Raw genomic sequence first — 72,089 nt, forward strand, 5'->3', positions numbered from 1 at the left:
AGTGAGCTGGATGGAGTAATTAGGGGCTGTTTCTGTCAACCATTTCTGCTAAAACGTCTTAAGGATATTTAACTCTCTCAGGCCACATGCATTAATTAAATCCTTTTTACCTGCTCCTTTCAATTTTTCTGGAAGCAGAAGACTTCTAGGGGGAAAAGAAAAGTCCTATGATATGACATGCTACAGACATTAAAACCCATCTGTCAAGGGTTTGGAAAGCGACTTCAAGGTGCCTAGCACCTTGCCCATCCATAAGGGCCACTCTCCCAAGGATCAGGCCACAGTGACAGAGATGCATACAAGCCTATAGTAGCCCCCAAAGACACTACAAGGTTACTGTGGGTCTAGGATCATCCCCGAAGCACCCGTGGCTGAGGGAATCTTTTTCTTCCCCACTACTGAGCAGAAGAAATAAAATTTATTAAATAATATACGATTGGTTTATTTTGTTAACTATTAACTACACCAGACTTTATTTGGATTTCCTTTAACTAGCTTTTCCGTTATTGTTCTTTTTCTGTTCCCAGATCTAACCCAGGATAACTCACTGCATTCGGTCATCTTAGTCTCCTCTCACCTATGTCAGTTTCTCAGTCTTTCCCGGCTTTTCATGACCTTGACACTTTTGAGTACTGGTCAGGTATTTTATAGAATGTCCCTGAAACTAGGTTTGTCTAATGTTTTTCTCATGATTAGACTGAGATTATTGGTTTGGGGGAAGACTATCACAGAGGTGAAGTACCGTTCTCATCACATCATGCCAGGGGGTATTTAATATATAGACACCCACAGGACATCACTGGACATGTTCATCTCCACCACTTGCATGAGGTGGAGTCTATCAGGTTCCTCTATCGCAAACTTACTGTTTTCCCCTTTCTATACTCTATTCTTTTGGAACAAGACACAAAGTCCAGCCCAGATTCAAGGGGGAGTGGAGCATTTTTATCACCTTCTGCTTCAGGACAGACACCTCAGTAAGAAATAGAATAGAAATCCTTTTTTTTAAAAAAAGCACAATCTTACAGTCAGGACTGTGGGCTCTAGTCTCAGCTGTGTGACCAGCGATGTGTCACTGTTGCTGAGAGTGCCTTGCTAGAGTCTCCCCTCCGTGAGATAGGCATGGTGGCCCTGACTTCTCCAGCGGCTTGCTGAGGGATCCAAGGGGCAAAACGTGGCAAAGGAGTTCCAGCTGCCGCGACCCACCTCATGGCCACACAAGCTAAACTCCGGCCATCTTCCTTACTTTTCCCCTGCACCTGCGCACACCCAGCAATTGCCCACTTCCGGCCTCTGCTCCCTCTACTGGAGATGCCCTTTGCTCAGTGTCTACAGAACTTTCTCTTTCACTTTGCCTGCATTTCTGCTGAAACGTTACCTCCCTAGGAAGTTTTTCCTAAACTCTGCTACTTTGAATTACATTCCCATGCTCTCTGGCTATTCCTTCGTCCTGCGTGGTGTTTTTCGCGGCTGTTAACATTACCTGCTGTTACAGTCTGTATTTTTGTTTCTGTTGTTTGCCCCCTGCAGTAGGTCGTTTGCTCCTTGAAGAGCAGGGACTTGATATGTTCTGTTCCCCACTGAATCCCTAATGCCTAGGACAGAGCAGGGCCCATAGGTGGCTGAGTATCAAGTGATATTTACCGAATGAAGGAACACCCGGGAAGCACGTTTTTTTCTTGTATCTTTACAATGCTTGGTGTCCTTATAGATTCGTGAGCCCTTGCAATCACCCTACAACATCACACAACCTCCCACAAGGCTTAGAACCACTGTGTAACCCATTAGTGACTAAGTTTATAACTTTGGATAGAGGTATCTTCGATGGGAGAAAGACTATAAGAGAGAGAGGAAAAATTGTTGTATCTGGCATGACACCCGTGGTCCATAGGCAGTGGCTCCCTGGAAACTGTTTTGAGATAGAATCTGAGACCAGATCTGGGCTCAGGAGGAGAATATACTGTGATTGATTTGTAATGTCTGCCATGAATAAAAGAATGGGAGCAGTGATGCACATCATTTATATATATACACGTGTATATATGTAAATATATGTTACTCCTGATCCTCAAAACATTCCACTGGTTTTCTAAATAATACAAAATGATGGCCATTTAACCAAACTCCTATAAGATCATTACCTATATCAAGGGTTGGCAAATTTTATATGCAAAGGGTCAGACAGTAAATATTTTATGCATCATGGGCATACAGTAGTCTCTGTGGAAGCTGCTCAGTTCTGCCATTGTAACACAAAAGGGGCCACAGCCAATATATAAACAGTGAGTATAGCTGTGTTCCAATAAAACTTTATTTACAAAAACAGGCTTAGGGTTAGATTTGGTGGGCCCTAGTTTGCCAACCCCTGACCTCCAAGAATTTCTCTTCAAAGAATGTCTTTCACCACCCTACTTTCTCCATTCCCCTCAAAAAAGCAAGAAGATCTTTAGAAAAACCAAAAATCATTATTCAGCCCTTGCTAGATCTTCTGAGTTCTTGCTCTAGAGTCCACGGAGATTATTTACATATCAACATCTTCTGGCACTTTAAGAGTTATCAAAAATATCACCAGTCACTAAATGTTTCATTAATTATTGCAAACATCTTTAGAAAAATGCCACAGTGGGTTTCTCTCACCAAGTGATTTATTTCAGATATAATTTCAGTTTAATTAATAGGGGATTTCGTTGTGACCCAGAGGGTGTAAGAACCAGCAGAGAGTCTGTGGCTTGGTTAGGAGAGAACTAGAAACCTGTCTGTGCCTGTAGAGGGAAAATTTTACCAAAACAAGAGACAGAGAGAAAGCTGGCATTTTTTTCAGCTGTGAACATCCAGCCGATACCCTCATTAAAGGCACCAGTGGAAGATCCTGAAAAAGCAAATTAAAAGGAGGTGGAGGAGGAGCTAAGAGGTACAAATTAGGGGGGGAAGTGGGATTTGGCTTATTGCTGAAAATAATTCTGTTTCTTAGCTGTATTGCAATCTGTATCTGTGCCATACATCCTTGCAAAATCCTAGACCAGCAAAAGCAACAAATCAACTGTACAATTTGTTAGGCCCTGCCTGGCACTGTACAGCAGAAGTCAAGAGACACGGTCCCTGCACGTAAGGAGCCAAGTCTTCCTGAAAGTGGTTTCATTTGAACTTCCTGGCATTCTGAAAACGGATGATCACTTATCTAAGCAATAAAGCTTATTTTTTGAGGGGTGCTTTTGGAGGGAAGATGGTTGTTGTTTTCAATTACCAATAAGCAAAAACGCCTCGTCCACATTTCCCAAAACACCAGGTTACATTAGTTTCAGTTTTAATATCCTGCCAAAGAGAAAAAAAAATAGTCCCCAAATATGAAACAAATACAGCTGTCTAAGATTGCTCTTCAAATGCCACTGCATTAAATAAAATTCCATGCTGTAAAATTTTGCAAGGTGATAAAACAAAAATGATATAATAAATATAAAACATCTGCATTTTTTTTAACAAGACATTTGGAAATCGATTTCATTTATATTTAAACTTGTTTTGAAGTGTTCCTAGTTTTGAAAAACATCCTAGTTACAGTATATTAGATTTTTTTCCCAGGCGAAAGATTAAAAGAGCTGATGCCCAAGTGAAAGAGGACGAGGGGAGGAGAAACCACCATTGTGTTTTCCAGAATGAACCTTGTGTTTGAAACTTCATCTGGCTTTCGGTCATAAAAGGGGGTGGTGAGTGTCTTCCATCAGCACTGCTGGAAAATGGATTCTCACACACGCACAAAAATGCGTTAAAACAACATTAAGTTTCTGGCAATAGTTCAGGCACATATACCACAGGAAGCAGAGAATTTAATAGCGTTTGCCTCCTTCCATGTGCCTAGGCAGGGTAGCTCCTAGAACACTGGGAGAACAGTAAGACCACCCACCACTTTTGGCTCAGGCAGGCTTTGGCGTGGAGGGGTAGGGCTCATATATGGGGAACTCTGCCTCCCCCATCAGACTGGGAAACCCAGGGTCTAAACATCTGGGCACTGGACTTACAACAGCTCAAAAAGGTCTCAAATTTCCTTTGGAAAGGCAAACAAACAACACTTAGGGGAGAGGAAGAGGGGACAAAACATGTGCCTCTGTTTGCTATCATTTTAAGTGCCCTCATTCTCCATTGCTGGAGAGAAGAAGGCACGGACCCCTGAATTCATAGATGGGAACTCCATCAGCTCCTGCTTACCCAAACACCATTTTATCTACAACACCCATCTTTTGACCCAGAATCCAGCTAAAGAGCTTCAAAATTAGGAGCTAGTTCTTTGTTCATTTCATGACTCACAGTAGAATGCATAAATTGTGCTTGGAACAATCAAGGGAAAAGAATCTGGCCTGAAGACTGCTCATAAATGTGTTTCCAATATTAATGTTAGCTAACTTTCATTGAGCACCTTTTTGTGCCAGGCATTTTACAAACATTGCCACATTCCATCCCTGTGATTGCTGCTTTTGTAGGTAATCATTACTGTCACCTTCCAAATGAGCTTCAGCAGGGCCAAATAAATCGCCCTGGGTCACACAGCCGGCCAGTGGCAGAGCAGGAAACTGAACCAAAGTCTGGATGGCTACAAAACCACTACAGGTCATTTCTCAGCATCTCGTAAATGGAGAGTGGGTTGCAACCCAAGTTTTTGTAGAAAGTTTACTGATTTCAGCCACTAGGGAGAGGACCTTTAATACACCAAAATTCTGCTTACCAGAGTGTTTGAAGAGAAATGCAGTTAACGTTTTTCAGGTAAGACCGCATTTGGAACTAGGTTAACTGCATGTCAAGTAGAACTAGAAGATCATGCCTTGAGGCACAGTGAACGGTGGCTTGTGTACAATACGTGTCACTTATACATAAATGCATCTTTTAAGTCCCTTTGCCAAGAATTCACTCTCATAAACTCAACCTTTTCTACAATTTCACTTATTAATTTGTTTGGGAAACTTTTCCTTCATAACTGGTTTAAAAGCTATCTTCATCCCCACCCCTGCTCAATTCACATGAAAATGCTTAATAAACATGTTCCCTAAACACCATCCCACATACACAACTGTCCACCAAAATTTTAACTTTCTCTCTTTACATAACATGCGCTATGACATTTTCCCCATTATCTAAATAATTCAGGGTTTGGGGTTTTCATTGTTTGGGGTTTTTTTTATTTGACTGTGGTGAACCCTGTGATTATCCCTATAACATCTATTCTCCATTCCCAGGGCGGTTTGAGTGGACTTCCCAGACCCCCAGCTTCGGGACTCCGTTTCAGGCTGTCATGGTAATCTCATCTCTCTTGACGCTGTTAACCCAGGCCTAAACCAGACAGCCCAGGGCTCAGGGATGATCCAATTAGGGTGAAGCTCAGGACGCTTGTCTGATGCTCCCAGGAGGGGACTTTCCCTCTTCCCAGGATGTGAATTAGAAAGCAGGTAGCTCCAGTCATGGCTGTCTGCCCTCTTGCAGTCAAGAGAGGAATGAGCCTGAGAATAAACTCCAACCCCCACACAAAGGTGAGAGCTTAGAAAACCTTAGAGAAGAGAGTCAGAGCCCTGAGAGGACCACACATTGAAGCTCCACCTTATGCTGGACTTCTCAGTTCCATGCAGCAGTAATGCCCTTCATTGTTCAGGGCATTCTAAGCTGAGTTTTACTTTGCTTGCAAGTAAAAAAATTCTAGCTGATATACTGAATTTTCTAGAGCACCTTGAGAATGTACTAGGCAACTTCCAGCCTTAAATCACATAGTGTCCACTCAATACAAAGAGGTTGCATCTTAAGTCGAGAGAATTTAGAATCTAGTATCACCATGTGAGCAAAATCACACAAGGCAAAATTTGCTATAGAAAAATCCCTAAAAATGATATCCAGTAATTCTTACATACACTGAAGTTTGGGACTCAACCACAGGAAGAAATGCTTAACCATGTTCTGTTTCACATATTTGTGCCCATGAATTCATGTGCCGCAGATTCAATATTCCCACCTTGAAACTCAGTCCATAAGGAGGCTTCAAGGTCCTTCCCAGTCTGCCCCCACCTACCCCACTTTCTGCACCACATTTCATACCTTCGTGCTCTAGCACGTGTTGCTTCCACTGAAGCTCCTTTTACGTTTTTCTTCACCTTTCCTACTTGTACTTCAAGACCCAACTCAGATACCACCACCTGCCTTAACTCTCCTGACTCTTCCTGGGAGATTTAATCACTCTTTGCTCTGGACTCTCATTGCCTTTGTTCATATCTCTATTAAAGCATTTACCTTGTGGTTTGTGATCTACCTGTTTACCTATCTCTCTAACCCATAGACCATGAGCAATTCTAGAGTGAGAGTGTGTCTTAGACACTACTGTATCCCTTGCTTTTTCATACAGGACAGATTCAGCGTAGGGACTCATCCTGTTTGCTGAATAAGTGCTCTTAATTCAGTTGACACATCCTAAATCCATCCATTTCTCTTCATCTCCACTACCCATGGTCTAATCCTGTCTTACCCGAGGGACAGCAAAAGCTTCCTGAATGATCTAACTGCTTTCATTCTTACCCTTTTCAATCTCTTCAGGGCCAGAGGTGCCGTCATAAGAACTAGAAAAAAGCATCCCTCTGAGTGGACAAGTTAGGAAAAAATGCCCCCTCTAGACTCAAGCAACTTACTGGGAAACTCTTGAACAGGAGGCCTGCTCTTTTCACTGGGGTTACTAAATTGATAGAATGAAGACCTGGAGTTGCTGGAGTCTTTGCCACTGCATTAGGGGATGCATTCTTGAGACCGAAATGAACCAGGAAGAAGAAAGATGGCAAAGGAAAGATTCCTGCTGTTGAGCACCTGGGTCCAGCCATACCTAAATTTAGAGTTATCCCTGAACTTTTCAGTTTCCTGAGCCAATTAAGTTACCTTTGTGCTCAAACTAGTTTGAGTTGTATTACAGACATTTACCACCTGTATTATATACCATTGCTATAGGCTCAGAGCATGACATTAAAATGTGACTTAGGGCAAGCGTTTCTGCAAAGACCTAAACTACAGAAGACTAGAGACCAGACCTATGGTACCTGTAGAGGCCTAGAATTTCCAAAGTCTATAATTTAAACCCATTTGCAGAATCGATGAAAGTTGGACTCTACACAATAACTCAGTGCTTTGAATTCAATATGAACAAGCCCCAAGTTGCCATATACTAATTCACCTTTTATTTTCAAAATGGTTTTGTCATATACCTCAAAAGTAACAGGAGGCTCTCATGAGAGGTCATCATAGGTATCCCTCTGTCTCCACATAGTTTTGCCCTTAAATTACCCCCAAAACAGAGCTGCCTAACACTTTCTTCAAAAAGGAAACTGACTGACCTTCTTAAAAGTGTTTGAGTGTTCAGATGGTTTCATATCATTTTTTTAAAAAATGCTCAAAGATACCAATGCAATCCTATGAAATATTGAACAGAAAGCCTTGAGAGCAAGTCAAAAAGCATCCAAGATCAGTAGATAACTTGGCTTATTCTAACCAAGGTTATAACTGTGGCTAGAAAAGTGAGAAATTCTGCCAATAGTTTATTTATTTATTTTCTGCTACAGGCACATCCACTGTCCCTTTCCCCCTTATCCACCCCTCATCCCACACAGGGCTAGATGGTTTGATTTAAGAGGCCATGTGGCGTGGTGGATGGGCTTTGGGTTCTTTTCCTGGTACTGCTACTTAGTTGCCAGGCGACTTAGGCCAGTCAATTACCTTCTCTTGGACTCAATTTCCTCCTCTGAACAAATGGGGACAGTGATAACGTATAGACTCCTGTGAGAAGTGAATGAGATCCCCAATTCAGAGCACCCAGCACAGCGTCAGGAACAGAGTGGGTGCTCTAGACACATTTGTTTGCTTGCTTTTCACTGAATTAACTGTCTCCAGCAAAAATCAGCCAGTTATTTTGGTATCAAATAGGGAAATTTCACTACTTCTTGCTCAAATTGTTCCCTAACTAGTAAATTCCACCAACACCCTCCCACTTGCTCAGGCTAAAAGTGAAACACTATCTCAACTCTCATTTTCCTCAAACCCCACATCCAACCTACCAGCAAGGCCTACTGGTGATCCCCAAATACACACCTAAATCTGGCAGTCTCTCCCCTCTCCTACTTTCCTGTCCACTTCATCACCACCTCTCAGCTGGATGTTTCAGGAGCCTCCTCACGGCTCCCCTGCCTCCCCTCTCATCTCCCTCCAGCCTCCACATGGCAACCAGGGGACACTTTCTGAAGTGCAAATCAGATCGTATCACTCTCCTGCTAAAATCCTCCCATTCCTTCCAATAATGCTAACAAGAAAAACAATAATATCTATAATTTATTGAGCACTTAGTATATATAAGGTGCACAGGTTTAAGCACTTTGCACACATTAAATTATTTCATCTAAAACAACTGTCCAGTGTCCATGGACAGATGAACAGATAAAGAAAATGTGGTGTATATATGTGTGTGTGTGTGTGTGTGTGTGTGTATAATGGAATAGTATTTGGCCATGAGAAAGAAGGAAATTCTGCCATTTACTACAACATGAGTGAAACTGGAGGGCATTATGCTAAGTGGAATAAGCCAGACACAGAAAGACAAATATGATATGCTCACACTAATATGTGGGGAAAAAGTCAAACTCATAGAACCAGAATGTAGAATGGTACGTGGTGGGTGGCAGAAATGGGAAGAGGTTGACCAAAGAGAACAAACTTCTAGCTAGAAGATGAATAAGTTCCTAGGATCAAATGAACAGGATGGTGATTATATTCATAATACTGTGTTGTGTACTTGAAATCTGCTAAGAGAGCAGATCTTAAGATCACCACACCAAAAAAAAAGAAAGATAACCTTGTGAGGTGATGGATGTGTTAATTAGCTTAATTATGGTAATCACTTTACAATATGTATGTATATTAAATCATCACATTGTATACCTTTTCAAAAAATCATGTTGTATAACCTAAATATATACAATTTGTACTTGCCAATCATACTTCAATAAAACTGTAAAAAATAAACTAAAACTGTACAAAACTTATGTCTCCCCTTTTTCATATGTAAATGCGGTACAGTTAGTGGTGTCCGGATAAGGCACAAACCTTTTCCCTCGGCAAGAGGCTCTGTAAGATCTAGCCCCACCTTGCCTACTTCCTCACTTCCTCGCCACACTCTCCCTTCCTCCTCTTCCCTAAGCTCTAGCCTCTCTGGCCTTTTATGTCCCTCAAACACACCACAGGTCATTCCCTTCTCAGGTTCAAAGACTCTTCGTCCAAGCTTTGCTCAAAGGTCACCATCTTGGAGAAGCCACGGTGACCACACTGATGGGTGAAACGGATGTAAGCACTCTTATCACTACCATTAGAACCACCCCCGTCTCAGGAACCCAGAGGGGTGTTCCTTGAGGTCTTCTTGTTTTTGCTGGGGGGCTCACCCCACAGGAGGAAATTGACTCAGAGTGCTATGATTTATCATTTATTTCAGGTAGTTCATAATCCCTTTGCTTCTGCGTTTGATTCTGAACAGAAAAATGCCTATGAAAAGAGTGCAAAGTCTATAGAGTGTTCTTGGAAATTGCTTCTTAGAACCCTGAGAGTTTTTTTGCCCCCTCAGTGAATGAACTACTTTCTGAAACACTCTGAAGGCTGAAAATGGCCGGCACTGAAAACATTCTCTCACAAAAAGGGCTTATTTTAACTTTTCAAAAATATTTGTGTTTCTTCAAATATTCCTACAGTTCTTTTTTTGAAAGGCAATTCAATTTGGGGAGAACATTATGACAATACGCTTCCTTATGCCAAAAAAAGCTTTTCATTGGCCTCCCTCACGTTTCTGGCTTTCTTTTTCCAGCTGTTATATCAGATATAATCATCCCAAACTATGATTTGTCATTTCCATCAAGTTTGGTTTATAATTCTCAATGTTACAGCTTATATGAAAACGTTCATGGATTAAAACTCAGAGTAAAATGAAGATTTCACAAATTAGGGACAAGGTTAATATTCCTCCAAAGGTTGGATTACAAACAGACCTGAAAAAACACTGGATTTTATCCCAGATGTCAGACACTCAGTACTGCCTGTTCTACCGAAATGTGTAGAGCAGAGACCATCCGTGCTGCCAAGCCAGCCTGGGGATTTTGTTCCCTCCTATAAGGAACAAGACGATCTGAGGGAGGAGGGTGGATAGAAATCAGTTCTTAGGTCACTTGACCTGTCAAGCCAAACAGACAGATCATACTTAGGACCTTGATTAAAGTTGATCTAATGGTCATTATATACTTCCAGCTATAGCCACTGCCCACGGCAGCAACATACTGATCAAAATAGTTACCATTTATTGAGTGGTTACTATGTACCAGGCAATGTGCTAGGCAATTTGCATGCTATTTTATTGAATAAATGTTTGTTTAATAAGTGGAGTTCCTTATATTAGAATGAAATCTATGAAACTGACGTTTTTGTAGGTAAAAATGGTCCAATAGTGGCAATTTCATGCAGTTCATTCTAATACTTCTTCTGTGTCTCCCACCTGACCCAGCACAACGCCTATCACACACAGTAGAGCTCGGTAAGCTCCTATTTCACTTATTAATGGTTTTACATAGAAACAACCTCTGAGAGGGTGAGAAAAGACCAGTATTTCAAGCAAGACTCAACCCAGCCATCTCTGCTGTGTTGATCTCAGTCACACAGGTTTCATATGAAATGTCTCAGGCCACCCACCTGTCTCCACACTCCAAAGCTTACTTAGTAAAACAGTGAACTCACCTGCGTGCCCCAGCCCAGTGTCATTGCAGGGAGCTCTGGGCATTGCTGGCACGTGCTCACTCACCCGCCTTCCCTGGCTCTCCAGCAAACCTGTCTTCCCTCTCTTGGAAATCACCATAAAAGGCACTTCATGGTTAAGTAGTAGCAGAGGAGCACCCCAGGAAGACTGGATTTAGTGCTGGGGTTAACCTTAAAAATTGAATTCCAGAACAATATGTTTCTCAATGAATAATATTTAGGATGTGAAACGAGGTCACTAGAAGTGAGTGAGAGGAAGGATTCCACTCCTAAAGAAGTTAGAGGGGGGAAAATGCTCAAAAGCCCCAACCAAAACTCTAGAAATTTAAACTACACGTGAATAGAAAAGCAGATGAAGATGTTCAGACCAGGGGCTATGAAGTTGTTCCATTCTACAACACTGCCTGAGGGGCTGTCTCTGCCCAGCCCCTTCTTACCAAGGTCTCCACACCCTCACCCCCAACCAAGAAACAAAACTAAATAAAACCAAAACATGCTAGAATTGAGAGGTTCCATTTCATCCAGAAGTTAAATTTAAACCAAAGACCAATGGCTGAACGATAGAGCACATTTCCATGCGCCTCACCATCCACTTTAATGATTATAGCTCAGAATCGTAGAAGATGAAAGTGATAGTCTAGGGATGGTGTGTCTTGAACAAGGAATAATTTGCCACTTGGGGTGGAGAATGTCCCTAAGCCAATCTTTCTAGCCGGCTTATTATGGAACGAATAGACAGGGAAACATCTGCCTGCCAGCTATGAACACGAACCAGCTGATTTATCTATAGACATCAGACACCCAACTGCCCCAACTTGGTGTGCAGGACTACTGGAGCAGGGAGGAGAGGAGCAGAGGGCTGGGAAGGAGATGGGAGGGTTGGTAAGAAGAGGCGAGAGGAGCACTTCTAAGAACCTGCAGCCAAGAAAGTTCATGTAAAGGCCCACATATGTTTCTACCTATTTTCTCCCCTGCCCCACTCCACCCCTATCCTCATAGGTTAACCAGCAAAATTAATATCTTCCAGGTTTTTAGCCACTAGAATACCAAATAAGAGATGTGTGTTCAGGCCCAGTGAGAGCAATATGCATGAACAAATGGTATTACCTCAATTTTGTGAAAGAAAGGAAATGAAGCAGTGATGGCATAAATCCATGGGTAAACATGATGTGGTTTGAAAGCTGCCTTGGGTGCCCTGTGGCACCTCAAGAGCCCATTCTTCAGTAAGGAGCATGGCCACTCCCAGCCCACAGAATTCAAGTAGGATATATTCTCCACCAACCCAGATACAGAGCTGATGCCACACAGGCAGCGATCAGGCTGGGACAAGCTACGGGCTCTTTGGCATAGCATTCTGCCTTGTGAGCTAGGAGCTGCCACAGCAGGAACTAGGATGCAGCGCTCCTGCACAGGGCTTTGTATTGTAGCAGCTGTCTAGAGTTAAAACATATTCAGACCTTCTCTGCTTTATAGCTTCTGAAATTCCTGAGCCATCACCTCTGAGCACTATAAGAAAGTCAGGTGAGGATAGCATTAGAAGAAAGCTTATAAAAGCCCCTTTGGCCTTGCTCTTTTCTACCAGCCCAACTTTATCCCATACTCCATCCCATCCCTCAAATGGACAAGAAGTACGTGCTGCATCCTAGTCTCCTCCGTGTTCAAGCAAGAAATCCATGCCTTTTCTAACAGCCATCAAAAAGGCTCACATTTCTGTTAAGAGCATGGGCTTCAGAGTTCAGGAACATGGTTTTGAATACCCCTTACCTTAGCAATTTGCTTAACTTCTCTGTGCCCAACTTCCTGTGTTAGATAAGGATAATAACTGACTCTAACTGCTAAGGTCGTTGTAAGGATTAAACGAGTTCATCTATTTAAAGGACTTAGAAGAGTCCCAGGTCCACAGTGACCAATGATAAATGTTAGCTGCAATCATCATCGTCCTCATCCTCTTCCCGGCTCCCATTTTCAAAGACGTGAAAAACTCTGTCTTTGGTCTTGTCTAGTATACAATCTGGAATAGAGATAAAGTTGACACCCAAAACAGGAAAATAAAACCAACCTTGAATTAAGTCAAACACTGGTTAGGTGACACAGACCATACACTTTGTAGGACACCAAGTGAGGAGGGAGCAGCCGAGCAGGAAGAGCTGGGAAAGAACCACGGAGGGGGGAGGTCGCCATGCAGACTTGCACAATGGCAGCATTTTGACAGATGGAAAGAAAAGACAGACAAGAAGGAGACTGTAGAATTCATTTCCTTCCAAAGATTCTTTCGCGGGGGGGGGGGGGGGGGATGGGGGGGTGCGGGGGGCGTGCCTTCCGTTATTTATAAGAGATGAGAACTGTTTGAAAAGCTCTTCTCTCAATTACCCCTCTGGAAAATTTTTACTGTGGTAAAACCACACATTTAACACAGGCCCAACTGTAAACAACCAGGGTAAATTCTCACAAAAGCTGTCTCTCCCTGCCCCTACCCACACCACCACCCCCCCCCCCCCCCCCGCAGCTAGTCCACACTGTAAATAGAACTGCCGTGTTATTACTGGGAAGGGTGGTAGCTCCCATGCAAACTACATATTTGATTAGGATCTGAACTCTTTGCTGAACCATGAATTCAAAATAATTTAGGTGATACATATAAATTTAATTTCTTTGTTCAAAAACTCCACATCTGAAATGATGCCCTGCAAATGTGGAGCTCTCACTGAGGTCTGCAAAATGAGTCTCCTTCTAACTTGTCTATACTGTGTGAAAATAATCTTCAAGGAAAGGAATAAACCTATTTTAAAAACAGCTGAGTCCTTTAGATCATATACCCTAACCAATTTATGGAGATAAATGGAATTCAGTATTAAAGAAATATATTTTTCTCCATTCCCCCAGAAAATGTAAATGCCAGCTACAAAACAGAAAGAAAAAGACAAAGAAATCAAGAATAAAGCAGTATAGAAAGCAAGTCAGAAACACCAATTCAAGGACGACTGAAGATCCCATGACATTGTCCCTACCCTGCCACACCCCCTCACCCCCGTGTCCCCCACTGACCCAAAGGAATTGTGTATGGGAGCATCACAGAGGAGAGGAAGCCAGGGAAAAACAACTGCTAAAGAAGACGGAGTTCATCTCCACCTTCCGGGATGAGAGAAGGCACAGTTCTCTGTGGAAATGAACCCCCTTCCTTCTAGAGCGGGCAGAGGCCACGGTTGGCCATCTTCCCTGTACTGCACGCCATGTCAGTAATCTCACGTGAACCCTGAACTAATTACCAGGACAGATGAAAAAATCACAAAGGAGAGAGAGTGAGAAAGGGAAAGCACAGTAACTCTGTGAGTGATTGCTTGCGTCCTATTAATATAAATGAATACAAAATACTTTAAAAAAAATGCATTAGGCAGATATTGGCTTATGATGGGGTCAATATCACGATTTATTTAACTCTGGGGACAATAAATCTTGATATTGACTAAAAACATAAGTCAATATGTGTACTGTTGTGTGCATTCTATTACAAAAATGAGGTTTTTAACTTTAATGGCCCCTTTTGCAAAGAAGAAAAATAAAAAGGGACTCCCTTAAAGGTTCTCCAATCACAGCCACTCCAGCATCTGCTGGGAGGGGCCTCACTGTCTGGCCCGGCTTCTTGGCATCATGTACAACTGGTCAGTTGGTCAGCTAATGTGGTAGATTGACTTTTTGATCCTGATTCTTCACCCCTCCTGTGCCCACCACCTTTGACATGCATCCTACACAAAGGCCACTCCTTGACTTGGGGCTCAGCTTGTGATACTTTAGCTGATGGGATGTGGGCAAAATTGAGGGTCTGCCAGTTCCCAGTCTAATCTCTGATAGACGTCTTAAGTTCTGCTTATTTTCTTGTGACTCTGCCATCACAATTAAAAGAGCTCCCCCTCAAGTAGATGCTATCCCTTCAGCCTGAACCTCAAAATACATCCACCTGGAGTAGACCAGAGCCCATGCCAAAGTGAGAAGCCAAGCCCAGCGGGACTTACAAGTGGAGGCAGAGTCACCCATTCAAGTTCAGCCTAGATCAGTGCCTCTCAAGTCAATCTGCAGACACGTGGGAGATAAATGCTTACTGTGAATGTCACTGAGATCTGGTGGTTGTTTGTTATGCAGCAGTAGCTGACTGATACAGTTAGCATTCACTAAGTGATCATCATTCACAGACCACTATACTGTACCCCCTTGTAGGATCTTCAACAAAAGTTGGCAATACATGACCTGACTCTAAGGAACTCACAGTATAATAGGAGAAGCAGAACACACACATGATGGACTGTCTCCCTTTAGTGAATGTTCCAGGTAACCCAGACAACTGTCAGACATCTCTCCATTCCCTTAGCCAGGGGTACTAACTTCCTCAGATCCACACATATCCAGAAGTTGGACTCAGCCCTATTACCAGTTTCCAATAAAAATACAGTAATTCCCAGCATTGGGTTGTTTGTAGGTTAGGTTAGTTTTGGTTTTCTGAAGATCAGGGAGACTTCATGGGGATGCCATATAGGATTGCACATAACATTCTATTAAAATCTACGTTAGGTGTTTTATTTCCCCTAAATCCCTCTTCAGTTATACCATAACAGGGCTTCTCTATTTCTCCTCTTCTGCGACCCAGTGGCCAGCCATCGCAGTTAGTCCTTTCTTCTTCCAGATTTCTCTCAAGAGCTTCAAGTTCCTCTCCCCCTTTACTATGCAGAAAAATTTAGCCATGCCCCAGCTCATACCCCTGAACTTGTATTATCCAAATCATTCTGTTATCAGCAAATACTGAGCCCTTCAACAACAGAACTACCCTCTTTAGAAGGCAGTTCAACTATTTGAGATTTTTTTGGTGTCTCGAGCCCCACCCCAAGTGGCTGATCAAAGTCTCTTTTTTTGAAATACACATATGAAACCCTCCAAAGTAATTTTGATGAGTGAAGTTGTCCTTCTGTCATTATAATTATTCATTAATTTTTTTCAAAAAGTATTTATTGAACCAGTCAGTGTTCTAAAGGCTGGGAATACAGCCATGAACAAAAGAAACTCCTTGACCTCATGAAGTGTTGTCTCAAGAGCCGAAGCCAGACATTAACAATTAAACTCACAGGTGAAAGTTATGGAGGGCAATCGTAGGTTCTAGGAAGAAAATCAGCCCAGGGTAAGGGGATCCACATGCTATTCTAGACAGGGTGGTCAGGGAAGGCCTCTCTGAGGATGGAACGTTTGAGCAGCGACATGAGTTAAGCCTAAATCTCTGAGAGATTCCTTCCTCCATCCATTAAGTATTTATGTGCACCTGCTGTACTGAAAGACTAGTGTTTGGTTGCTGAGAGGCACGGAGAAGAATCATAAGTGGATACTCTCTTCAAGGAGATTTAGTCATATAAAAGAGATAAGACATACATTTAAAGAAAAAAGACAAACAATACTTCAATACAGAATGTAACGTGCTGTATAGGCAGGATACCAGGGGGATTTGAAGGAATGAGAAACTGCACCAGGAGAAATCACCAGGTCCTTTTCAAATTGTAAATTACAAACAAAGAACATTTTTCTGAAGAATCTAAGGTAATTTTATTAAAAGTGGAGAGACTAGTCCACCTCAAATATCTACATATATTTACATCCTTTATATCCAGTATATGCCATACATGAAAATTTTGTGTTTAAACCAAAAAAAATCTATATTTTATGCCCAAATATTATGATAAATAAAAAAGGGTACACAATTTTTGTTTTCTTATTTTATCTCCTCTTGTTTATTGAGCATGATGAGAGAGGCAGATAATTCAGTAAATAGGATTTTTCTACTCTTGTTTTCAAAATTATTCTTACAATGTAAATCTCCATACTTGGAAGCACAGAATAAACCTTAGATTATGGACTTTAGCAGAGGTGGGATGATAAGTTCTGAAAAATCAGAGAATATTCATATATCAGCTGTTAGTCACCCGGGTCTCTGACTGGTTAACTGATACACAAAGAAGGTGGAGAGACCACTCACAACAAATATAGCCACACTCTGAATTGTCTTCCTTCTGCTTATTTCTCTAGATTTCTACTGATTAGCCATACCGCTGGGTCAGTTCCCCTGTGCCCTTCTAAGAAAGGGTTTACATTTCCCCGCTGAATAGATTTCAAGCACATAGGTTATGGAGGAGGAGTGGGTTTGAGGAATGTGACGGACACTGCTAATCATCTATCAATATCCGTTTTTATTTAATAATGAAACTCTGGAATTTTAGCTGGGTCCATGGCTATCCAGCAAAATAGTACATTTTCCAGACATTCTTGCAACTGAGTGTGGCCATGTGACTATGTTCTACTAATGATGGGTGAACGGAAGTGATCCATCCTAATTCCAAGGGTGCCCTTAAGAAAAATGGGCATGCACTCTTCTTGCCTTTCCTCCCTCCCTCCTCCCACTTCTCATTGGCTAGAAATGGCACAAGATTTGGACACAGAGATGGAAACCACAGATTGAGGATAGCAAAGGTATCTACCAAGTCCTGGATCTCTGACTTGTGTTAAAGAGAAATAAATTTCTATCATAGTCAATCCACTATACTTAGGAGTTTCTTTGATACAGCAGCTTAGTGTGTACCCTAAGCAATATAGGAGAGAGAGTAATATGTGGGCCATTACAGCTAGCAAAATTAACTGACCCAAATGAGCATGCTCTTGGCCCAGTTTGTGGAAGTAGTGCTATCAACAGAAGAAAGATTTTGCCCAAGTCTGGACTTTGCATTAATCATCTGGCTGTTTTCTCCCTTGGGCATGGCCACATACTCACAGTTTGCACACATGACTTGATGTTGCTCATGCTAAGTGGTCACTTACACAGAACATTCTGGACCAGAGAAACCAAGTCATTCAGCAGCACTGAATGAGAAGAGCTACCATTCCAGGAGGCAGGGTGTAAGTTTTTAGAGACTCTCATAAAGTGGAAACCTCTCTGTTGCTTTTCAGCCCTAAAATTTAAGGCTTCTTGAGTTTCTCAGCTGATATGCTCCTCATATCTTGTTTCCTAACACAGAAGAGAAGTTATTTTCTAAGCTGCAGCTTCAAAAAACTATTTCCCCTTGGATAAGGATGAAAATAGCAGAGAGCAACTCAACGGAACATGGATTTCTTTCCCTTGAACACAGCCCCTCTATGGGGGAACCTAAGAAATAGAAGGTTTTCAGATTTGATTATTGAGATTGCCTAGAAGCTTTATTTAGAAATCCGAATAAAGTTGTATTGCAAGAAGTACTTAAATTAGCCCCAAAATTAAAGGTGTAAGGCTTGGTGGGGTGGCAAAGAAAGAAATAATAGAAAAATAGAGATCTGAACTCTGAGGGCAGGAAACAGTAGAAGTGGGAGGTGGGAGAAGTGAGAGCTGGACACAACCAATGGTTCTAGATTCAGGGTTGTTCTTGGGACCCCATTCATAGACACCCTTGGGCCTTTCCTTCTGCTCTTCACTATTAACCTGATTCAGCTACTCCCATAGGACTACCACTGTGTTTTGTCCTGCTATCAACCAACTTGGGCTCTCAATATCCCAATTCCCAGTTCTTTTTGACAAAAAGAAAACTGCTTTTGAGAAAGCCGACTAAGGGTGAACCAGGAATCCCAAAATAACCCCACCACCCCAGCATTTGGGGGGCAACAGAGATGGCTGGAATTTTCAAGATAAGTTGGGAGCAGAGAGCTAAATTGCTGATCTCTTTTTCAGATCTGTGCTAAATACCTTTGGCCAAGGTCATCTAAGCTAAGAGATCTTAATTCATCTATTTATTTATTCATTTAAACATTCATTCAATAAACATTTATGAGGACTTGTTCTATGCTATGGACTAGGAAAACAAAGTTGAATAAAAAAGGATCTCTTTCCTTCAGAAGCTCACAGGCAAACACATAAACAGTTACTTCCCAGAGAGCTGTAATATTTGAGAAAATCAGGGAAGGAAGGTCAAATATAACTGAAAAGGTGAATTTAAATATAACTGGTTGGAATATGGTTTAAAATGGTTTTAATGTAAACTGATGTTTAAACTAAATGTGAAATCATTTACATAAGTAAACGTATTTGCAAAAAACCATCCACAATTCTTAAAGAGGTCAGCCAACAACGCACAGGTGTGATCTCACTTTTGCTAGCTAACCCCACCTGATTGCAGACGGTATCTGCCATCCACCCACTATGTCACTGGTGCTAAGGGTCTCAAACGCCAGTTTTTAAATCCTCTGCCCCTGTTTAATACTGTTTAACCAGTAAAAGATGAATAATGAATGCCTTGTCTTCCAAGGGTTTTATATTCTACCTTTTTACGCGTTGTTCCGTATTTTAAAGTTTTTGTGGTATGTTAAGTATTGTGTAGGTTATTTTCCATTCTAATGTCTTAGTTATTGGTTAATTTCATTATATTTAAACAAACAACTGTTCACTAACCCTGCACTATTAAAATTTCCACAAGTGGCTGCCGTTGATGTACACCACACACAGACAGAGGGATATTATTATGTTACAGTAGGCGACTTAGCACCTTTATATTTCCGAACAAGAGACATCTATAGATTCTTGGTAATGTAATATTTTTACCAGTGTATTAAAAAACACAATCTACAAAATGGTCTATGCAAACTTGGATAACCAAAAATGGACAACATGTATATAATAAAACATGTACTTAGTACATTCTCAGAACAAAAGCGGGAATGGCCAGTGTCGTGGGGAAAGTGGGACTGGGACCTCTGGCGGGGAAGGGGAGGCAGGTGTTGAGGGAAAGCTTCACAGAAGAAGAAACTCTCAGGATATAACTGTTAACGGAAATGAAAGAGAAACTACACTTTCTTACAGCTGAGGGAGGGAGGTTGTAGGATCGCCTAATTGCCCTAAAAATTGAAGACCTCTTACAAAGCAGAGATGGTGTCCGCGTAATCAATGTAAGGTCAGACTGTCTCCGCGCCAAACATCCGATAAGCAATGGGATGTGTCCTGCTGTGAGGAGGCTTCAAAACAAGATAATTATTTCCATAAACTCCCCCTCCAACCTGTTCTCTCTCAAAAATATCTAAAGGCATTATAATAACAAATGGGCCTTCAATAAAACAAACGGAAAGGCCCATCTGGCCATCGAACTTTTATCATCTTTCTATGTAACAAGAGAGTGCGACCCATAAAAGCAGCACCTTTCAGCCTCCAATTCAACTTAACCACACACCTTTAAAGAAAAAATTACAAGTCAAATATTGTTGGTTCCCTTTAAAGAAAAAAAAAAATACAGAAATCAGGCCTTTTAAGATTTTTTTTCCCAAATAATTGAGGTGAAATGACAAAGCAAAAGAAAATAACCATGAAAAACCCACCATCCTGTGTAATACTTTCTCTCATTTTCAGGCCGCCATCCCTGACTTTAGGTCGTCACTAACTGAAATTGCCTCGCAGAGCATTTCACTTGGCCTACCTGCGAACCGATGCAATGCCAAAAGAAACACAACGTAACAGCTTACTTAGCCCCTTCATTTTTCCCAAGACACAGTAATGACTTGGGCACAAGAGGTAGTGAAGAAAAGCCCCTCTTATTATCATCTCTCTCTCTCTCTTTTTTTTTTTTCCTCTTTTCCTCCCTGATACCTTTAAAGACTTCCCTTGGAACTAATATGGGGCTCATCATTTGATGATGAATTTGCATGTCGATCGGCAGCCAGTGTAGCAGCCCTCAGATTAGGGACATTCCGCTGCACACTAAAAGGCACAAAGAACAAGAAGTGCATTTCCATCTGCCCTTCCTTTCCAGTCAGTGCATTCCCAGCCATGTCTATTGATGAGCACTTGGAACAATACCAAAATGCAGTGTAAGATCAATCCTGCTGTTTACTTCACTGAGCTAAAGGAACAAAGGACAGAAGAAAGGCCTTAAACCCAGCCATCGTAAAGGAGTGGGATGAAGGATGAAAAATGGGTCTGATGGGCAGTTGCACAGAGTAAACCTATTTGCAGAAGCGGCAGCTCCAGCTGAGATAAAACCAATGATGATTTGTATTTTGTACTGTATCTTCGGGGGATAAAAGCACTTCTATCAGATAGTATTGGAGGCAAACTTGAAACACTGCGGTAAAGAGCTATGTTCCCTGCCAGGGAGAGAATAAAAACTCCCATAATTGCTGAGGAGTGTTAAATATCTGATTGTGCATGCCTCTCTCCTCCCATGGTGAGGCAACTCAACCAGGTCCTCTTTTTAACTCTACCAGCCCCTGCTAACCCAACACTTGGCTGGGCCCTGCTGTCAACAAAGCAACAGGATACTGGGTTTTACTTGAGTAAATACCAGTAATTGTAATTTGTGGGATTATTTGTCTTTAAGCCTTTTTAAAGTTATTTCAAACGGGAAGCCCAGCAACTTCACTGCTGCCAAAATAAGAGTTGCAGGGGGAGGGGGACAGGATGAGAGTGGAGAGGCAGAGTTAGTATTCAAATGCAAATATTTTGAGAAAGAGAAGGCAGGGTTATAAGGCAGTTATAGCAAAGGTGGGAATTTTCTCTTTCTGAATAAAGAGCAGATGCTACATATTGCTTCATCATTTGGTAAAACCGCATGACACTGGCCAACCGCAATGAAGGGGCACCCCGGTAGAGGGCATGAGGAAGGCAAAGGCCAGAAATAGACAGGCAAAATTGGACATATCCTCCCTGGCGTGCCCTCCTCAGTTCTCCCAGAGCCAAAACCAGCTCATCTCTTAGCTTCACAACTCGAGTGTGGCCGGGAGACCAGCTGCATCAGTATCATCTGGGAGCTTGATTCGCAGAATCTCGGGTCCCGCCCCAGACCTGCTGCATCCAAATCTCAGGAGGTGGGGCCCAGTGAGAGTACAGAACCACGCCTTGGATTACCCCAAAGAAAACCTTCCCGACTCCTTAGCCCTCAGCAAACTCTCTCTTCCCTGAGTCTTGTATCCCTTACTGCTCTGCCAATCACAAGGCATTAATAGATTTGCTTTGGCCTTGTTGCTGTTTTCATGTGTATTTATGTGCTCTAATTCACCCCTTAGATGTCAAATTCTTTGAGGACAGGGACCCTCTCTCTTAGCCTTCTTTGAACCCTCTCAAGGCCTGGCACACATTGGTGCTCATTAATTGTCAGAGGTCTGATCTGGGCATTGGGCCTCCTGTTCCTGTTGGGGGACATTATAGTAAGCGGCATCGAGTGGATTCTTCACTGGCAAGGAAAGGTCAGCATTTTCATAGTTGGGTTACTCTAATGAAACGATGTGCCAGCTTAAAAGGAGAGCAATTGGGCTCTCTGACTATCTTCAAATGACTCAGTTTACCCCAGTTGCAAGCCAGGCATGGAAAATCATAAATGCATAAGTAAATGTTTTGTAGAGATATTAAAAATTAACTGCAAATTATTTATCCTTAGGGAAAAAAAACCCTGAGTAGATGCAATCAAGCGTAATGTGTGAATTTGCAAGACGTCAAATGCATACTTTTAACTTAGCTTTTTACGAGAAAGCCTATCACTAAGTTCTAAGCATTATATGGAGGTGATCTAATTAATCCTCAAACAACTAAGTGAGCTGGATATAATTTACCCTAAAGTAAAGTAAGGAAACTGAGGCCCAAAGAGATGAAATAATGTGCCCAAGGCTGCCAAGTTACGCAGCAGAGCACAGATTCTGATACTGGTAGACTCCAGAGCCAATGCCTGTTTTTTCACATCCCACTGGAGGAAAGAAAAAAGGGGAATTAAATAATGCATCAAAATGCAACCTGAAGGTCTTTCTGCACACTCACAGGGAATGGAAATGCATGCAACTGGAGGGACCTGAGTTTTATCTATCAGAAGACACATATGCTCAATGTAGCAACTTTCTAATTATATACATAGGTGAAAAAATTACCATAGCATAAAACCATGTCTACATAATGTCAAATAGTTGGATTTTTGAAATGAAAATATTCCACCAAAGATCCAGATACTTATAAATAGCAGGTCCCTGAATTTTCCACTTTCTCCTAAAATATTTGGGAGACATACAGACATAACTTAAAAGTTCAAAAACTTCTGAAGGAGATTTTCCTCGGAAGAAGAACTTTGACATTAACAAAAAAACACATCAAGAATCTAAGATGTTTCTTATTGTTCGTATTATCTGAGCACGGAAAACACACTAGACACCATACAGAACATTAAGGGAGACTCAATTTCAATCGAGAGGGCTCATAATATAAATTAGAAAGACACAATCTAAATTAAATAGACACAGTCTAAATTAGATAAACAACATCATCAGAGTTCTGATTCCTTCCCAGCAGGGATTGTGGGAGAGGAAGTTTCCCAGAGTCTCTGATACATAGAAAGGTCTGTGTCTCCCAGGTCAATCAGTCATTCCGTTAAATTTTATTGTGCGCACACTGCGTCCAAATACTGACCTTGGCGTTTTTCTGAATGAGTCTAGCATGGCTGAAAATAACATTGACTTCGTAAGGTGGGGCAGAGGCTTTAAGGATGAGAGTTTTACGGTTTGTCAGTCTGTTTCATAAGAATTGTCATATTTTAGGGAATTTCAGCTTGACTAGAAAGTCCTAATTATTGTCCAGTTAGCCACAAAAGGCAGAACTTCCTGTATGGCTTGTTGAACTCCGTGTTCTTCTATCAGAGAGCGAGCCTGGTGCAGATGGAAAGTGCACTCAGGGTATTCTTCCTAGAATCTGAAGGGTGTGGCTGCCTGCACCCCAGGCATCCCCCTCAACATGGCTTTAGGAATGAAAATAAGACAATTAGCATCTCATACTGGTATAGTTCTCTGACACTGTTTTTCTTTCTTAGCTATCAAAGCTTTGAACAGCCTTTTCCATAAAGATCCAGGTGCAGAATGGTTAGATGGCTTGTTGAAGGTCACATGTTGAATTAGCGTAAAAACAAGACTGAGACCAGCTCTCTGGACACCTGGTCCATTGCTCTTTCCTCTGCTTCGCACTGAAAATGTTTCTCCTTCTAGCAGCACTGGCCAAGGGAAATATGAGGCAAGCACAAATGAGAGCCATGTATGTCATTTTAAATTTCATAGTGGCCATATTTTAAAAAGTAAGAAGAAAAGGTAAAACTAGTTTTTATAATAGATATTACTTAACCCAGTATAACCATCATTTCAACAAGTAATTGATATTAAAAATTGTTAATGAAATATTTTGCATTCTTTTTTTCATGCAAAGTCTTCAAAATCTGGAGTGTATTTCACACCTTCAGCACATCCCAATTTGGACAAGCCCCATTCCAAGTGGTCAATGGCCACATGTGGCCACCTTACTGAACAACACAACATTGCCGTGTCTGCCTGCAATTCTTCAACAGTGGAGCTCTGCCCATCCAACGCTGGGTCAGACAGCGCCTTCGCACTCAGGACTCTTGAAGTGAGACCTACACAAGAGCCCCATTGGGAAGTGGCGGAAAAGTTTCCAAGCGGCCTCCAACCCTAAACCTATATCCTTCTCCCTGACATAAAGCCCCAGAAGCCTGTTAATCCCTCCCCTGCCTACAGTGGCAGATAGACAGCGTTTGCACACAGCCTTCTGGTAAGCCTTTGGGGGGCACTGCAGAGGAGAACTGTATCACATGTCTCTTTGCACATTATTTTCTCAAGAAAAATAAGGAAAGCATATTTTGTGTTTCAACAAATATCTACTGAGTGACAACTATGTATCAGGTATGGAGCTATGTTCTGAAGATACAGCAGTGAACAAAATTGACAAGCTCTTTGTGGAGCCGACCTTCTAGTCGAGATGACCCAAGAAATAAAGAAACACACATACAAATAATAATTACAATCTGTGATAACACCTAAAAGAAAATAAACAGGATCAAAAGAGAGTGGCATTTAGTGAATGTCCACTCTATGCCAGGCACTGCACTAGTCTCCTTTACCTGTGTTAGCACTAATAATGGCCACCATTTTTCAGTGCTTAAAACATATCAGAAAATATGCTAGGCTATTTATTTATATTACTTCTTATCCTCACAATAATCTTGAAAATTAAATCTTGTTATCTCCTTTTTACACATAAAAGCCCAACACTCAAAGAGATAATTGCTGAAGGCTACATCGTAGAAAGTGGAATAGCCAGATCCAAGCTCAGAACTGTCAACACCATTCTCTTTCTACTCCGCCATGATCATGCTCATTTTTATACCACGTCAATTTGTTGAATAGCAATAAGGAATAGAAATTTCACCAACCCTGTGTGGACTAACCAGAGCTTTTACTTTAAGAATTGAACTCAAAGCATTGAAAATAGGATTTCTGAGTCCTGAAGACATCAATTCAAGCAGCAGAATGTGGTAGGTCACAGATTGCCAATGGGCTGCATCTCCCAGGCCAACTCTTGAGACTGCCTGGGAATGGTGTGGCAGCATCTACGCTCGAGATCAAGTAGGCCATGATCAATTGCCTATGTCTGCCATGGCTGGGGGCAAGTAGGACAGACACACTTGCCATGTATTTATCATGCTTGGGTCTGACTCAAGACCATCAAGGACCCAGGAACAAACCCCCAGGTCCTGAGCTGCCTAAAAAATGGATCCAACCTGAGACCACCCTTGGTTAAATGTCAGTCAAAATCAAAGCGCTCTGACTTCCCTGGCTGAGGGTGTATTTAGCATCCCTGGGCCTGATCATCAGACCTAAGACCCTCACAGGACCCAGGAGCAAAACCACAGACAGGGCTTCCTACAAGGTAGATCCAGGCCCAGACCACTTCTGGCTTTCATCTTACCAAAACCCCAGTGAGGTGACGGTAGTACTTGACAACCAAACTGCACTGTAGGTATAACCTATTGTAATTTGCCAGTGATTTATTTATTATTAAATTAGTTAAGTGTGAACTGTATTTAATCTACACCAAAGTGCACATTTAGTCACTTTTCAGTAATCATTTTGTTGTATTTTAAAAGCCTCCAGTTAAAAGCACTTCTTTCAGATTGCGTAAGCACAAATACCTAAGGAAGGAGAACCAATAGGTATTTCCATCCTAATTCTGATGCCTCTGATGGATAGGCCTAAAAAACATCACTTTAGATCAGCAGTGTCCACATGGGACACTGAAATGGGAACAAACTATTACTGGCACCATTTTTCTTCCCATAAACTGGTTTGCCTGGATCACATGTCCCACTAAACCAGGAGCAGGATTTCCAAAGACCAGAGGAATCGCACATGACACAACAGCATTCTCTATGCAACTTGTCTTCCTCCCCATCCTCTCTAATCCCGGAAAACGGCTATATCACCTTTCAATGGCAAAGAGACCACCTCAAAATCTCCTGGGACTCCTATCTCACCAACCTAAACCCTGATATTACAATGTTTTCCACAACAGTCAGTCGCAGGGAACACGAAAATCTCTCTCCCTTCCGATCATGGCACAGTCACAGCAGAACATAATCTTTGGATGAGCAAACTTCCTCTTCAAACAAAGGAATATTTCTCCCTGTGCGGTGGGAGACATTTAGCCCTTCTAATATCCCCTGTTGTGAAGGTGAGCCTCCCAGGCTTCGGTGATGGGGATAATTACAAGGGGATTTGCAGTCCGAGCCTGCAGGTGGGAAGGAGGGAGGGAGGAGAAAAAGCAAGAATCCCAGCAGCTTTTTCATGTCAGTGACGCATCTTCATGCTCAAAATGAGCATCGCTTCCTTATTACTGACCTCTCTCCCAAGTAAAAAGTCTTAGTTGTGAAAAGATGCTTGTAAATATGGTTCCCACAGTCTGAAATGTTGAAATGTCTGAGAGATTTCAGCACTTCTTGGACCAGCACCCAAAAGTACAATTGCCAGGAAGACATTCGCACAGCCTCTGCCATCCTTATTTCACACTGTCATGCAAACAACCAGGGTACATGTTGACAGTCATTTTCCAGATAAAGCTGTTGACAAAAAAAGCAGAAGGCCTACTGCTTGGAGAGTCCAGGCAACTACCAGTCCATCTGCTTCAACTACCAGGCAACTCAGAAGCCTCATTTCAAGGGCAAAACATCAGAAAAGAGGAGAGATGTAAAAGGCAAAAAGACAGCTGACTCCCGTCTAAGGTGAGCATCTCTGTGGACAGGCGTGTTTCCAGTTCAGTGGTTTGAGCTGGAAACTGGGTCATGGGCTGTCCTAAAGAGCTTGTACAAACCCATCTGCTCCAGTGAGCAAAGGGACACCCTGCCCTTGCCTAAGTGCACAGGGAGATCTTGTCAGCCTCTCCACCACCTGGAACTTCTGCAGGGCCTGGCTAGACGGTGGGGCATACCTCCCAACCATGAGGAGAGTGAGAATGTAGTAGTGGAACACTTCACCATTCATGTGACACTAGAAGCATTGCGAGGGGCACTCGAAATCTCCGTATTTCTTTATTTTGGTTGGCTGGTTGGTAGGTCAGTTGGTTAATTTAACCCACCATCCTTTACTTCCCTTGAAACCAGGTGTCAAGACTCTCCATGGGAAAAAGCAAGAAGGAGAGATGATTCTTCAAAGAGTAGTATATTGGGGTTTATTACTTCTGAAGTAGAGCAATGTTGAGTAATAACATGTAATGTTTTTATGTTGTTCTGAATAAATATATTTGGCCTCTTTTCTTACAAAAAAAGACCCCCCTGAGCTCTACATCTCAGAAAAGGGATTAGACCTCACACCTTTCCCTGCAACATCCAGCCTGTTCCATTTCCAAGACATTAGTGGAACACCCTCATGAAGTGACTAGGAAGGAAGGAGACCTATCATTGAACGTTTCCTATTTTATTACACATCTTAAAATAGATTTAATTTCTTATAGTTTTGTTTTTCAAAGATTATTCACACATATACACACACACAATTTAACACAAAAATAATTTGCACTCTCAGTTACCTTTCACTGTGTGCACATTCTGAAGGACAGAGTATTTCACACGCATAAATGATTCATTTCCATCATGCTGATGAAGACTCTCTGAGGCAGGAGCTTTAAGAGATTTGCTTGAAGCCAAACAGGAAGTCCCAACACTCAGGCAAAACTTCACCAAATGTTTGAACTCAGAAGTAGAGGAAGGCAGAGAAGACAAAGGAAGCAAAGAAGGAAAAGAAGGAAGGAGAAAGGAGAAGATGAAGAGAGCAGGGGAAAATGGTCCTTAGCGCCCTGACAACATTTCCCGTTCCTGTCCCCCTTTGTCCTAAAGGCACTAGGAAAGCAAGCAGGGCAGGGAGAGGGGGCAGACGTGGGCAAATTCACAGCCACACTCCTTTCCTTCCACTGCGTGACCTTCCTTTCTACTAACGTCCTTCCTATCAAACCTTTCTTTCTTCCTCTCTCTCTCTCAAAAATTTCTTCTTGTGTACCACTATCCTCTTCCTTCTCTCCACATTTATATGCTTATCTCGTTTCCCTTCATATTAATTTCCAAACTTAGCTGCTTTTTTCAAAACTGAACACTAAACCTGGACCCAGAAATCTTAAGAATTAGACTTTTCCTCCTTCACACCCAAAGTTCCCCACCCTGTCTCCCACCCACCATGACAAGGGATCCGAAGTCTCTGTGGACTAGAATTCTGACTGCTTCTCTCCGGAGATTTCCCCATGCACTCCAGCAGGGCCCCGCCACCAATCAGAACAGATGCCCCCTGGACAGGTATGGTAAACACATGCTGAGATCAAAGATGCTATTAATAATAATACCATTGAACAGGCCCTGGCAGGCTGGGGTTAATCTGCAAACACACATGCTCATCACATATGAAGCCCATAATACACAGATGAGGGAGAATCTTAATTCTCCAATTCACTAGCATTCATTTATATTCCAAAGTCTCCGCCTCCCTCCCGACAGAATCATTCAGCACAATAGGATTTTCTCTGCTCAAACCCACCTTCACTTTAAAAGAACCAAAAAGGATGGGCTTAGCGCCTGTCGCTGGCATCAAGGCTTTTTCTCTTTGACAACTGTCCCAGGGATCTGCAGCTTCATCTCTTCATCTTTTTTTGCCTGTATACACATGTACAAAACTCATAGCATCCTTATATTAAGCAACATGAAATTCTACCGGGTTCACATTGACCTAGCGTTGGATGGTCTTGCAAGCTAGAATGATGGGATATTAATTTTTGACCAGTCTGAGTTAAAATGAGTCAGCACCCCCTGAGAAAGAACCCAGAGGCTAGTCTATCTCACCTCTGGTTTGACTTTAGCAGAAGTTGTTCCCACATGGGAATACGGGTAGTGACAAGAGAGTGCCTCTACAGCTGCCACCCGCGAAAGCATCTGCCTTTAACTCTCCTTCTAGCCAGGAGCAGCAGGAAAGGAGCACGTGAGGTCTGTGTGTGTGATGTCATCAGGAGGCAAAAGCACGTGCCAGCCAGCCAAGCAACCTAGGGCGGAGCATGCTGAGCCTGCTCTGTCACCCACAGTTACCAAATCCCACCGGGAACCTCCCTGAACCCGGTCAGGAACCTCATCTTCAAAGGGCCCATCTGTTTTCTCCAAAACGCATCACCTGTAGAAAAGTTTAAGTGGGACTGCCCTGCACCACCCCTAGACCACCCAGAAAGGTTCCCTGCCTCCCTCTGTTGTTTCCCAACTCTGATTTTGTTTGCAAAACTGCAGGTGGCTCCCCTCATCTCAAAGTACATTGAGAAATTCTTAGATCCAATTCTCAAGACAAAACTCATCACATTCCCTTTCATTTTTTGAACGTCTTGAACTACATTTAAAAGGAAATGGAGAGCAAATTGTGTTAAAATTAAGCAAAGGATTACCAATACTGTTGTGTCCCTCAAAATAATGATACCATTAAATGTGTTAAATGCAAGACAGATATTCAGGTCACCTGAGTCACTGGGGACCTTCTTAACTTTAAAGAAGTAGTGGACCCTGTGGTTTTTAAGCATCCAATTATGTTAAAGAAGAAGAAAGAACATATGCAAAAGCCCTGAGGTTGGAAAGAACTGGGTGGGTTCAAAGATTAAAAGAAGCTTGATTTGCCTGGTGTGTAGTAATGGAGGGAGAGACTAGTACAAGACGAGACAATGTTGGCCATCCTGTTACGGGTGTACCAGTTCCCCGCCTGCTCCCCCTACTAAAGGCAATATGTCAGAACACAAGTCAGGAAGGGGAATGACATGGAGATGGCCTTGACTCCACTCTAATTTATAGAAAGAAGCAATCTTTGAGACTTTACCTAACGTGGGTAATAAACTGTGGCATACCTCAGTCCTAAGCACACCACACTATCATCTTGGAACACCATGTTTGAAAATCTGAGACACAGAGCACAGGCTCTGGAGTCCCACCATCCTGACTCCTAATTCTGGTCCACATCCCTTAATCTCTCTGATATCCGGTCTCCAGTTGACACATGATGAGATCGCTAATGGGATTGACTTAAGAAGGTACATCTTCATTAAACGCTACTCTCAGTAGAATTCTTTGGATATTTACTTAAAAGTCATTAACTGATTGATACTTTATCAAATAAATAACTGCTGTTTAATCTAGTCTTAGAGCCCACTTGCCCAGCAAACACAAAAACGGATGCTCTATAGTGGAGCTGTCCAATAGAAATATAATGCAAACCACAAATGTGAGCCACGTGTATAATTTTAAATTTTCTTGTAGGCACATTAGAAAAAGTTTTTAAAACAGAGAGGAACTAATTCTAGTAATATACTTAACCCAACAGATCTAAAACATTATCATTTCACTATGTAATCAATGTTTTTCAAATTATAAATGAGATATTTTACATTCCCTTTTTTGTACTATCTTTGAAATTGAATCTGTATTCCACACTTATAGCACATCTCAGTTCAAACTAGCCATATTTCGAGTGCTTAATAGCCACATGTGGCTACTGGCTACCATATTGGATAGTGAAGCTCTACACGGACAATCAGATTTTTAAACATTGTGCTTCATGAACTGTCTTTAATATAATTTCAAAATTGATTAAGGTTAAGAAAAAATAAACAAGGCAATAAAGATAAAGCCAAACCTGTGCTTCAGAAGTCCGTCCTGGTTTCTGAGTGTTGATGAAAGTTTCAACTTTCCCACCTCCCTGAACTATTTGCAGAGCATTCACTTAATCATCTGTTAATTCATTCACCCAGCAAGCATTCACCGAGCATCTTCTATTGTCCAGGTACGAGGTGCCAGACACAAACAAGCATAACTTCCACCCAATATTTGGGTGGAAATCTTCCAAACCAGTGAGTAGTCAGTGTATCCTCAGGATGCCTCCCTCCTCAGCTAGGGTTTGGGAGAAACGTGTTCTGATTTTGACTCATCTACTAACAATCTGAGAACCCCTGAGAAAGCATTGTCCCTGCCAGAGCCTTTGCTTCCTTTTCTGTAAAATGTGTGAGTTGATCTGAATAACTGCGAAGTGTCCATTTAGTCTGAGGTTGCAGCTTCACCTGAACCCCATTACCCTGCGTCTGGCCCTAATGATGTGTGGGAACATGGGAGAGCAAGCCGAAGAGAACCTTCTCCCCTCCTTCTACCCGCAGAAGAAGACACAGCTTTGTTCACTTCTGAATCCTTTCCCTCCTGGGCCTCTTGTGTTTGCAGGAGTGGTCTAGCTTTGTTTTCCTTTGCTTTGTTTTAATTACATTCAAAATTAGCAAAACAATCCCCATGATCCCCCTAGAAGAATAATTGGCCCATTTGGTGTATCTGACTGTGTGGTGAGACCCTCTTGTCATCACACCAGAGCCCCACACATATTTTGCTCCCAGGTAGATGATGTCTAAGAAACCCAGAATGCTCATCTAGCCCATCATTAGCCTCATTTTGAGACAGCCCCAGAGGCAGTCCTTTAGCCACCGGCACAGGCGGCTGTCAATTGTGTCAAGCCAGTAACATATTAGTTAGCAGGGGAGCAATCCAAAGAGGTAGCCACAGATCCAAATGCCTAAAAGACTTTCTGGAAAGTGGTAATTATGTCCTGCAGCTTCCAAGCGTGTCCTCTGTGAGTTCACAGACAGTAGTTGTTCCACAGAAAGAAGAGGATGGATAATAGCAGCCGGGTTGTTAATAACAAACAACAGGTCCTGGCTCCAACTCACCATGACAGTCCTTAACACTTAAGTCATGATTCATCTTCAGGTTCATACGACCAGTCCCAGAAGACTTTGGTCCCCATTACATGGGTGCTGTGTATTCGTGACCTGAACAGAGGAGATTAGATTAGGTTCAGGGTAAAGGGGAGTAAAGTTGAGAGATAGGAGGGTTAAAAGGAGAATATTCTTGGTGTTACTAAGCATTCTGTGGCTCTGTTTTTACAAGCGAAATTTCTTAATTTCCATTTTTTAAAATTTCCCATACTTTATCCCCAAATAGCTTTTGCTCAGTTTGCTTTTCCATTGAAAGTAAAATGGAATAACAGGGCATCAAACAACCCCAAGTTACAAGTTAGTGGGCTCGCTAGACATGAGCGGAACCCGCAGCTCTTGAATATAGAAAAGTTTTGTAAATCCAATAACTTTCCCCTTGCAAGAAATTTCAGCTGCGCTGTTATTGAAACTCACATGCCTTAGCCATCTCCATTTGAGTCAGTGTGCAGGATGGAGCTCATCCTTCTGAGCCACACAGACTGTTTGGTTGTTAGGTTCTGCAGGCTATATGCCCACTCACCACAAAAAGATTTCGGTCTGAGGCACATATGTGCATCCAAAACCCACGGCAGTCATGGGTTTTGATCATGGTAATGATTACAGCTATGATCATGGTAATATTTTTTGCTGAGCCCACCCAGACTCAGTCTCAGAACCATTCTCAACCCAGAACCCTAGGCACCACCTAGTAATCGATCAGAGTTGACATGTCATCCTAGCCTAGAGTCTCCTCTGAATTATAAATGGACCACATGTGTTAGTTTCCTATAGCTGCCATCACAAACTACCACAAATTTAGTGGCTTAAAACAGTACAAATTTAGCTTACGGTTCTAAAGATCAGAGGCCTAGAATACGTCCACAGGGCTGCATTCCTTCTTCAGGCATTAAGGAATAATCTATTTGCTTGCCTTTTCCAGGTTCTAGAAGCCACCTACTTTCGTTGGTCTGTGGCCCGTTCCTCCTCTTCAAAGCCAGCAGCATACAGCATAGCATCTTCTCTCTCCTTGACCTCTGCTTCCATCTGTACATCATCTCTCTCTGACTGCCCTCCTCTCATAAGGACCTTTGTGATTACATTGGCCCATCCTGAAAATCCAGCGTAATCTTCCCATTTCAAGATCCTTCATTTAACTACACCTGCAAAGTCCTTTTTGCCACGTAAGGCAACATATTCAAAGATTTCGGGGAATAGGATGTGGACATCTTAGGGGGGCCATTATTCAGCCTACCACACTATGACTTGTAGAAAATCCCCTTTTAGAACTACAGAAGAGGTCTGTTGGTAACATTTATCTGTGGGGTCTGAGTACACAGCAACATGAATTGAGCAGCTGATTCATCCAAATCTCTAATTATCAATGAACCAAATTCATTAATGATCCTTGACCAAATTCCGAGTCAAAATATGTCTTTGGACCAACCACCTCCTGAAGTCCACTAAGAGATACCACTAAAAAAACCAAAATATGTTTTTACCTACAGGGTATTAAGTTTGACTTTCCCTTTTTTTGGTCTTCTGGTCTTATACCTATATTAGTTATAATTGTTCCCTTTAATGTACCACATTTGAAAAGTAAATTACAACTGAGCCACAACTGAATGTCTTGTCTTCTGGGTAACTACATAACGATTTGCCAGGACCTAAGGCAAGAAGGATGCAGCCCTTACTGTGCCTCTCTCTTGTTTAGTTTTTTATTAAGATTCCTATTTTTATTACAAGTAATGGAGGTCGGTTTCATTACTGCCAATCTGCAAGCTGCTACAGTAACTCTGGGAGACATTAGCCTGTCACCACTGAACCACTGAGCCTATGCCTGGGTCACAGAATTCTGCAATAGGTCTCGCTTTTTAACTTTAAGACCAAAAAAGTTAACCACAGAGAGCACAGCATTACCTGACTTTCAATACCAGCCCCAGGACAATGGCAGCGATAAACTGACATCTTCCAGTGCCTGTAGAGGTGCGATACCATGACCAGAGGCTGCATCCACTTGGCAGACCCAAAGAAACCTTCCAAAAAACATCCACCACAAACTCGGACCTGGGCTAAAGTGCCCTCTAAGAAGACGCTTGTTGAACAAGACTAATATGACATGGAAAGATGTGTCCAATATTCCACTGTGGGAACATGATGCCACTTTTGCTTAATATGTTCATAAATAATTAGAAAGAAAGAAATACACCAAAATACCAATGATGATTAGCTCAAGGATGCTGCATTACAGTTACTTTTTAATAATTTTATTTTTTGCTTGTTTGTATTTTCTGAATTTTCTGCAATGAAAATACTACTTTTGTAAAATTAAAACTTTTTTAAGTAATAATAACCAATAGTATTCATACTGGCAACAAGCTAACCAAGTCATGTATGACATGTATGAGCCTTGAATAAATCAAAGAAGCGAGACCGTGTTTGAACTTGTATAAGCTTAAGTAAATTTCTTAATTTTTTACATATTAATACATATGTATTAGCTACATATTAGGCATGTTCTGAATGGCAGACACTTTTCCTACTGATGGGAATACAGTGTTGAACAAAATAAACACAGACGCTTGTGGCGGCAGAGGGAAGATAATAAAATACCCTGTTGAAATATCAAGTCCTTCTAAGCGCGATGATACAGACAAAACAGGGTGCCGTGCTGGGGAGTGACTCGGGGCTTCTTTATGTTGGATGTCCAGGTAAGGCCTGAGGAGGGAACATTTAAGTTGAGACCTGAATGATAAGAAGGAGCCAGCCATAAGAAAAGCAGGGAAGAGCATTTCAGGCAGAGGTAACAGCCAGAGGAAAAGCCTTACAATGGAAACAAACCTTCTGTGTTCATGGACAGGACGAAGGCCAGTATGGCCATAGCTTTGTGAGCAAGAAAGGCAGTGGAACAACATGAGGTCAGAGATGGAAGCAGCAGCCAGGTCGCAGAGGGCCCTGTAGACCAGCGTTGGGATTGGAATTTTGTTCTAAGTGTATTGGGAAACCACCACGGGGCTTTAACAAGGAGAAGAACATGATCTGATTTGCATTTGCAAAAGATCATTCTAGCTGCTATGAGAGGATTGAATTGGAGGCTGAAAGAACAGCGGAAGGTCTAATTAAGAGGCTACTGAAACAATGCCCGTGACAGGCGCTAGAAGTTTGTGGTTGTGGTAGCAGCAGAAAGAAGTAGATGGATATTATGAAATAGAGCTTATTGGGCTTATTGACGGGTTAGGTGGCAGAGAAAGGAACGAATCAAGCTTGATATGCATTTATTTAACTATTATCTATGAGCATTTAGTATGTGCCAACTACTCTTCTAGTGCTGAGCAGCTGATGGATGGTGGTCCCATTTACTGAGAAGGGAAAGACTAGGGTAGGGGCAGGTTTGGGATAAAAAAGGGAACGAAAAGTTCTGATTGGGTTAAGGTCAAGATGCTGTATTCGTTAAGGCAATTCTAGCTGCTCTTACAAACACCAAAATCCAATGGCTTAATAAATACATTAAGTTTTTACTTCTTGCTCAGTTAAAATCCACATCAGTTAGTCCTGATTGTTAGGCGCCTCTTCTCCAACTGGTGATTCAGAGACCCATGTTCCTTCCATGTTATGGCCCATCAATCTTGAAAATATGCCTTTAAAACTCACTGTGCTCATCTGTATCTGTCTGCAAGCTAAGGAGTATGGACAATCACATGTGGGAGGTTTTATAGGGCCAAACCTAGAAGTGATTTACAGAACTTCTGCTCACATGCCGTGGGCTAGAAATCTGTCACACAGACACACCTATCAGAGAGACTGGAATGCACAGTCTAGGTGTGTTCAGGAAGAGGAAATGAGCTGGGAGATCTCCCAGCAGTGTCTCCTACAGATGCCTATTAGTCATCCAATAGAGAGGTTAAGTAGCAGTTGAATATACAAGTTCAAGGGAGTGATCTGAGATAGAGATAAAAATTTCAGCATAATCACTGTATAGATGATGAGATTATTTAGCTATAGTGTGAGGAAAGTGAAAGGACTTAGTCATGCCATCCTTTGGAGGTGAAGCAGAGGAGAAGGAGGCAGCAAAGGAGGCTAAGACTGAGCTGCCAGTGAGGTATAGCAAAACCAGAAAGCAGGTGTCACGGAAAAGGTGAAAAAATTGTTTCAAGAAGGAGGATGGTCAGTTGTATCAAAAATTGCTAGGAGGGCCAGTAAACTGAAGACAAAATGTTGACCATTGAACTGAGAGAATTAAAAGTCGCTGGTGACCTTGACAAGAGTCCCCCTTGCTCCACTGCTGCAGGATTGCTGTGGACCAACCTTATCCGTTAACAGGTCCAACTCCTGTTGACAGCATCCTCAGTCTTCCCCATCCCTCACATCCACTCCCTCCCCTCCTTCTTCAGTCTCAGATTTGTAACAAAGGAGTTCTACTGTTACTAGCCTCAGGCACACTATGCTTGGGATTTCCCTCACCCTAACTACACTTTTGTAAATAGTCCCTTTATTAAACTCTTTGCAAATTATCCTAATTTAAGTGGGCCATCTGTTTCCTGCTGAGCGCCTACTGATACGGTAGATGACAGCAATATGAATACCTACCTTGCAGGGTTGTTGTAAAGATTAGAGAAAATACATGCAAGGCATCCAGCACAACTTCTGGCACATTATAGACACTCAACTAATAGTGGGGTGGGGGGAATCGCAGTTGTTTTAGTTATTGTTAGCATAAAACTTAATATTCAGGTCCGAACAGGTCCTCTAATTCGTAACAAGTCGTTACTCAATTAGCAGTTAAGCACCTGGCTTCTGGTAGTACCAAGGAACTCCTGGGTCTAGCAGCAGCCAGCCAAGTCATTCAAAGCAATTACGTGAACAAATACATCCAAAAAGAGAGAGGAGGAGGATTTCAAGGAAAAGATTTCAATAAAACAGTTGGCTTCTAGAGTGATCTCTGTAAACATGCTGGCTGGCATACTAGTAAATATGAATCCATGCTGTGCAAGTGGGAGAAGTCTCTGGAGAGTCAGAGAAAGGAGATGCCCCCATATCCTGCATCTCATACACACATCCCTTCTGTTGCACTTTATAGCTGCCATCTCCAGGGCCCAACAGTAGAATGGCCATCTTACCATCATTTAGTAATGGATTTTATTTTTTGATCACAAAATTTTGATCACCAAAACGCTGCTTATCTTTGACCTAGTAATTGACCCCTACAATTGAAATTGATACTAGGTATTTACGCTGGGAAAATAATATGTAAGAAGAAATGAAAAATATCATTGTTGCAGCATTATTATCACAATTAAATATAGAAAACAAGCTGGTTGCTCAACAACAGAATAACTATAGTATATTATGGCATAACCATGGGATGCAATATTATGCAACTGTTTTACATTTTCATTCTGAAGATTGTTGCAACCTGAAAAATACTTAAGATGTGTTATTTCAAAACTTGACTACAAAATTTTGTCTGTTTTATGATTACAAAGGCATCTGGTTTTTTTTCTGCATATAAACTAAGACAAAATAGGAAATTAAGATAGTATGTTAGGAAAGTTGTGTGGGTTTTTTTTTTTTACTTTTAATATTTTTACTTCCAGTCTTGTTAAAATAAAAATATTTTAATTATAAAACACTTTTAAATGCTGTACTGCTTATCCTATTTGTGGTGGACATATTTAGGATTCAAAAAGAAAAATCTGATCAAGACATATTAAGGATTAAGCTTTTACTGGGGTTCAAAATGTCACTTGTCTAGAAAGACAGAGAAGCGGCTTCCTGTCATTGACATGAAAAAGACCTGGAGGTTTTCATTCCCGTAGGTTTAAGATTAGCCAACAGTGCAACGTGGCTCTTAACATGAGAGTAACCCAGAGCATGCTAGTAAAGCAACTTGGAACGAATTTGTCCCCCACACTCCCTGACAATCAGACCACAGTTTGGAATGTTCCACCTTTCTGTGTCACGCCCTGAGTGGAATTCTGATAAACCAGATTAGTTCCACACGAGATAGACCAAGATGATGAGAGGTCTGAAACTCCTGTATTTCAATATGAAGAACCATTGAGGGGAAGGGGGATATTAACCTGCAGAAGATGTCACATTTTTATGATTCTCATCTTGTGGATGGAACTTTTATGAAAAGATAACTTTTTTCATTGAGTTAAAAATGATGAGGGATAGATGTCTTTTCTTTTAGTCAGAACGCTTAATTTCCCCAACCTAATTGTGGCACATTTCCACCTCTATCAAAATTCAAGATGTCCAAAACTGGACGCTGCTCTCCCATGCTGCAGGCCTTACCTGCTCTCTGTACTCCACCCCTGGTTGACGCGCACACACAGCCCAGTCTATCCAAGCCACTCACAGACCCTCAGATGCACACTCCTCTTCCAAGCTTTCCTGCTCTTGCAGAATTTCTGCTTTCCAGAATTGCCCCCCCGCCCCCCCCCGCCGCCCCCCCCCCCCCCCCCCCCCGTGATTCCCTCTTCAAGACTCACTCCCCCAACCGCCCAAGAGAAGTTGCTCTCGGCTCCCGTGGCATGTGGTATGCACCTCCATTGGAAACATCACCTTGTAATGGAGTGATCTGGCTACTTGTCCACCTTCGCAGTGAGTGTGAGTTTCCTGCAGGCAGGAGCCTGCCATTTCATTGTTTCATCCCCAATGCAGGCACATTGTCTTACACTGAATAGACACTCTGTTATGACTAGTCAATGAATTAACTTCTTCTTCCTTTGCAAAGCTCATTTTAACCATTTTCCCAGTGAACACATGTCTCTAATTGCAGAATACCCTGAATATTGGAAAAGCACTGCCTTTGTTAAACAGGTCCAAGACAGTCTCTTTCTCCTTCCCAGTACTCTTTGAGCAAGAGTCCCTCTAATAACACTAAAACCACTGCAAATTTGTGTAAAATCTCATCACAAAACACAGGCAGGTGCTTGAACTCACGTTATGAACTCTGCCATTGTTGGGTTGTTGGTTTTAAAAAAAACCATTCCATCTGCCATAAATCTACATTACCCCCGTGAGGTATAATACCCCTGCCTTCCTTTAGCAGTCAGATAATCATCTCCTTGTTTTATAGGAAATGATTTAGAAGAGAAAAGAATTGGTCTGACAGTCTCAAAAGTTTCAGAAAGTGTTTACCCTGACAGTCCCTTTCTTGCTTGTTCTATTTCTTCTCATCCCTCAAATACACATGTACATACTCTTGCACACATGCATGCACATGCATGCACATGCTCACACATACATTGAAATCTGGGTCTCTATCACACTAAGCAAGACTAGAATTATGCTATTAATAGCCTGTGTTAGACCTAAGCATATTCTTCTATCTCTAAATTGCTTCCTGCCTATTCTTTGTCTGCTGAATATTATGCAGCCCTTCAACCCTGACAATAGAAAACACTCACCTGGTACTTTTAGTATGTTTGAGAGGTGGAGAAACCCACCATCTTGCTCTGTTTTGACCCTGCCTTCAATGTTTCCCCCTGAGGCCACAGACACAGTTGTCCATCTGCCTCCCAGCCAGCACAGCACATCTCTTTCTAATAAGAGGCAGTCATTTCCTTAAACGTTCCCCCAAAATTCTCCTTCAGCTGATGCTTAGCAGTGTTCACCTTGAGAAGGCAGGAGACAACACCGTGTAGGTGAAGGGAACGTGACAGAGGCCACCACTACTCATCACTTCCCGAGACAGAAAAGCCCTTGGGGTACTCAAGAGAATGAGAAACTTTTTTTCTTTACCACTGATGTTTATTGATTTGTCCAGTTCATAGGGAGCATCCCTTAATGTTCTGCTTTCATGTTTCTGCTTTGTTGCATGGGTGCAGAAAAGAATATTGCAAATTGATCTGTCTTCCCAGCCTTTGTTGGGAATGGACTCCTATTACTTTCGTTTCTCAGGCCTGTCATCACATGCTCACATTCCAGGGCATGTATAATCAGCCTGGCTAAACACTGAGAGACGAGCTGATTAATTTCTCACATTCTCGCCTGAGTCCATTGATGGCACTCTTGTTTGATGATCTCTGCGATAGATGGCCACTTCTGATTGTTTGACCTTCGCCCTTCACCCCGGAGCTGTCTATTCTAGTACCTGTTTAAGTTGACAGCATGTACATTGCGTCTACCTTACGCTTGAAGAAAACCGTAATGTCTTGGTGCTGTGAAAGACTAGAAGAAGGGCTTTTAAGAGAAACCCATTTCCATTACCAGTTGAACAGCATTTGAGAACCAATCATATATCCATTAAACAAAAAGAAAAGACATTACCCATAACTTGCAATATTACGCCTGTACTTTAGAATCTACCCATTCATTCTGATTTAGCTTATGTGCTAATTATGATCAATGGATTTCCACAAGAACGTAAAACGATATCACGGCTTTTAATTTCTCATTCCACCATTTCCCAGAATTCTGTTATTTTAATCACTTTATATTCCACTTACTTCTAATAGCTCAGAACAAAAGGGTCATCATCACCATCACCAATCTCTCTCTCTCTCTCTGTCTCTCTCTATATATGTATAAATTTAGGAGTGTCGGCCCTTTTCTAATGTAACCCTAATATTAGGTTAGAAGGGTTTTATTTTCAGTTTTCATTATGGAAGGGGAGCCTCTTTAACAATTCCAGAGATGTATTTCATTTCTCCTAAAATACCTTTGGTTGTAAGATAGGTTGGAGTCTATTTATAGAGCTAAGTTCTCAAAAATGCACATAATTTACATCCTCGCTCACTAAGAACCAAGTAGTTAGAGAGCTAATGCAGGTGCACTTGGCAGCCATTTTTTTAAGGTCATACCAACTCTTATCTACCCCACAGAAAAATGGAAGGCCATGAGAACATCAAGGTCACCCAAGGACAAGTCACATATGCATTTAGTTTAATGAATCAAAATATGTATGCTGGATTGAGTGCACATTGAATAGCAAACTGAAATGAGAAAAGTTTTGAGTAGAAGGGTAAATACACTGAACATTCAACATACTACTAGAGATCAGCGTATAGAGGGGGGCATATAATCATAGCAAATTATGTCTCCTTTTAAAAATGGCACAGGAGGGGCTGGCCCCGTGGCCGAGTGGTTAAGATCGTGCGCTCCACTGCAGGCGGCCCAGTGTTTCGTTGGTTCGAATCCTAGGCGCGGACATGGCACTGCTCATCAAACTACGCTGAGGCAGCATCCCACACGCCACAACTAGAAGGACCCACAAAGAAGAATATACAACTATGTACTGGGGAGCTTTGGGGAGAAAAAAGGAAAAAAATAAAAAAATAAAATCTTAAAAAAAAAAAGTCACAGGAAAGAGCATGCCTTGTGTTGGTGGAATTACAGAATTTAAGAGCTTCCAGGGACTGTTGAGATCACCACCCATCCTCCTATTTATAAATGAGAAATGAGGACACAGTGGGAATGGCCAAGATGGGACCAGACCTAGCACCTCCTGACGCCAGCACAATGGTCTTGTCATTGCACCAGGCCATTAGCCTTTCCCTGGTTCCCTGAGCCCCTTCTCTGTTACCCCAGCTCTCTCCATTAATCTTTTCCCGTATTTCAACATGGAAATATTAAATACTGTAAGTTTATAAACCTTTGATCAAGTCGATCCCCTTGAAAGACAACATAATGAGCTCAGTTCCTGAGGTCTGGGCATCATGGAAACATAAATATATTTTCTTTTATTTGTGATCAACCTGATTAGTAATTGTGTCTAAAGGAACAACGACTCAAAAGTTTAAGAAAAAATGCTTAAACAGCTTAGTTATTAGCTTTATTCTGTGTTATGTGAAGTTACATATGAGCTAAACATAATGTTAGTGTAAAGAACCAAATGCTAAGATATGTTTGTGTCATATAGACTTTAATTAGCACACTATAAATTTTAAAAGAGAGGAATCTTTAAAAACAAATGAGCATGTGTACATACATATTTGTGTGAATTTCAAATGTTATTTTTCTTACTTTTTTAATTTTATGAACTATTTCAAACACACAGGAAAACAGAGAACAATGGCACAGCTCTCACCGCCCAACTTGAACAAACATAGTCATTTTGGATTTTTTAATTTTATTTCAAAGAAATAAAAAATTATAGATACACTTCAAATCGTCTGTTTACCCATGTCCAAACGCATTCCTTTCTTGTGCTTCTCAGAGAAAAGTAGTATCTTGAATTTGGTGTTTATAATTCTCATAAGTTTTTCTTTCTTTTACTACTCATGAATTTATACATAGATAATATATAATATTGTTTTGCATGTTTTAAATTTTCATATAGATGGCATCTAAACCGTATATGTCATCTTTAACTTGCTTTTTTTTAACCCATTTTTAAGTTTTGAGATTTGTGCATGAGATAAATATAGCAGTACTTCATTTTAGCGAAGTATTCTGTGTTTTGTTTTATTATATGAATGTACAACAATTTACCCATTCCCCTGTTAGTGGATATTTAGGTTGTTTCCAGTTCTTCTCTGTTACATACAAGACTTCAGCAAGTAGGCTTATACACATGTCCTTGTACACATTTGCAAGAGCTTCGCTGTCGTGCACTCTCAGCAATGGAAGCTCTGAGTTATTAGATATGTGTGCTCTCAGACTTACTAGATAGTATCAAATTATTCTCTCAATTGGTAACACCAATTTGAAAATTTATGCTCACACCAGCAGTGTATGAGCGCTCACGTGGTTCCTCCCCTTGTAATGTCAGACTTCTGGATTTTTGTCAACCTAATGGGTATAAACTTACACCTCACTTTTGTTTTAGCTTGCATTTTCCTAATTTGCTAATTATGATTCCTTATTTAATTTCATCGAGATCAGAGAACATGACCTGCATGACATTAATTCCTTGATTGCTGAGAGTTCCTTGGAAATCTAGAACATAATCAATTTTTAAAAGTGCTTGATGTGTACTTGAAAATAATGTATATTCTCTGTTGGGAATAATTTGTTGTTCAGACTTTCTATGTTTGCGTTAATATTGTGTACCCATTAAATAAATGTGTGATAAAAGGTGTAGAAACCTCCGACAATAATTGTGGATTTATCAAATTTCCCTCATATTTCTGTTAGTATTTTCTTCATATACTCTGAGACTATATTTTAGATAATACAAATTCATGATTATTACGACTTCTCGGGGGATTGTTCCTTTTATCATTGTGCAGTGTCCATGATTACATCTACTAGTGCTTTTTTCTTAAATTCCGTTTTGTTTGTTATTATTATGACTTTACTACACAAGATTTCTTTTGGTTAGTATTTGCCTGGTATGTACTTTTTTCCCCTCTCTCTATTTCCGACATTTCTGTATGGCTTTACTTTAGATTTCTTACATTTGAATATTGGTTTCATTTCACTTGATTTTTATTTGAAGCGTATGTAGAATTATAAAATTTTCTAACAAATTTCTATCCCCTTCCAAAACATGTAGACCTGAGCTTGCTGAACTACCTATTGAAACAACCCTCATATTTAATTGTTGTCTAATGTTCTACTTTGCCGTGTTTTAAACACACACACACACAATGAGAATTTTGTTTCAGTTAACAAAGTAAATTTACCAATATATTTTATCAATTTCTGTATTAATCAATGTTTCTTTCATCCTATGTCTTTCCTCTGGTGCATTTTTTTGTCTTGCTAAAGCACCTTTAAAAGGTCCATGAGCATCAAATTTTCCTAGCCTTAGTATGTCTGAAAACATCCTTGCTTTATCCTCACTTTGAATGATATTTTAGCTTACGTGAAATTATAAATGGACAGATATTTTCCCTGATCACTTTGGATATAGTAAATGCCCTCTGGCACATAATTTTCCTCATAAGAAATGTTCCTTTCGTCCAATTATCCTTCCCTTAAATTTCTTCTCTTCCTTGCAGTTTCTAAAATTTTCTTTAAATCCTTGATGTTCCGCAGATTGAATAGGATGTGCCTAGATGCGGGTTTATATTTATTGACATAACTCACTTCTTGGAGTATATTTTGATCTTACTCCTGTCTTTATTCACTACTGAAAATTATCAGCTAATATCTCTTCAAATATTGTTTCTCCACCATTGCTTCCATTCTCTACTTCTGGAAATCTGATTAGATGTATGTTAAGCTTCTCAATCCATCCTTCATGTCTCTTCTCTGCTTTGTTCTAATATTCTTAACTCTTTATCTCTCTTTGTTACATGCTAGGTGACCACCTCTGTGCTGACTCCCAATACCCTAATTCTCCCAATATCTGTCTTATCGAGTTTATCTCATCTACTGAGCATCTTTTTCTGATGACGAGAGTTTCACTTCTAAGTATAGAATTGATTCTTTTTCACATTCAACCTTTCTTGTTTTGTTTCTGCCTATTCTTCTTATGTAATATCTTACTCTTCTTATGGCTATTTTTTCCTTCTTAATTAGTATAAGCTCTCTAAAATTATTTATTTAAAGAGTTATTCTGGCTATAACATAAAGTTAATTTTACTTGAATGAGTTAATTTTCTGATTGTTGGCTTTGTTGGCTATCTTCCTTAGCCTTTGGTTTCTTGGTGTGATTTGAAATTTAGCTTTTGATGTCTTTAAGTGAGAGGATTTTCCTAATTGCTTTGTCCTCATTCCCCTCCTCTGACTTCACCCCTCTCTGTGTTTACCACCATCTGGCCTCCTATAGCTGTTGTCAGAACCTGGTTTGAGAAAAGCAGTTTGAAGTCTCTGCTCCTTGGTGATTTAGGGGCAACACAGACACAAATATCAGCAAAAAGGCAGTTCGGTTTAGTTCAGGATCTCGAGACTCTAAGTCCCCTATCTTTCCTAGGTTTGTAGATTTTTTAAGCTGCAGCCCTAGTGGCAGCTGGCAGCATTGTTTTTAAGCCTTCTTTCACAACTGGGTGTTTGAGTAGAGGGAACCACACCCGTGTCTTTGGCTTCAAGCAGTGAGCCTGGATGCAACCTCCATCCTTCCACTGAGCACTTTTAGTCCTGGTTGGAACCAAGACTCCCAGTCACCACTACTTGCTTCTCAGCCTGAAGCCCAGCAGGGGTGGGTTTCTCTCAGCCATACACACCACCTTAGCTAGCTGTTCTATCTCTGATCCGCAGACTGTTTGTCTTGTTTTGAGGTTAGCCATGTCTTTTAGTTTTGTCTTCTACCGTTTACATATAATGATTATGTGTGTACACATAACTGTTCTGAGGATGGGCGAAAGCATGAACTTCCTCTGCCTTCTTGGCCTGTGTGCCAGATTCATGTTTATAACCCACTACAAAGTATGCAACTTGAGGGCAGGGCCGCCAGCGGGCTGATTCACTATTGTGTCCCTCATAGTAGATGTCAATAAAGATGTGTTGAATAAATCAATGAATACAAATCATTTTCCTAGAAAGACAGCAAGGCCTTCAGATACCGTGTTTCAATTTTCTCAGTAGACTACAAGATCTTGAGGGCAGAAGCCATGTCTGATCTATCATAGTACCCAGTTTGGTACCCTGCATATAGTAAATGGTCCATAAATATTTCCAAGGGCCAACACATTTCTCCTGTTGACTTTCCACATGGCAAAAAGTGGCGAAATCCAGGTGCATGCAGTGTGGCTTTAAAGGATTCAAATTACCATCTTGTGAGTTGTCTTATATGACATTTGTTCTTCCTTATAAACTATACCCATAAAAAAAATGAATGCTTCTTAATGAAAAACATTTCATCCAACAGTAGAGAGGGTCAGGTGCAAGTGGGATATTTTCACTAGAATTATATAAAAGTGGGACATGTCTGACTTTAATTAATCAAGAAATCAAACGAAAAACCTTTTCCTGCTATCTTACAACAATATCAGGGACCAAATGCAGAGAGAATCCTAAGTGAACCCAATTTCTCTAGCTGAAATAGCATTTTTCATACCACAGACCAAAGGACAAGGGGACAAAGAAAGTGTCTTTGTTGATTAATTACCTTTGGAACCAGGCCCAGCATGAGGAGAGAGTATGGTCTCGCGATAAAGCTACAGGTCTTCTCTTTGTCCCCTCTGCCCTCCCAAGAAACGATTCTCTAGTTTGCTGAGAGACAAAGGCACTTAGGTGCTTCAAACCATGATATCCATAAAGGAGAGAGATTTCTGTGTTTTTTCAAAATGAATTCACATCCTCCCAATTGACACCTCTTTTCTATATGTGTTTTTCTGTATGTATTTTCTATACGTATTTTTATATGTATTGAGCACCTACATTGAGCCAGACACTCTGGTAGTTCCAGAAGAATTAGAAAACAATCCACTGAGGGAAACAAGCTATATTCAGATAAGTGGTACCTTAATAAGTACTACAGGTTAAGGAAGGAGCAGGTCTGGAGGGGCAGAATGGAATCTAGGACTTCATGAGGATCCTGGAAATCCAATGGCTTTCAAGGTTGTGTAGGTTTCCTGTGGGAGACACTCAACATCCCTGGGCCTTGGTTTCCCTATCTGTGAAGGGAGGGATCTGGGTTGCATAATTCTATTAAGGTTCTTTCCAGTTGAAACATTAACTAATTCTCTACTTTACTCTTCATAACAAGTGATACCCTTCAATGAGGCATCGGTAACCTAGTAAACAACCGCCACTGTCTAGAAACCCCTTTAGAACAGAGTGAGAAACTTCACAGACATTGCCTCCAGGCAAAGAGAAACTTCTCTCCCCCTTCAAAAGGTCTCCCTCCCAGTAGCAAAAGCTTAGAGAAAAGCAGGACTACCCAGAGCTCCCTAAAGGACTAAAAATGGGATCCCAGGGGGCTGATGAGGGAGAGTCAGTCATCACAGAGCAGCACAGAACAGCATCTACAAAAACACAGGTTGATCACTTTCTGCAAATCTCTGGCCCTAATATGGCCGCATGGAAGGTGCCATCTCAAGAAAAATGGCATTCAAGATTGACAACTGATTAATACACAAGCTTGATTATATGCAAATCATCACTTTCTGTTGACTTAATTGTGATCTGATGTAACATGTATAATTAATACACGTATTTAAAATAAACGTATATTTAATTGATATGCATATTTATAAAATGAATATTTACATTTATATGTTGTCTTTTTTTCTAATTGGGGGTGAATTTCTTTCCCAGAGAAGTGAGGGGTTAGGGGTCCCCGTCATGAGCTAAGACAGAAAACAGAAACAAAGGAATAAGACCGTGCCTTCAAAGTGTGTAGTAGAGAAAGCAATGAGATAACCATCAGAAAGCCTGATTCTAGACCTGGCTGTGCTCCATGCTCTCTGGCTTTCATCTCTGGGCCTCAGTTCCTATATCTGTCAGACAGACAACTTCTAAGTCACCTTCTAGCTCTACAATTCTATTATACACTCACAGAATCACTCCAACTTTCAATTCATTCTGTCAAAATGACTGGACTCCAATCACTGATAGCCCAGAGTCTCTCTGATGGCAATTAATGTGCCTAAAAATTGTACTCAGAAGGTTCCAGAACAGTTCTGGAGCCTCAGGTGCTACATCCAAGCCCACAACACTCAGACAGCAGCAGTCCTGTGAATGGACTATATAAACAAGCACCTGTGGAAAAAGAAGGTTATGGAGAGTTCATCAGCAGAGGGCAGGACCCTCAGGGAGTGGGACCCAGGCCTGGTCCATCTTGGAAGGAAGAGAAAAGGAGCAATGGGATAAGGCATAGGCGTTGTCCTAGAGACACTATCTAAGTAGATGGGGTCTTCGATGAGCGGCTCTATGAACAGCATAAAAGAAATACAGTGGGCAAAGGTATAACCTCCATGCCCTTTGGCAGACAAAACTACATACCCAAAAAAATGAACTCCACTTTTATCATTAATGTAAGTAAAGTCTCTCAGTCTTTCAAAAGTAAAGTGACTTGTCATAAAATGTTGTATGGGCCAACTGATTAGGAATATAGCACTCGAAGCAAAGCCCTCAGTGTGCTATGGTTCTTGATATTTCTTGGCAACATAGTGGAATGGAAACAGCCAAAAGCCCCAGGCGTGCCTCTCTGTGCCACTCCCGGCTGGGCAGCGATCTCGGGTAAGATGCCTTCCCTTCCTGATCTGCCTGCCCTCCTTCAATTACTTTCCTTTTTGGAAACTGTAACAATCCTCACCACACAAATGAATCAAAAGACTGTCCTGGATTCAATGCTAGAATTTCAAACATGAATAAGACACAGCATCCAAGGAGATTATAATCCAAGGAAGGAGACAATGGTATATCCAACTAACAATGCAAAGAGAAAATAGCTCCCTTAGCAGTATGGACGGATGGTGTTTAGGAGGAGGAAGGAAGAAACAAGTAACTTACCTGGGGAGGGGCTATTTAGAAAGTTGGGTCTTGAAGAATGAGCAACTTGAAGAATGAAAGTAGGGAGGAAATACGTCAATATGATACTAGTAGCAGTTATTTTAGTTTGTCCTCCACTTTAGTTTGTCACTGTTTAGCCTAGGATGCTTCAACTGACTGAGTAGCAGGCAACTTCCCTCTGCTCCTGGGTGTATCTGGAAAACTCACTGTGCTGGGACCTCTACTCCAGCCCCTCTCTGCACACCACACTCTTGTCTAAAGGTATTTGATCCTTGGCCCATGCTTTTCCTTGCTTGCTGAAATGCATCAGACTCATCAGGTACAGACAGACTTGTTTCATGACAAATGAATGAAATGAAAGTTACATTTTAGCCAGAAAGCCAGGCAACGCTTGGACCACTGTCTATGTCATGGAAACGAGGCTTACAAATTAAAAGAAACTTAAAAACAAATTTTGTTGAGCAGTTGAAATCTACGTGTTACTAATTGGCACGACCTCCAGAAAAAAAACTGTACACAAGCTCATACACACACATGCGCGCACACACGGCATTTTCCTGTATGTTTCAACACATGCATTTCATCTGCGTAACAGTGCCTTTTGCAAGCAGATGGAAGAGAAAGAGACTTTAAAAGATGGGCTCCTATTGTTCCACCAAACAACTTAAAACTGATCGAAGCCTCAGAGGAGAGAAATACAAAGCTAGCTCTCTGAGGCTTTTTGTCTACCCCTTCAGAAAATCGTTGGCGTCCCAGGCAACACTTAGAAAAGTATTAAAATTTGAGCAAGACTGGTTTACTTGTTTATATGCATCCCCATAGAATCCCCCACCACGTCTACAGAAGCTTCAAAGGCTCCACAACGAGACCCGTCAGGATGTGGGGAGAGGGAGAGAAAAAGACACTCTCAAGCGTTTGGAGACCCAGCCCGGGCATGCAGGCTCTAGGCATCTGGTTATCCCAGGCTGACACGGCGCCTGCGATTTCAGACTGTTTAATTAATTCTGATAATACCACATCGCAGGTGCTGCAGGAAGTATGTTAATTTAAGATCACATCTTACCAATTCCCACAGGTTTCATTCGAACCTAATAAATGAAATAATCTCCACCGTGAGCGCCTTGCTTACCTAATTAGGCATAGGGAGACGAAGCAGTCACACTTGGGGTACATCAGTGCCACTGGTCACCTTCAAAAGCAGAACCATGACCTGCCTATGGGCTCCTTCCCCAGGCTGCTATCACACACAGATCAAAGCCAAGCAGATAAGGGACCACATTGCCCTTTCCCTACCAGCAACTCTGTTTCTTCTTCTCTCGCTTAATTTCCTTCCTTCCTTTGAGCGCTGTATCCTATGAAATCTCACCATGTTTAAACTAAACTAAACTTTGGTTCTAATTTCATATTTATTCATTTAACAAGTAAGAGTCTGATGATTTTTAACCAATGGGTTCTTTCTAACCAACGAGTTCCTTTGGTATCGATGAGGTATTAAAGGGAACTGTCTAATTTTATCTGAACCAGTAGCAACATGCATGCCCTATGGCTCCCCCAGCAGCCAACCCCTGTCTCCTCCCTCCCCCACACGCCCACCCACTTTTAGAAACTAGCCTTCTGTTGCAGGATGGGTACAAAGCTGCCTAGAATGCTCTCATTCCAACCCCTCCACATGGCTCCCCTCTCACTTCCTTCATGCCCATGCTTGAGTGTTACCCCATTAGTGAGGCCCTTCCTGACTATCTGCACCCTGGCCTCCCTACACAAAATGAAGGTATGGCTACTGCAATACCCGGCTGATACAAATAGTGTAGACCAATGGTTCTCATCCCTGGCTGTCCATTAGATTCGGCTGGGGAGCTTTGCCGTCAAGGTCCAGTCCCCCACGTTGAGACACCAATTCACTTGGTCTGGTGCGGGCTCCAGACATCAGTATACGTCAAGTCCCCCCAGATAAGGGTTGAGAACCTCTGATGTACGGAGCCAACTGGACTCAGTCAGGCCTGAGGAGTCATTTAATGGAGACAGTCTATTTTGATCAATTATTCCCCTAATCCTCAGTGGATTAAGACAAAAGTTATTTTCGTTTCACTTTGTTCTATATAGACCCCAGTGTCAGAGCCCCGGGTTGGAAAGAATTTACCTTAATTTCTGGTTCCTAGCCTGGCTTCCCAGTGGCCAGGGAGCAGTACTGACTTCTGGCCAATGGGTATTGTTCTTTCCTCCAACTCACTAGATTGAATAAACTGAGACGAGATATAAAAATATGACCTCCAGCCCTCAGAGGCCTTGTTGCAGAGGTGAAATACAGAAAAGGGAAAGCTGCACTAAAGCCTTTCTGGGTAACTTCAGGGTGCCACTTCCCCTCAACTGCTAAGACCTGGCTCTCCTCATTGGCTAAAACCGTGATTCTCCCCCCTCCGTCCCCCAGCGCACCTGACATGAGATTTTACAGAGCAAGGCAGCCTTTGCTAGACAGAGGATCCCAAACATTGGTTTTTCCACTGGGAACAAGATTTTCAGAGCAGCCGCCTTCGGTAGCACCCCTGTCTAGATAGCTGCCTCCTCCTGGAAGATGTTGAACTGGGCCTCAGCGTGGCCACCTTTCCACACTGGATACAGGAGCATTGCCCAGGACTGGTCCAGCTCTCAAGTTTCTAGATTGAGTTGGCTTCTCCCATTTTCCATTTTCTGAGCTTGGCTTTGAACAAAAGTTGAACAAATCTCCAAACCTCAGAGGGGAAACCCAGAAAACACTGCCAGGTTTTCCTAGCCCCTGCTTGAAATAATCAAACCCCCAGCGTATGCCCAGACTCAGCCAATGCTGGCTCAGCCGTCAGCCCCAGCCTTGCTAAAAAATTCATAAACCACAGAACAGCTGGGCCACAGTCTGCTTTCAGAGCAAAGCATCCACTATCAGGTTTTCATCTAGGCACTACTGAAGAACTGAGTATTTATTCCTGACAGAGACTTGAAAGAGGAAATCTTACTGGCTGTCTGCTCAGTCACCTGAGGACAGATTTGATGGGAATCCCATGCATATTCCTACTAGATAAAAGACATCATTCATTCCTAAAATGTCTTTGGAGACTCCCTTAATGCCGAAATTCCAAGTGACAGAAATAACCAAAAAATTCCCTTAATACTCACAGGAAGGAATGCCTAATATTTAGGCCCTCCCTAAAAGTCATGTTTCTTTCCTTTTCATCACAAAAAATAAGAATTGGCTGGGGAAAATGACAGGAGAAAGAGGTGCCCCCTGGAAAACATGTGGGACCAGTTAAACACACCTTTTCCCAAACAGGAGAGATTTTATTAGGAAGTTGCCATATTTTGACAATTTTTATGGAGACCTGTCCTCCCGTGAATTTCCTTGCTCGTGACACTCTGTGGTAAATGGAAAGATTTGCTATTATGCCGTCAAGATTTTATGCATGGGTAATCTGCAGCTTAAATAGGCAACTAAAAAATGTTTTTTAAATGTTATCCTTTCTCCAAAAACTGTCTAAGGAAGAAGGTAGAGAAGCTAAACCCCTGAAATCTTGTGCCCAATCTAATGGGGAGCCCAAATTAAGATTCTCAGCTTCAGGAAACCATTTTTCCTATAAAATGGCTATTTCTTTTTTTTACAACGAAAGCAAGTTTTCTTACACTCCACCAATCACAGCTCTCTGTTAACTAGCAGATCTATACATTTGTAGCGCAACAGTAATTACTGCTCATCAGGGCGCTCTTGAAGTCCTGCAAGACTCTTCACAGTCAAAACGAGAAGATAATATTCTATGCTTTTGATTGTGTTCTCAGTCTTTGAAAACAAATTACTTAGCAATAATATACAACATGATCCTGGGTTAATTGCCATTTTCCTTACATGCTAAATAATGTGTCCAATTCAATAAATATCAAATGGATGGATGGATGGATGGATGGAGAGAGGGATGAAAGGAAAGAAGGAAAGAAAGAAACTAGGAAGGGGAAGAGGGAGAGAGGATGGTGTTTACTACAGACTAGTAGTAAGCACACTGCCTGCCTTAGATAAGCTGGCTCAGGGGAAAGTGGGTTAATTCATGGATCAGAGGTTCTGTTCCCCATTTTCATATTTCTAGCAACTCACATAAATTCATTCGTTATTTTAACAACCTACAGAACAGCCCTAATAGAAATAAAAGTAAAGCAAGCAGGGCACAAGATTTAAAGTAGGCCAGCGCCAGTCTGAACGCCATAGATAATGCTTTGCACTTGCATCAGACTTTCGCGTTCCAAACACCTTCACGAACACTGCTTTGGATGCTCACAACAACCCTGTGAGATAGATGTGGCAGGTAAATCATTGTCATTTTCAGACGAGGAGGCAGAGGCCAAGAGAAGTCAAATGGTTCACTCAAGTCACACGGCTAGTTTGAGATGGGATCAGAATTAGACCCAAGAATCTTTACACCCCAGTAATTGTCTCCATCCTGAGGAACTTCTCAGGTTAATTTGAGATTATATCCTCTGGTCAGGAATAAAAAATAGTGCTTGGGCATCTGCTGAGATGTCTACACAACCCTAGGTACACATAAGGCTGACCAATTTTTCAGAATTAGGATAATCTCACTGCCTTGCTCATCCCTCCCCGGGCCATTGCTCTTGCTCTTTCCCTTCCGATTCCCTCTCCCTTGTCCCTCACCATCTTCCCAAGTGCTTCCATGGTGTTCCCAGTTACTCAAGTTCAGTCACTTCTTCCTCCTTCGAGCTCTTATAGTTTGTACCTCTCATGGCACTTGTCATACCTAACTTTGTTGTATCTCTCACCTAGCTGTCTTGAATTTTACTTTACACCTTGAACTGCCATTTCACGTAGATGAGGGGATGCCCACAAATAGACTGCACTTCCTCCAGCACAGGGAGGACGTGGAGCGGATCTGTTGTTTGCAGCACATAACTGATTACTTCCATCTTGACCAGCATCCAAGCTCCCGTCCTGGTAATTGCACCCCTGTTAAGAATCACCCCTCTCCAATCTCAGTCCCTGTGGCCTGAGGTAGCCAAAACCTTCTTCCTACTCCAGGGATGGACACATGATCCAACCAACCTGTGAGATTCAATTCTGAGATGTTTGATGGCAGTGGAAAGAAGAAGCTCGCTTTCTGCAGAGACTACCAACAGGGACGATGGTGTAAGTCTGGAGGTTCTGGAAGCCGCATGTGGAACCTGAGTCTGAATCCAGCATGGAGAAAGTGGAACCAAGGGACGAGCGATTCCAGGTCTTGATGAGAACATCTGAGTCAGTGGATCCAGTTACCTAGCCCCTGGAATTTTCGGGGTACATGAACTATGTGTTTCTTTGTTTTGTTTAAGTCAGTTGGAACTGGATTCAGTTAACTTCCCCTCATTTTTTATAGGGCAGTCTTTGGAGGGCAGTTTGATTAGGAAAGAGACTATGGAACTTTCTGGGAGCTGAGTAGGCATAGCAATTTTTTATTACAGATCGATAAAAATAAGAAGATTTTCAAGATGCTTTTATTCACACTTTATAAAAGTTGAGAAACATTCCCCTGTTCACAGCAAAGGCAAAGAATAGTAATTACATAAAATTATATTAATGTTAGTTATGAAAATCATTATTATAATTATTATTACTGTTCTCCATCAATTCTTAGACACACATCATTCTCATATTTTAACATCCTTGAAATCAGAATGTGTCATATAATCAATGGGATCATATAATCTCTGGGCTTGAACTGAAGCTGAATTCTTCCAGAGAGGATTGGCATTTGTTTCTGCCAGTCAGAGGTATCTGAGCCTACTTGAAATTAATTTCTCTGCTTGAGGATTATTGAATCACACCACTCAAGTGAATTCAGACCTCAGCCCTGTGTGAGCACCAACCTGTAGTTTAAATTCTCAGAGAGATTTTGGTTTGCTTCCCTCCAAAGAGGCCCAAGGGTGACACAGGCAGGTTTCCTTGAATTTTCCTTTACTCTTTCACAGAGGGAGTAGCTCCTTGATATCCTGCCTTTATGTTGGGGTCTTCTATTAGACTTCCTGTCTTGGACACTTTTTCTTTATGCAAGTGGTACATAAAGTAATAGTGCTCTTCACAATAGGTGGTAACTTGACTTTGATGAAGTATAGCAGTATTATTAATATTAGAATTGGCTTAGGAAAGCAATGGGGACCGTGAAGTAGGAAGAGGGAAAAGTCCCTTGAGTTACTTCCTTGACTGGATGTCTTTCTCTCACTGGAAGCAGAGTCTGGACTAACGGCGACTGTGCTGTAAATGTCTTTCTAAACCTCACTGAGGCTAGAACAAGGCCAGGAACATAGCAGCTGCTCAATAAATAATTGTTTCATTTCCAAATTAACTAACTTAATGACTGAGTAGAACTTTTATGAACCTAAGTGCAACCAAAAGCACAGAGGAAAACACTAGGGTAGCTCTTGGGCTGAATGCCTTCTAAACATGAGCCCAAGATGTCCCTATGGAAAGGGGCTCTTCTTTCAGAAAAGCCTAATTAAATATCCCTCCGCATTGTGTCACATCAGTGGGAGCACAAGTACCCACGTGTCTAGAGGCACTAGATGTTGCAGTTAAAATGGTTTTCTACGATTTCATTTGAGCTCTACTGGATTCTCAGTCGTCTCCTGAGTACCCACTTTGGTAACAGTGGTTCAAGTACCAATTGAGATTTCTTTCCGTTCAATTGAGCTTCCAGAAATGCCACAAAATTACTCTCCAATATTATAGAAAATGATTCCAGAGAAGGTTGTCCAACCTTCTTTGTTCAACCTTGCTCAAGATGCAAACTTTCGCCCTCTAACTCTATTACCGATGGGGTGAAACCTTTGTTAAACCCAGATTTATAACCCTTCTCGGTTCATATTGCCTAGTGGTTCTGTGAGCACGGAGCCTGCATTTGTTGCCAGAGAGAAAACATTTGCTCAGTGAATTCTCTTGGTCTTTATCTCCTTTCTCTTGAGGATTGTTAGAAAATAGAGCATTGACTCACGGTCTCTTTCCCCTCGGAGCCTCTGCCACATAACAAGATTGTTAAAGACAAATTGCTAACCATCTCTCTTACACACACACCTCATTAAATTGGTTGCACAATTTTCTTTCATTCTTTCTCCAGGGTTGCTGTAGGAATATAGCCATTTTTAATAACTGCCACTGTTGACTATAACAGCCAGGCTCAGGTGAGAGTGTATATACACTCTTTGTTTTACAAAAGGCTTTCTTTCAGGTACAAGTAATTTAGTTCTGTACCCTTAGATGAATGATTGGCATATTAGAAGACCTTAGGTCACCTGGGGTTCATGTTGGTTTAATGAATCCTGTTGAAATTCTGGGAACTACATGAGAGACTTCTGAATGGGCACATCTTATAGGTGATTTGTCATCATCATCCTCATCTTCAGCATTATTGAAAAGCTAATGTAAAAGGACAAGAGCAGGCCTCTCTCACCACCTCAGTTCACGCAATTAAAATCCCAAGTTTGGATTCTTCACTAGAGAATCCAACAGAGAGAATCCAAAAGGAGAGCACATACTCCAGGCAGGGCACATGCCCAGAAGATGGAAGGCCCAGAGGGAGACAGCTCTGCTGCTTTCCTGTTTCATGGCCTATGAGCCTCAGTTTCCCCATGTATGAGAGGAAAATAAAAATATCCTCCATCTACCTAGCAGGGATCCTAAAGCGATTCCAAACAACAATTTGCGTGGAAGTGCTTTGAAAAGCATGAAGCAGCAACCACGTGGCAGGTGTTATTGTAGACATATTAATGGGCTATCACACAATTAGGCAAATAGCATTTTCCATGTGACTTGCAGGGGCTTACTCAGGGGTCAGATACAAAAGAACGGGAAGAGAAGGAAGCCAATAGCGATGAGATTGCTAGGATTCTTGGGGGCTCCAGAACCCACTTCTGAACCTTATAGTCCATAACATTTAGCACCCTCTGTGGAGCTCAGAGCCTGGTAAGGATAGCAGGTCCTCAGCTGAGCTACTTGCCAGGAAAGCCACGGAACTGAAAACAGTAACTGCAGTTGATGAGAGGGAATAATCTCAAAACCCAAACATGATAAATGCAGTGACCCTGGTGGATGACCAATGCAGTAAGAAAACAAGGAGGGGAGCAAAGCCTTTCGGGGCTCAGCCCAGTAACTGGAGACTTTGGCCATCCCCGGCCCTGGCCGGCCAGCGCTGAAGCCCTTCAACTACCCTGTGCCTCAGTCAGCGTTCCCATGTCTGTCAGCAACTTAGGCGCTCTGCCTGAGTAGTTGGTGAAGCTGGAGTGGGTCTTGCTGCCCTAGAGTCCCAGACAACCACATACTCACCCTACAGTAGTCCTCCCTGAATCTCATCACAATTGTCCTCCACGTGAGTGTCACTGAAGCCTACAATGGGCCTAACCCACTGAGGCCGAGTTAGCGACATTCTTCAGACATTCCTATTAAGGTCAGCCTAGTGCTTGTTAGTCCCCTTGGCAAGACCTGCCTCTTCCCAGCCCACTGCCACCGCCCTCCTCAACTCACCAATAAGATGGTCTTGTCTCACACCAGTGCAGTCTGGGCTCTGAGAGCCCACAGCCACTCTTCTGGGCTAAAGCAATTTTGTAGGCAATTGTATTATGCCAGAAGATCACTGCTCGCAGAGTCAGAAAGCCCAGGTTCAATTCTCAAACCCCACCATTTATAAGTTGGGGGGAATCCGGATGAGCGCCACTTCAAACTTCGTTTTCTTCCCTTGAAAAACTGGAATAACAGTATCTACCAACAGTCGTCCTCAGATTGAGTGAATATGATTGAAATCACTATGCAAACTGTAAGATGCTATAAAACTTAAGGGTTTTTTTTTTTTTCAGTTGTCCAGAAGTAAAAGATGTTGAATTGATATTATTGGAAACTTGGCTCTCAATAAAAGATTTGTTAAATGACTGCATGAATGAGTAAAACCTCTATTTCACATTTTTGGTTTAAATAAAATTATAAATTGGATTAAAGTGTACATTAATCTTAAAAAGAGCTCCATGTATCTAATATCCTAAAAGTGAGCTAAATTTTTTAATAAAAACCTTCTTACATACTATGGCAACTGGCTCTTCCTCTAAAGCCCCACTGTCAACACCTATTGTGGGTCCCTGGCACTTAGTGATCTATTTTTATGGCGATTACCTCCTAACTGGTCTGCCTGGCTCCTGCTGGGGTTGGTGAGGCCCACAGGCGGGGGAGGCCACCAGGGTTGTGAGTCAGGAGTTGCAATAAAACAGGGTAACACATGGAGGCAGGTTCTGGTTGAGGCCAAACCCAGGCAAAGAAGTGGCCAGAAAAAGAATGCCAAGTCATGAGGCTAAAATTAGGCTGGGTGAGGAGATAACCAAGAACCTCAGAGCTAACGGAGCAATCAGAATGGGAAGGAAAGTACGGATGGAAATAGTGAACAGACAGAACATGGCATTGAGCAGCTTGGGGAGGCTGAGGCGGAACACAGGGACCCGTTTCACAGGCCCTTGTCATGCAGCCGTGGCACACGAGCCTCATTTTGATGCTTTCGAAGACCTTCACTCCGTCTTCCCGCAGGGCGAGACAAGAGTCGTCTGCCTCTTGCAGGGCGTCAGCAAGCAGCTCTCTGACATCACCAGTCTCTCTGTTCTACAGTGTGTCCTGTGTTTAACTCACCCTCTTAATGTCTGCTTTGCTTATAACCGACTTTTGTGTCAAAGCTTCCAAAGTCTTGCCCTGGTCCCTTATACAAATTCCACTCTCCTGACCCTAGTGTCAAAGTTTCCACATCTGGCCCAAGACGACCTATCAGCCTTTTCTCCATCCGCCACAATCCCATGTCACCTGCTCTAGGCATCTGTTCCCCTAGTCATCTGACCCTTTCCCATTTCCAAGCTTTTTCACACCATTCCTCCCACTAGGAAATCACTTTCCTTCTCTCTACCTCTCCAGATTCTATAGTGTTCTTCCAGACCCAATGCACAGTGCTCCTCCCCCATGAAGCATTCCAGGATCACTGTGCCCGCAGTTGTAGGCCTCCTCTGAATCCTATAGCCCCAGCCTCTGCTAGCAGTTTGGGATAAATGTCTTTATATGATGGTGTTGCACTGCTATCTTTTATCGTTTCTATTATTTTTTCTGTTTATATGTTATTAATGAGAACTGTTATTTTTTGTGTCTCCGAAGTGCCTAAGAATGATGCGTCAATTATATCAAGTCCTTAATAAATGCCTATTAATTGTTCTATTGAAATTGTTGGCTTTATGCTCAGTCTAAAGACTTTCTTCTGTCTATCCTCAGAGAGTTAATTCTAAGGCAAGAACAACATAGTAGTGGTAATGAGCACGCTCTTGAGTCAGACCACCAGGACTGGAATCCTGGCGGACCCACATACCACCTGTGTGACTTCAGGATATTACTTAACCTCTCTATGCCTAAACCCCACCCACAGAGCTGCTATGATGCCTAAATAAACTAACCCACATAATGCACTTAGATTCTTCCCTACATGTTGTAAGCACTCAATAAAAGATAACTATTGTTAAAGTATAGGTCAAAAATACATTGCATGTTTGCAAGTCTTGTATCTTCTATTGGACTAGCATTATAAGCTGAGAGAACCTATAAAATGTGAATAATTAAATTTATTATGTTTCCTGAATGCCTAAATTAACTCAAAACGTTTTTCCTGCATATGGACTGACGTTGTGTGATTTCTCAAAGGTCATTAAACATATTTTGGCTGACCCTCCAGGATTCGGGGTTGAGTTTTACAGTCTTAGAATGGTGAAAAGAACTAAAGTCCTTTGATTCAACCAAAGGATAGAGAGAAAGAAGGAAAGAAGGAAAAGCAGTCTGCCCTCCGAGGAGCCTTCAATTGTTCTCATTCCTCAAAATGGGGTTTGATTATTTTTAATAGCAAAAATGTTGCCATAGACCAATTCAAAATCGATTTATTAAAATTGACAGACTATCCAACCCTTTACCATAAAAGGATGCACCCACGCTCTCTACAAGCTTTTCTCCAAGAAACCTGGGGTTGCAAATGCCCTCCTAGAATGCTATCAATTTAAATGATTGAAAAAAACAACACATAATAAGTGACAGATTTTTCAAATCAGATAAAGATGGGAACCAGATTATCTGTCTGGGGGTGATAGATTGCAGCAATAATAAATTCACTTGAAGACACTGGATCAATTTTTAATCAAGCCAAGAATTATTATTGCAGAAAGATAAAATGACCCATGAGAAGATGCCTTAATTTTCCACCAATCAAATTATAGCCTTTCTAAATAAGATGTAATGAGATCCATGGAATGTCCAGGTTACACATCCCACCTAATTACCCATGTTCCCTGTCATGTAGTGATATACTAGTGGTAAACTGACCTCTGAATTTGCCCAGATGAAAAGGTAATTAGTTTTTCCACCAGGCTGTAGTGAAAATAACAGCAGTGACACATGTCATCTCCTTCCACCAAGTCACAGTCTCTGAGGTGTTTGTTCTTAAAATATACAGGATATGACCTACTGGGTAATAAACTACACAGTCATTAAGTGAAGCTTGTGTCTGACAGAAAAACAGCCGCCATCTCTAAGTTGAGAAAAAAGGGCCTGGAGGTAAAGCAAATCAGTCTACACTTGACATTAAACTTTATCAGCAGGGAACAAGGCCTCCCCTCACTCTCCCCCAGGAACCACCAATCAGGAAATGGAACTTGTAATTACTGATGATTGTGAAGACCCTGTAGAGAGATCCATATGTTCCATCTGCCCCACTTGTTCCCATCCCTCCTTTCAGGCTAAGACTCCTCGATTTTTGAGATCTCTCCCAGCTCAGGTTCCTTTCCTCACCCAAATGCTGCTGATAAGAAAGAGCATCAGGGGGCTGGCCCCGTGGCGAGTGGTTAAGTTCGCGCGCTCCGCTGCAGGCGGCCCAGTGTTTCGTTGGTTCGAGTCCTGGGTGCGGACATGGCACTGCTCATCAGACCACGCTGAGGCAGCGTCCCACGTGCCACAACTAGAAGGACCCACAACGAAATATACAACTATGTACCGGGGGGCTTTGGGGAGAAAAAAGGAGAAAAATAAAATCTAAAAAAAAAAAAAAAAAAAAAAAGAAAGAGCATCAGTATAAATCCAGGCATTCCCCTAAACTAATCCAGCTCATCATCCCTTCTCTATTCATTCAGCCAACAAACACCTACACCCTCCCTTTCCTTTCTCCAATTCTCAAAACAGATAATCCCAACCACCTGGATCGACCTTCTTCATCAAGTCTATTTGTTCTTCATACCTGCCATTGAACACATAATGGAGCTCTTCTAGCATCAGGATTTCCTATATTTATCGGAAATTTATTCCATTTGTCATTTACTTCAACCTACTCTTAATCTCCTACTAATGCTTGTGTGTGCCTGTAAAGAGACTATTAGCAAATTAATGACCCAGGGTCATATTTAGGCTTCCATTGTTAATGATAATCAGTTGTTGATTTGAAATGAAGTCTCTTTAATTTATTCCTGTCATTAAATCCTTTGAATAACTGCTTACATTTCACCAAGAGTATGAGAATTGCAAAGATCTTGCATTTTCAAACGGTGCAAGGCCAATCCAGGGTTTCCCGTCCAATAGCTCTCAGAAAGAATCTTTTAAGGAAATGAAAAAGAATCCTTCATGATATGGCTTACTAGCTGGAATTCAATGAATGCATTTTCTACAAGATTTTTTTTCCCCAATTAATGGCGTTTGCTCAAGTTTCTGTCTTTTTAATCGTTAAACATACATTTAACCCATTTTTGATAATGTGTGATCCTTCAAATCATTTTATTCAAGGCAAGCTCATAGTAAGGGCAAAATAATGACAAAATTGTCAGTTATTCTAATGTAACACCAGATATTTTATTCAACTGTAGATCTCAATTCTGATAATTCCAAAATTTATTTAATAATAATAACTAAAATATTGTGTCTTATTTTTATTATTTAGTATATTATATATGTTACAGGCTGAATGTGTCCCCCCAAAGTTCATATATTGAAGCTTAACCCTCAATGTATTAGGAAATAATTAGGCCTTTGGGAAATAATTAGGTTTAGATGAGAAGGCACCCATGATGGAATTAGTGCCCTTATAAGAACAGGAAAGGATACCAGAGCCTTCTCTCTCTCTGCCACGTGAGGTTACAGAAAGAAGTTGGCAGTCTGCAAGCCAGGAATGGAGCCTTCACCAAGAATCAAATCTGCCGGCACCCTGCTCTTGGACATCTGAGCCTCCAGAACCATGAGAAATAAATGTCTGTTGCTTAAGCCACCCCGTCTATGGTATTTTGCTATGGCAGCCCAAGCTAAGACAATATATAAATATCTCATATAATAATTCTTATACTATACATTATATTAAGATTAATATATAGTAATACACAATGCATAAGGTAATATCAACTAGCACTCTTTCAGGCACTCTATTAGCACTTTTGCATTCATTGTCTCAACCCAACAGCTCAAGAGGTAACTTCTTTATTCTAATTTTCCAGAGGGAAAAAATCAAGTGTTGCAGGGGGTAGCTAACTTGCACAAGGTCCCACAAGTGATGAGAACCCAGGTAATCTGTCTCCACACTTACCCATTAAGATACGAAGCTTTTTGGGAAATTGGTCAAGTTCATTTTAAGTTACCTTTTAAGTAGGATTATAATTCCTGGACAACAGCTGACGACTATGATGTCCCACTAGTGATTTTTTCCCCCATTTTTATGATTTCTTGGCTTTGGATGTTACTGCCTCCTCCAAGCACTCTGTCTTAGAAATAATTGGCTCAAGCATAAAAAGAGTTATCCTTAATTTAATGAATTCCAGCAATTCATCGTTTTGCTACCCCTTCCTTGTTAATTTATTAATAACAATTACAACAAAATTGGCATGCTGTATAAATTCTTACATATTCTCTCTACCTTAAAATATCATCCGTTGTAGTCTTAAAAGGTGATGCATTAAGATTTATGGCTTATTACCAGTAACATAGCTACAGCCAATTGACCATAAAAGCCCACTATTCTCAAGTAATTCAAAATGCTCATTGTAGTGAATAGAATATTTGCTTAAATATATCTTTGGAATATTAATATTTCAAATATCCCTTTGCATTCTTGCACTTTATCAAACCAGTGCTTACACATTAGCTGAATATGTACTGCTCCCTCTATAGTATATTTTTATGGGTGAAACCAGAGAATTATTTAAACACAGACAGACAATCGTTCATGGATTTATATTACTTGTCTGTATTAATTGTCTGAATACTAGCAAGTAGCTCACAGATTCAACAGTAAATACTTTCACAAATCTGTACCAATGAAAACCATTTCAAATGGTACAGCATTACAAACTCACTAATTCTCATAGTCAAAACAAGTTAATATAAGGATGGTACTGGCACTCTTATGTGTTGATACGGCCAAAAAGACTTGATGTTAACCAACAGATTTTCTATACGTCACTTACAGTGATTTGCTTCCTATTATTACACAGTATTGAAAATATCCTTTCATAGGATGACCAACTGTCCTAGTTTACTTGGGACGATCCTAGTTTTAGCACTGAAAGTTCCGTATCCCCAAAACCTCCTCAGTCCCAGGCTCCTTCTAAAACTTCCTTCAGCCCACCCTCCCCAGAGTTAACGCATTTCGACACCATAAAATCTACTCTCAAAATGTGTTGAGAGTACCACTGATACACAATGTCAATGGCTTTTTCTAAAAATGTATGATTCCCAACATGCGTAGCTCTTAAGAAATTTCTTCCAGCACACAGATAGACCAGTACAGTGGGAGCTGCTAGCCAAGCCTCTGGGTGCTGAATTCCTTTCACCTAAAAGCTAAGACAGGATGGCAGCAGTGAAAAGGATTCAAACTTGTTCAGACACACCCCTCTCCTTTGCTCAAGAAAGCCCAATGAGCGAAGGTTTTAGCCTTTCACCAAGAAAGTAAAAATAGAAAGATATTAACGTTTGGGGTGAGAAAGGATAATAAATTTAGACTTAAATAAGGTGAATTTGAGGTGCCTTTAGGACAAACAGATATATCCAATAGATATTCAGATATAAGTATCTGGGTCTGAGATAAGATAACGGGCTGGAAAGACAGGTTTAGGAGCCATTAGATTATACATAGAAGATGAAATGGGTGAGATGAAGTGGAGTGGATGAGATGACCTGGGGAGAATGAGTGAGAAAAGAGGAAGCAAAAGATGATTATCTTGCCTGATCCTTTGAATCGTATTGATTCTTAAACTCTCCTGCTCTAGATTCCACTGATCTGATTTCCTGTGTCTTCACCTTGCTGATTTGAGCTGACCAGTTATTCTTTTGCTGGGTGGACCATTCTGAACCATTCCTGGGAGCCCAGTTTTCCTGACCTTCTCAAGGCATCTCCTCTGTAAGCACGCTGCTAAGGTTTGTCCTGGGAGCCCTGAGGCAGTTAAAGCTCTTATTTGAGCAATTCCTTTCCTTCCTACCTCCTTCCATTCCTCTCTCCTTCCCTTCCTTTTCCCTTCCTTCCTTCCCCACAAATATTTATTGAGCATGAATCACGTACCAGGCATTGCTACAGACACTGGAACCAATGAACCAAAAAGTGCAGAATTACCATAACATATACTAAAAGGCTATATTTAAGAGAAATGAGCTAAAGAATTATTTTTACTAATTTTTAAAATTTTGCTGTGTTAAGAAAATAAGGCAGAGTTGTCAAAGTCTCTCGAACTTGATCTTCTAAGGGAAGCAGAAAAGCACTAGATAGTCCCTGAGGGTATAAATTTTCTTTCTAAGGCACAAAGCACCAAAGCACCAGATCAACATGGGCAGTGTTGTTAAAGGGACCCACAATAGGGTTTATGACAAGCTCAAGTCTCAGAACTATAGTGACACAACCCTCAGGCCTCATCTCTTCCAATATAACCATTCGTCCATTCAGTGTTCCATAGAACAAACCTATATCATCTTTTACAATATCTATTCCTCATTCGATGGTTTGAAACATCCCGCCTAGTGGCAATAAGTATTCCTGTGGGCTACTGTGTAAAGGTCATTGGGATGCTTTCTGAAATGCTTCAACTTGTTAATAAGAAATCCACTGAGATGAGAAGAAGGCATATGTTGGCTCTTTTTGAAGAAACTGGGCCATTCAAATCATATATTAAAATATCCAAGTTTCCAAAAAGCCAAAAAAATTGTTCTTAATTAAATGCTTAATGTTTATTATAGCTAGAATATTAGTTTTGGGTTAAATTTATGATGCAATAGATTTGTACATTTTATGTTATTATATAGACTTTATAGTTCATTGAGATTTCTTATATAATCGATGTGTACAGTATATTTGAGCCCATTTATATGACAGAACATAGTTTTATTCTTTAAAATTATTACAAAGGTTTATAGCTGTCACATCTTTGCTTTTATGACATATTTTTGTCACAGCTATGGTTTATTTAATGCAAGTCCTTGGTCAGGAATGCAACGCCCAATTATGACATTGTTCTTATGGGAAAAAGTGACTGCTTTATGATGGAGTTTCCAGGAACGGATTGCGGTCGAAGGCAAAGACTAACTGTGCTTTGAAAGGAACGACTCTGAAGCATGAGATGTGTGTGTGTGCATGCTGTGCACACATAAATCCCCTTCTCTGACCAAGACATGTCACTAGGCACCTCTTCCACCACTCAGACTTGGAAAGACACACGATCTCTTTGGAGGTGTTTTGTACCGTTCACACAGGTTCGGTGATAGAGAGGGAAAAGCTACATGTGATTATCCCAACATCCATCACACGCCCCAAGGACAAAAGCCATACTGGCCTCTCTGATACCATTTCCCCATTGCAGGTAGCAGGAAATCTCAGTAACTTCAAGCAGTCTCTAGCTTCCGCCCATGTTTAGTGAGCGAAGAAGTTCCGCCAATTCCTCTGAGATGGACTTAGGGAAGACGAATGGCACGATGGCCTAGAACCCACCTGAAAAATCCACAACTCCAACATTCAAGTCAGGGACTTCAGTACAACTTGGGATGTCCTTTAACATCCCTGATTCCTAAAAGGCCACATTTTATTCACAAAACGTTCTCATCTCCAACATATGTGTCCGATTCTTCTAAAAGGATTCCCTGAAGGATACTAGTAGATAACACCTAGCAAACTGCATGAACAGCAATTTTTGAAATGAAAAGTGTCTTTCTCATTCACTTAAAAGAGTAAGTTTTTTTAAATATGGCAGATGAATGACTGAAACATTCCAGAGGTCTGGAAGGGCTGGAATATCTAATAGGACAAAGGGTGGGGAGAATTTCTCATCAGCCTCCGACAAACCAATGCGTTTGAAACATCAGAACAAAATTAGGCCATGAAGCTATGTAAATTCATATATAATTCATCCTTCTACATCCAAAGTTTAAGCAATTTCAGATTAGTAGCAGTTTTTGATTGCTCAAGCCACAGGACATACCTTGATTGGCAGTAGTAGCAGCAGAGTTCACGCCAAGGAACGTGCCTGGAAGTAAGGGATGGGAAGACCCCTGTCAGACTGGGATAACAGGTGCAGCAATTCTAGTGGCAAGACTGTCAGTCTGGCCAAGTACACAGGTATGAAAGCTGATGAATCATACCAGGGAGAGCGACAAGTGCCCAGTCAGTGTATCAGTTAGGATTCAGCTGCAGCCAACAGAAACTACTTTGGCTAGTTTCAGCAAAAAGTGATTTATTGCGAGGCATTAGGTGGCTTAAAACACCTATGTAAAGCTTCCAGGAATAATTCTCAGGGCCTGTCACAGGGGAGAAAATGGTGACCACCCCAACAGGAAGTTGGAGAGTGTGAAACACAGCAACCTCAGGCCTGATGTACACAAGCAAAGTGGATGTCTCAGGACCTGCTTCTCACTCTGTTCCACTCAGCTCAGAAACCTGGTCTTCACACAGACAGAACCAACACACTATCCAGAAACCAGTTCCAAGGCAGTTTTTTTTCACACAGCTTTTTGTTTTCCAGCATCTGTGGCACGGGAGGTTGGAATGGATGTTAAGATCACGGAGGGGAAGGTTGGAGTTTACACTAGGAAATTAAATCAACGATGAAGTAAGGGAGCGTCAAGAACAAGGATAGAATGCAAGAAAGAAGAAAATCTGTCTTCTTACCCAAGAAGGTGGACCAGGACAAGGGGAAAAAGATCAAAGTTGGGAACTTACACAGGTAGCAAGAATTCAAGCCTGCAGGGTACCATGGTAGAGACCACATTCTTTACAGTCAACAGCTCAAATTTCTTCCTAAGAGGAAAAGCTTGATAGCAGGATTTGCAGTCAAACGTAGGGGATTTTGTTTACTTATTTAACTAAACAGGCATCTAAGAGCTTCCTGGTAATATCCTTCAAGGAGCCAAAGCTGTAGGAGAGACTGAATGGAAAGGAATGGTCTTCACTGAGATCCTGGCCATAGACTAGTTAAATTCCAGTTATGTTGTCTTCTTCAACCCTTCACAATCTCCCCTCCCTCTGGACAACCTGGTATGGCACTCAGGATGCAGCCTGGGCTTGGTATGTAGCAGAAGTTCCACCAAAGAGGAGATGAGGACAAAGTCACTTGCTCTTCGAGAGAAGCGATCAACTTCCACTCACTGCAAGGTCAACTACAGCTGTCACTGCCTTGGGCTTCTCCCAGCAGTGTCTCACCTGCTGGACGTGGAAAGGAGGTTGCCAGCCCCCAAAGTGCTAGAATTATAAACAGAACCCAACCTTCCTCATGCACGTATATGCCCAGCTTTGGTGGGCCAGCATCTCTGTGACCACTGTCAATAAAACCTCACCAATCTGAGTTTGGAGACCAGACCTCTGACCCCAGTGCACCCCAATGTTCTCAGAGGCCAGCTCTACTCTTACACTCCAGGGGTCTGCCCAAGTGATAACAATAAAGCAATGTTGTCACTCATGGCATCTCTACACGCTTTATTTGTTCCCCACTACAACCCTGGGATATAGCCAGGAAAAATACAGGAATTTCCATTTAAAGATGAAGAAACTTGGATTCAGTGTAGATGAGGAATCTGCCTGACATACATAATGCTGGTCCCAGGCCAGACACCAGCCCACTGATTACAGATCCAGCAATGACACTCATGACTCAAACTGCCTAGGGCTTCAGCTATTTAGAACCAGATCCTGGAAGCAAACTGGGGGAGATTGAGAGGGCTACCTCAGAGCTGGAACAGGTCCCCAGGAGTCAGAAGGCAGAGTACTGAGCCTCCCCAGGAAGTACTGAAATTCTTCATCGCTAAGAAACCTTCTTAAGGCACACCAATCTTTTCTGGGTCATACTGGGGCAAAATAATTTAGCAGAATTCTGAAAACAATTTCAGAATTGAATTGGAAGGAATGGGAAAAGGAAAGTGGGAGAAGGGCAGGGTCTTCAGCCTCTTCCAGCGCCCAAGCCCTACCAAAGTTAGACTGACGTTAAGACTTCTCCCGTAGCCCTTCACAAAGGGCTAGAAATTCATATCTTTAAATTTATTACTCATTTTGCTTTCAGAATTTCCCCCATATTCCCTTAAGATAAATGAAGATAGCTTAGTAGAAGGCATATATGATGGAAATGAGGAAAATAGGAAAATCATTTGCCCTCAAATCTACTACTGTCACTTCATATTTGTATTTCCAAGGAAAGTAGAAGCCCACAGAATCAACAAAAGTGGAGGGGGAAAAGAAGAAACACCTAAGTTTGACCTTTAACAAACAAGCTGCCGTGAGGAAAGAAATTACTTGATTTTTCATCCCAAATCAGCTTATTAGCTACAACTGGTAACATTTACTGATGGCACACTTTGTGCCAGGCACTATGGCTAAGCCAGTGACATACATTTTACCTCACAATGCCTCTGGGAAATAAGTATTAGTCCCATTTTACAGATGAGGGAAATGAGGAGCAGTGAAATGAAATCACTGCTTCTCAAATTTAAGGTGCAGACAAATGACCTGAGAATCATGTTCAAATGCAAATTCTGATTCAGTAGGTCCAAGGACCAAGACCCAGACTTCGGAATGGTGGACAGCAGGTTCAAAGTCATTAGGTCCACTCCTACCCACTATGCCTCTGGTCCTCAAAATGTGATAGGAGACCAGCAGCAGCATCCCCTGGGAATGTGTTAGACATGCAAATTCCAGGGCCTCACTGAGATCTACTGTGGTCCAGTAATCTGTGTTTTAACAAGCCCTCCAGCAAATTCCGATGGCACTCAAGTCTGAAGCCACCACACTACACCACACCACACCTTGTTTTCTCCGTTTTTAGAAGTCTTTCCTGCCACTTTGCATTTGAATCTTGGAATGTCTTTGGGGTTTTGACAGTACAATCACTCTCTGCTAATTACTACCATCCAAAAGGTAGTTTCTTCAGATAAGGCTGAAACATATCACCTCTCCTGACTAAAACTGCATCGCTTTCATCTTCTCCATACCAGAGAGTGACAAAACAACTTAGGCAGCTGCTAAGATGGAAGGCAGAGGAGGAATTTAACTGGCTTTCCAAATCAAATTGTTTATACACTCCAGGGTTATAAAGTATAACTGAGCTGCTACAGGCATGTGCTTTATACCTAGGAAATGATCATTCTCCTAGGCCTAAGCACAGAACAGATTTCAGTGAAGGAATGGAAATATTTCTCCGGAAAATTCCCCAGCACGGCAACAACAATGATGCAATCATTTATTTTTCACATTCAGAACCACAGAACTTCGGTGCTTTCCCAAAGCAGGCCTCTGTGCCTCCCAGAAATAAAAAATATATGTAACCCCACAACGGAGACTAAATACAACTCAAAAAAATAGAAGAAGAGGCAAGCATAGTAATATTTTTCTACTTATCGAGCCAAAAATAATAGTATCCCATTCTGTTCAATTTACAGTCTACTTAAGGTCTGCTTTGGTCCTTACTTTATCTGACCCCATACTTTCATCCTCACTAAAACGCCCACCTCAGACTCCCTCTGGCCAGACTCCAGTCAAGATATTTCGTAAGTTGAAAGTGTGATAGGCTCTTGATGACAGCACATATCTTCCCCCATCTGCACTAAATTCAAACCATTCTTCACAGCCCTATTAGACATGAGCAAAGTCGCTTGTAGCCAGTAGGTGTCCTTTGATTGTATTTTTAGAATAGCCCATGAATAAAATAGAGTTGGATTACCCAAAGAAAGCCGATAACTAAATATGACAGTCTGAATAATCAGGAGAATTCTATCGTTTTATCTAGAGAGTAGTCTCCCCCGATGCCATTGGAAGTTATGCGTTATATTCAGATTCTTGATTTCAGATAATCCAAAAGAGTTGCTTTAGGTGTCAAAAGATACTGGGAAATAACACAAAAGCACAGTAATGCTCACAGTGAAGGAGCAAGCATGTGTGTACATGAATGTGCACACATCCACACCCACACACCACGCAGGACCAGGAGAGGAGGCTTCAGTGGAAGAAAAACCAACCTCACAGTCTCCTGCCACACAGCCATCTCTCCCTAAATTCCAGCCTTTTCTCTAAAGCCCAAACTTCCTCCACTGTTATCTTTAGATATTTAATTAATTTGCACCCACGTCCCCAGAACTCTGATTCCTTAACTTGCATCTGAGCCTGGCCTCAGAGAATCAAATATATATTCACACTCTCAGAAGCTGGAGATCTTACCATATTTAACAAGAAGCATCTCTGACAGTAATTGGAGTTTCGTATCAAGGTAAATAAATGGTAAGATCACGAGAACATACTCCAGTGGCCCTGTGCATCCTGGAAATGCTAACATCAGAGAGCAAATTTAACATAAGGCCTCGCTGGAGATGAATTTTCTATAAACAAACAATGTGAAGAAAGCCTCACTTTTGTCATGTGTTATTCCCATTGAAGAAAAGATGAATATTCTGTTTCATATGTTTGTTACCAGAAGCTGCCGCTTCATTTATTTAATAGGAGGATTTTCACTTCCTCGCTGGGTGGACCAAGTGATCATCATATCTTGGCCAGCAGTGGACGAGCAATCTTACCCAGCAGTGCCTTTTAATGCAAATCGTCCAAATTGTTAAATGACCTGTAATGTTAGCACTTCAAGTGAGTTGGTTTAAAGGTAGAGCTGTCTTCCAGGACTAGGAAGCTTTCTCTAGGACAGACGTTCTCAACCTCAACACTACTGACACGTGGGGATGGGCAATTTTTCCTGTGGGGGCTGTAGTAGGCAGAATAACGGCCCCTCATAAAGATGTTCATGTGCTAATCCCTGGGACCCGTGAATACATTAGATGGCAAAAGAAAATTAAGAATTGCAGATAAAACTAAGGTACTAGTCAAGGGACCTTAAAATGCGAAAATTATCCTGGATTATCTGGGTGGATCCAATGTAATCACAAGGTGCTTAAAAGTGAAGGAGGAAGCAAAACAGTTGGTCAGAAGGACGTGATGATGGAAGAGTCAGGAGAGATTCGAAACATGAGAAGGACTTAATCCCCCATTACTGGCTTTGAACATGGAGGAGAGGACCGCAAGCCAAGGAATGCAGACAGCCTCTAAAAGTTGGAAAAGGCAAGGGAGTGAATTCTCCCCCAGAGCATCCAAAAGGAATGGAGTCCTGCTGACCCCTTGATTTTAGCCCTGTGAGCCACATCTCAGACTTCTGACATATGGAATTGTAAGATCATAGATTTGTGTTGTGATAATAAATTTGCCTGCTAAATTTGAGGTAAATTGTTATGGCAGTCCTTGTATTAAAAAACAAATACAGGAGTCCTCCTGTGCATTGTAGGATATTTAGCAGCATCCATGGCCTCTACCAGCTAAATGCCCGTAGAACCCTCCCCCAAGTTAAGACAATCAAAAATGTCTCCAGACATTGCCAAATGTCTCCTAGGGGGCAAAATCGCCCTGGTTGAGGACCACTGCCCCAGCACGACCAGACGGATTTAGTTCCAGAATGATATTCTCTTCTCACTTTTAGGGCATAAACACATACTCAACCTCAAATTTCTGGACCAAATTGTTCAATATCCCAGTATAGTACAAAAAAAAGTTATTTTTATTTTGAAAAAATATTAAAAGTCAAACAGAAAAAAATATTCCATCACTCATTATTGTATTAGAAAAAAACTAGCCTAATTGAAAGGAAGCAAGCAAGAAGCGTGAAAGGTACGGGTCAATGTCAGCCCTGGGCAGGGAGTTGGCCTGTTACCAATCATGACAGAAAAAAACAGTAACAGTAATGAAAATAACTAAGGGCTTTATATCTATTACTGGATGCAATCGTCAAAACGATTAGTATCCCCTTGTGAGCCCTAACTTAGGAGTGTCAGAACCTTCTTGCCGTTCTGACACTACTATAGCTGACACCTCAGAGGTAGAGATGCAGTGAGCTTTTGTTCGGGGACAGATGGGGAGAGTAGAAGTCCTTGTGGGAAAGGAAGTCCAGCCCAGGACTTGTGTGTGCTCGGTGTTCTAGAAATGTTTGGAGGTTGAGTGGACAGTGATGAGGGCCACACATAAAAGCACCAGAAAGTAGAGTTTTGTCTCAGTCTATTCCAATCCTAAGACCCTCCTCATTTAACTAGGTGTTCACGGCCACTTCTTATGAAAATATTCACAAATACAGATCTTGGAAAAATTTTTAAATGAGAATTAATTATTAAAACTCATAGCAATTCCTTACTTAAAGTTAAGGCTATTTTCCCCCTAAAACCTATCCAGTACTTGAGTACTATATCTCTGAATCCAACCCCAGCAGCTTGAAAAATTTCTGTGTCTCGGGGAGGGGCCAGCAACATCCAGAGGAAATCTTCATCCCCATCTGTCCCCTGACGCGTAGCTTTATATCCTACATTTCTTTTGGTCTTCCATTGTCACTCTCTTCACACTGA

This window comes from Equus przewalskii, chromosome 14 (genome assembly GCF_037783145.1).
Source record: "Equus przewalskii isolate Varuska chromosome 14, EquPr2, whole genome shotgun sequence".
Taxonomy (NCBI): Eukaryota; Metazoa; Chordata; class Mammalia; order Perissodactyla; family Equidae; genus Equus; species Equus przewalskii.